Source organism: Mesoplodon densirostris, chromosome 6 (genome assembly GCF_025265405.1).
Source record: "Mesoplodon densirostris isolate mMesDen1 chromosome 6, mMesDen1 primary haplotype, whole genome shotgun sequence".
NCBI lineage: Eukaryota > Metazoa > Chordata > Mammalia > Artiodactyla > Ziphiidae > Mesoplodon > Mesoplodon densirostris.
Window position 1 is genome coordinate 32842778 of NC_082666.1, and position 72089 is coordinate 32914866.

The 72089-nt window shown below is 44.8% G+C and overlaps 1 protein-coding gene across 3 annotated transcripts; it reads right to left on the minus strand.

Annotated features, from left to right (window-relative positions):
• Positions 1–44310: 44310 nt before the first annotated feature.
• Positions 44311–49074, minus strand: KLF4 (KLF transcription factor 4). Of its 3 annotated transcripts, none has more exons than XM_060101570.1 (5): positions 48471–49074; positions 48238–48358; positions 46597–47587; positions 46342–46506; positions 44312–45321 (listed from the first exon to the last, which is right to left on the minus strand). In XM_060101570.1, exons 1-5 carry the CDS (start codon positions 48473–48475, stop codon positions 45146–45148), a joined length of 1458 nt encoding a protein of 485 aa, XP_059957553.1. In that variant the 5' UTR covers positions 48476–49074; the 3' UTR covers positions 44312–45145. The 3 variants fall into 3 exon arrangements, with proteins under 3 accessions (XP_059957552.1, XP_059957553.1, XP_059957555.1); XM_060101572.1 differs by having other exon boundaries at positions 45243–45343; XM_060101569.1 differs by having other exon boundaries at positions 44311–45321; positions 46342–47587.
• Between the last annotated feature and the right edge of the window lie 23015 nt (positions 49075–72089).

Below are 72089 nucleotides of genomic sequence, written 5' to 3' on the forward strand. Positions count from 1 at the left end.
AGCTCATCAGAGGAAATGGCTCCTGAGATGTCTCTTGAGGGATTCATGGGAATCAGCCAGGCAAGGTGGAGAGGGTGAGGGGTGCAGACGGAAAAGAGAGGGCATTCCGAGCAGAAGAACTGCAGGTGCAAAGGCCTGGAATCCAGGGAAAGTGAGCCCTTGGGAGGAACAGCAAGCATTTCAGAATGGCTACAGCAGAGAGTGTGAAGGACAGAGATGGTGTTAGGCCTTGGAGGCCCCAGGCGTGGTTATTTTCCAAGGCCCCATCCTCACACCATGTCACGCATTTTAAAATTCACCCACATTGGGCTTCCCTGGTGGCGCAGTGGTTGAGAGTCCGCCTGCCGATGCAGGGGACACGGGTTCGTGCCCCGGTCTGGGAAGATCCCACATGCCGCAGAGCGGCTGGGCCCGTGAGCCATGGCTGCTGAGCCTGCGCATCCGGAGCCTGTGCTTCGCAACGGGAGAAGCCACAACAGTGAGAGGCCCGTGTACCGCAAAAAAAAAAAAAAAAAATTCACCCACATTGCATATTAAATATGAATTATATATAGCTATGAGGCCAGCTGCAAAGACAGTTGACATAAAGTTACATTTTGTAGACATTTAATTACACATGCATTAAACTTGGTAGCCTTCTTGTTTTATCATTTTTGGTGAATGTACCTCTATATAGAAAGAGAGGCTCTGGAAATAAAATCTTTCTGTAGCTACATCTGCAATACCTAATTGATAAATTAGTCCTGGAGAGTCGATCGCTGTGAAATTGAGTCTGGAGCTGTGTGTGAGTTGCCATCCCAGTGAGCCTTGGGCTTCCTGGGGGGAGCTTTGCACCGGAAGCCTTGAAGGGTTTTAGGCAGGGGCAGCCTAGAAGGGCATCGGTGGGGGAGTCTGGAGGCACGGAGCCCAGAGAGGAGGCCCAGGCAGGGCCTGAGAGGCAAGATTAGAAAGAACAGTCTACATCTCCCCAAGCTGGCATGCATTTGCAGGCTCAACACTTTTCTCTTGATCTGCAGCTGGGGCCTGGGATTCGAGGCCAAGCACTTGGCAGCAGAGGAAAGGGAGCCCTGCTTCCTCCAGAGGGCGTCACAGGACCACTTTTTGGGGCTGGGGGCTGGGGCGGAGCGGCTGGGAGGTCCCTGAAAGGAGCTGGGCCAGCCAGAAGGGCTCCACCTTCCAGAGCGGGGCGGAGACTCAAGCTTGCCCAAAGCAAAGACCCCAGGGCATCCCGAGCCCGGCTGCTTCCAGCACCTGCGTGGAAATCACAGATTAACCAGACGCCTCATCTTACCTAAGAGGAAACTGAGGCCTGGGAGTGGTGGGGCTCGCCCAGAGCCCCAGAGTATTTCAGGGGCAGGTCAGGACTGGAGGCCAGCTCTGTTCTGGCACTTTCCCTCCCTTAATTAAGTGTAGGGCTCAGTACATTGCAGTGGTCAGAGACATTGCACACAATAATAGTTAATATTGAGCACTTGCTACACGCGAGACACCTTGCTAAGCACTTTACATGTGTCTCCTTTCATCCTCATAACATCCCTGGAAGCTGGGTACTATCACCCTCACAAGAAAACAGATGCCCTGAAGGTTAAGGCCATGCCTTGCCTGAAGTCACACAGCTGTGCTTAACAGAGCTGGGACCCCCAAAGGTCTCTCGGACTCAGCCCCAGTACTTAGTTTTAAATTTGAGAGGGAAACAGCAATGCCTTCTTAATACTTTCTAAGAATACGTCATTGTATTTAATGAAGTAACTTCCTAGAGCTGGAAAATGGATTCATATACTATTCATATTTTCAGTAAGGATATTTTTGTTAGTTGACACAGCCAGGAAGTTAAATGAACCAGGACACCTCTTGCCCCAAGCGCTCTGGCTAGTCGGTTAATGGAGACTGCAGTGCCAGCACAGTGGCTTTGGAGTGCAGGACATGGTGAACTGCTCTTCGCAGGGGCCTAAATCCAAACACCCAAATCCTCACATTGGGGCAGGAAGGACCCTTAGAGATCAGTGCTTAGGGGGCACTGGGGCTCCAAGGTAGACAGTGACCCATCCAGGGTCACAGAACTGATGAGTAGAACCAAAACTAGTACCCCGTGTACCTAAAGCCTGAACTCTTAACCTTGAAGCTCAACTGTAAACCAGCAAAGGAAAGCACTGTGACAGTAATGCAAATTCAAATTTGCTTTTCCATTTCCCAGGACAAGTAAGCAGAAAAGGCAAAACAAAGGAGCAATGAGAATGTCTATTTAAGACACACAGATGAGAATTTTGGCTTTGGCCATCTTGAAGGCAAACAAAGGCACTTGAAGGATATCCCTCTCTCAACATTCATTCAATAACTATTTACTGCGGGCACCGAGGAGACCACAGTGACCAGGCTGTTCAAGGTCTCAGCTCTCAAGGAGCTTCTGTTCTAAGGCTGAAGAGACACTGGGTTGTTTTCTTTTTTGGGGGGGATGGGGGTTGGGGGGAACAGTAAACACAGTATGAAAAGAGTGTTATGTGCTGTGAAGACAATACAACTGGATAATCCGATGAAAGGAGGATAGAGGGGGACTGTTTAGCAGTCAGGTATGAGAACTTTGAATTGAGATCTGAATAAGGAGAAAGAAGGGTGTCCTGCTGGAAGAAAATCATTCTAGTCAGAAGAGCAAGTACAAAGGTCCTGAGGCAGGAAAGAAGCTTGGCATGTTGGACTATAGAAATACAACATGAGCCATGAGTGTAATTTTAAATTCTCTAGTAGCCACACTTTTTTAATGAAACAAAAAGGTAAAATTAACTTTAATATATTTATTTAGCTCAGTATACAAACGTTTTTATTAATAAAATAATTACATTTTTCATACTGATTCTTTGAACTCTGATGGACTGGGAGTACATTTCGAGTACTCAACAGCCACACGCTCCTAGTGGCTAGTATTGGGCAGGCCCGTGGTCGGTGACGGGAGTCTTGGGAGGGCTTTAAACCAGGGATCACACTCATGGGTTATAATGATTCTGAGTATCTCACGACTAATCCTTAGAATCCCTGCGAAAGCCCCACTTGGGCTCTTTGGAGCAGCTGCTTCCTGGGGCAGGACGCTGCACACAGAGGGAAAAGCCCCCAGCTTTCCTCTCTTGGGGAGACTTCCTCCCTTCCTGGAGTCCGCTCGTTCTAGGGAAGCGAACGCCTGCCCACGTGGGAAAGCAGCGTGGCTAGCCCTGAGCTGGGAGCCACCACCTGGGCCCCCTCTGCCAGGCCTAGTTCCAGCCGCCGGTGTCCGCCCAAGTGAGGTGGGGCCTCTCCGCCAGCGGCCCGGCCACGCCCCTTGGACTCGGTTTTGATTTTCGGGTGCAGACAGGTCTACATTCCTCCGAAGAGGCCAGCCCAGGCATCATCAAAGCTGCTGAAATCAACAGTAACAGTAAGCCCGGACCTCGGTCTGCAGTTCCTGCGGGCGCCACGAGGGGCGCAAGCAACTAAGGCCGGCGCCGGCTGCCCACCAGCCCCTTGGCAGCCTCTCCTTCCCCACCTCCGCGTCTAATGCAGGCCGGCTAGCGCGACTCAGGCCCCACCTCCCTCCAGCACGACGTTCCCTCCACCAGCCTCACCCGGCAGGGCTCCGTCCCCAGCGGTTGCTAGATTCCTTCATTTTCTAGGCCTTGGGCCTCTGCCAAAATGGCGGCAGGGGTGCCAGCTGCGAAGCAGCCAGAAACACAGGATGCAGGAGAGTAGATGTGCCTCAGGAGGCCCTTCTGCCTGCTGTGGTGATTGGTGGAGACAAACAGTGGTGAATCCAGAGTCTGTACAGTTTGAACGGGAGCCAGGAACAAAAAAGATTCCACGGTTCGGGTGTTTTCACCCCGGAGGCTGAAATAACGGCAGAGGCCTGACTACCCACGTGGTGTCTGTGGCCAGAATAGGACCCACATAATAATGGCTTAGATCAGGGAAGAGCCTTTCCGGTTCCGTGGGGCAATATCGTCATCAGGGCAACAACATCACTCTGTGAACTGACGTAGGTCCGCAACGGATGCCTTGCCTCTGATCTCACCACATTTCTGTGTACTCCGAAGGCACCCCCTGCACATGGTGTGGTCATACCCCGACTGCTGGCAAGTGCTAGACCCTGAAGGGACCTAGAGTTGGCCGATCCCCAAAAGACTAAGAGATTAGCCCAGCTGGCTCATCACCTCTTGGTTCACCCTCTCTCAAACATTTGTCAGCAAGAGAGGGCTGTTTTGGGTTTCTGGTAGGAGAGAGATCAAGTTCATCTTTCTAAAAAAAACTTGGGTTACATGTGACCATGCTTTTGCAAGAAAGCACCCTAGCTTACCTCCAAAAGCCCTGCAAAATGGTACAGGCCAGCTGACTGGAGGGCGTACACGTTGACATTTCCAAGCTGGAGGACGAGATCAAAGGACTGCTTTTCTGGAGAGATTCCAGTTAGGAGGATGTGAAGAAAGCAAGTCTTGGTCTGGGAGGAGCACATTCAGGAAATGGGTCATGAACAGGGAAGTCAAAGAAGACAGTTTGGAAGGAGCCGGAGGAAAATGTAGGATCTGGAAAAGGGAGGAAGAAGGAAGGGCTGCCTTTTGTTAAGTACCTTCTGCTCCTCCAGTAGTATCTGCTCCTCCTCTCAAAAGTGTTTGCATGTACTTCGAGTGTATTTAGTCCTTGTGGTAACCCTCTGAGGCAGGTACAAATCCATAATCTCCATTCCAAATTCCAGAAAGCTTAAAAAATGAAAACACTTTTGTAACTTCTTTAGTGGTAGAATCTAATTTGAAATAATACGAGTCTTTATCCCACTCAGTGTGAATATTTAGACTCTTGCTGCAAAAATAGTAGTGTGTTTGATTTTGTGTTGCAGACTCCAATGGGATGTTATATAATACACAGTATGTATGCTTGTCACCTTTCTAAAATCTGAAACTCTGAAACGCTGAACTCTGAGACACAGCTGGCCTGGAGGGTTTTAGGTAAGAGACTGTGATGCTAGATGAGTCCCAGTTTACAAGGGAAAGAGCTGAGGCTTAGCAAGAGAAGCCAGTTGTCTTAGGCCACAGAGGTACCAAGTGACAGACTGAGGATTCCAGCTCTGGAATCCCTGAGCAGGGATCGAACCCGGGCCCTCGGCAATGAAAGCACGGAGTCCTAACCATTGGAATTCCCTTGTTTCCTAGTAATTTAAATCATTATTTTTTCACTATTGAAACTGTCACAGAAGTGAATATACTCAAATGAAGTGAATATACTCAACACTGAACTGTACACTTAAAAATGGTCAAGATGGTACATTTTATGTAATGTGTACTCTACCACAATTAAAAATTAAGATTAAAAAAAAAACTAACCTGGCACAAGTATATGAGGAAACAGACTGCACAAGTACATGAATAAAATATATGAGATGGCAATGGCTTTCTGGCTATTTGCGGGGCGGGGGAGGGGAGGATAGGGATTGAATATGGGGAAGGTAGAGAGGCAAAGTTCACGAATCACAGATTAATGGGTATGAGAAACCCTCCTAGAGGCCTTGTTGTCCCATGCTGCTGAAATTGGTCCAGGGTTCTAGGATTTGATGTGCTTTATAAATGTAGGCAAATATAAGTTTTACAGATCTTCAGGACATGAAGGTTCGTGGGCACATTCATCACATGTTTTTGGCCCTACGCTGGCCGCTGGGGCAGACACAGACTTGTGTGACCAGGTCCCTGGCCTCAAGGCTCTCCTGGCTAATGTGGGAACATAAGTGTGAAGAGAGAACAATTACAGACACTGGAAGTGGTCAGCAGTGCTAAGAGGTGTGTTCAGTGTTCAATGAACACTTTTTTTTTTTTTTTTTTTTTTGCGGTACGCGGGCCTCTCACTGTTGTGGCCTCTCCCGTTGTGGAGCACAGGCTCTGGACGCGCAGGCTCAGCGGCCATGGCTCACAGGCCCAGCCGCTCCGCGGCATGTGGGATCCTCCCAGACTGGGGCACGAACCCGTGTCCCCTGCATCGGCAGGCGGACTCTCAACCACTGTGCCACCAGACTTTGAGGAGCTTTGAAGAAGGAAGCATTCCCTCTGCAGAGGGTGACAAGGAGTTGGGAAGGGCATCCTAAAAAAGCAACACCTGATCTTAGTTGAGTCCGCTTTCACTAGTCAGCGGTTCTCAACTGTAATGGTGCGTCAGAATCCCCAGGAGGACTTGTTGAAACCCACATTGCTGGTTCCCATGCTCAGTGTTTCTGATTCCGTAGGTCTGAGGTGGGGCCCAAGGATTTGCATCTCTAACAAGCTCCCTGGTGATGCGGTGGTCCCTGTGGTCCAGGGACCACGCTTTGGGAACCACCAGGCTAGATCGAGAAGAGGAGGAAGGGTGGGCCAGGAGGCAGGGGAGATTTGTGCAAAGACGTGGAGGGGTGAAAAAGCAGCAGGTGTTTAGAGAGCGGTGAGCAATTTTGGGAGGCTCGAACGTGGTGGGTTGCCACGTGCAGCTGATGGTGGACTTGTGTCCAAAGTCCGGAGTTTGGACTTGATCCTGGAAATGAAGCACAGCCGAAGGAGGTTCTTGTGGAGAAAAGAACATGAACAGATTGGCCCTTCATCGAGATCCCTTGGGAGGGCAGGTGGAGTTGGGAGGAGAGGAGAGAATTGACTCAGAGAGACTAGTCAGGAGGCTGGCACAATGAGCCTGTCAGATCCCACTAGTCTTGGTCTTCCTGGTCCCCAAAGTCCCCGAGTGGAAGTGATCAGAAACCTAGACAAGCAGCCGTTCATATAAAAACAGCCATGTGGACAACCACGCATCAGCAGTAAGCGTGGGACCCGGCATTTTAGGTGCATCATCTCATCAAATCCTCCTAACACCCCGTGTTCAGACGTTGAAAAGGAAGCTCAGAGAAATTCAGGAACCTGCCCAAGGTTAGGACACAGCCAGATTCAAACCCAGGGCTGAAGCCCATTCTTTCTACCTCTAAACATTTCCCCACGTCTGGGATCCTCAGGAGCTTGCCTCTTTCCTCCGGGGGCTTTGTTGCTGTGTGTTGTAAGAGCTCAGTCTGTTGTGTGGAATGTGCTGGATGCTGTGATGTGGTTGCCCCCAGCCCCTCCCCTCCCACCTGTCACAAGGTAAAGTGTCTCCTTGGATGTCTTCATGGGGATGGAGAGAGCCAGGGAGAAAGGACTTTGCTGGGCATTCAGTTCCCTGCCCCCCCGGGGCAATAAATCAGGCGCTGGGGGAGAAGGATGTCACCCTGCCTGTCAGCTCTACTGACATAACTTGGAATAATCCTCAGGCACTCCCAGTCAGTGGGAGAGAGCATGAAGCCAGCCCTGCCCAAATCCCAGGGGTAACGAGAGCCGTGAGGAGAGTTCACTTGCCAGGTGGAAAGTAATTTTTTTGTTTGCTTCTGATGCACTCAAACAACCCGGTAAGGAAGCAGGCACAGGGAGAGGTGTGGAAGAATGAAAGAAAGGATGGCAGAGAGGGAAAGACTTGTGAACTTGGAGACAGAAGAGCTGAGTTCAGGAGTCCCAGCTGGCTGTGTGACCCTGGACAAGTCCCTTCCCCTCTCTGGGCTTCCATTTCTTCAACCAGTACAATTAGGTAGATAGATTAGATTATCCCTAAGCTCCCTTCCCGCTTTGACATTCTATGCTTTTTCTTTTCATAGTACCTGAGTGTGACTTTTCCAGGAAAATGTCAAACATTTCAAAGGGCAAGCTTCTAAGCTTGCCTGACATCTTTTGTCACTCTTCAGCTGGTCTTGTCTATGTTCATGTCCAGGGGATTTTCTATGATATATACATTTTCTTATTTCTCCAGCTATATTTCCTTGTTTGCATTGGTTGATTGTTGCAGAAACAGGGCACTGTTTTTCTAAGCAAATATGCATTTCCATGCCAACAGGAATATCCTGTTTACAAGAGCCTCTTTTTACAAGGTACCAGCTGTTGGAAGACATTTGTGTATTGCCACATCAGAATAATCTGATAAGCAACTGTTTTTTTTTTCTAGTAACATAATTTTCTTTAATGTAATCATTATAGTGGTATAGATGCTCCTTAAACAGTAAATATCCTATGTGATGATCGTGATAACCTGTTTCTTCCTCTCCTATATTAGTTTGCTAGGGCTGCTGTACAAAATACCAAAAACCCAATGGCTTAAACAACAGAAATGTACTGTCTCCTAGTACTGAAGACTACAAGTGCAAGATTAAAGTGTCGGCAGGGTTGGTTCCTTCTGAGGGCTCTGAGGGAGAAACTGTTCCATGTCTCTCGCCTGGCTTCTGGCAGTTTGCTAGTCTTTGACGTCTTTTGGCTTGTAGACCCACCTCTAACTTCTCTTCACATGGCATTCTTCCTGTGTGCGCGTCCCGGTCCAAATTCCTCCTCTTTATACGGACACCAGTCCTATTGGATTAGGGGCCCACCTTACTCCTGTATGACCTCATTTCACTTAGACTTCCAACTACAGAGAGAGTAATTGGCCGTCACTGACCAGTGCTGCTCTGAAATCCATCACTGTGTTTGTACTGGCTGCATCTGCCACAGGTGGCTCCCAGCCATTCACTGAGTGCAGCAGGCATACCAAGGCAGCCCTGTTCCTGGGAGATACAGGACTCTTCTGTGAGGTGACATCGGTTCAAGGACTCCCCACAACCTTGCTGAGTCTTCCTTAGATAGTATAGATGCGTGATAGTATAGATAAGTCCACACAAGCTTCCATCCTTGTCTCCTTCGCTGGGGTCAGACTTGTGTCCACCCTTGTTCCACCTCTTGAGATAGCATGTAGACAACTCTGTTCCCTTCCTCACATCCCCCCACCCCTCCCAGCTTCCTCAGCCTCCCACCGCCCCCTCCTGGTTTCTCCTCACAGGTGTTTTTCCTAATAAAATCCCTCCATGTCTATCCTACCTTAGCACCTACTTCATGGAGGTCCTGGACTAATACAAGAGGTAACAAAGACTTAGTGACTTCAAAACCACAATGAGATACTACCTCACACCCATTAGGATGGCTGCCATCAAAACAAAACAAAACAACCCCCCCACCCCCGCGCAAAAAAAAAAACAAACAGAAAATAACAGTGTTGGTGAGAACCTAGAGAAATTGGAACCCTTGTACACTGTTAGTAGGAGTGTAAAGAGGGGCAGCCGCTATGGATGACAGTATGGTAGCTCTTCAAAAAATTAAATATAGGGCTTCCCTCGTGGCGCAGTGGTTGAGAGTCCGCCTGCCAATGCAGGGGACATGGGTTCATGCCCCGGTCCGGGAAGATCCCACATGCTGCGGAGCGGCTGGGCCTGTGAGCCATGGCCGCTGAGCCTGCGCGTCCAGAGCCTGTGCTCCACAACGGGAGAGGCCACAACAGTGAGAGGCCCGCGTACCGCAAAAAAAAAAAAAAAATTAAATTAAATATAGAGTTACCATATGATCCAGCAATTCCACTCTTGGGTATATACCCCAGAGAACTGAAGTCAAGGTCTTAAACAGATATTTGTGCACCCATGTTCATAGCAGCATTATTCATGGTAGCCAAAAGATGGAAGCAACTTAAATGTCCGTTAGTGGATGAGTAGATAAACCAAATGTGGTCTATACATACAAGGGGATTTTATTCAGCCTTTAAAAGCAAGGAAATTCGGACACTTGCTACAACACGGATGAACTTGTGGACATTATCCTAAGTGCAACACACCAGTCACAAAAAGACAAATCATGTGTGATTCCACTTCTATGAGGTACCTACAGTAGTCAAATTCATAGAGATAGAAAGCAGAGTGGTGGTTATGAGGGTCTGGGAGGAAAGGGAAATGGAGACTTAGTGTTTAATGGTACAGAGTTTCAGTCTGAGAAGATGCAGAAGTTCTGGAGATGGATGGTAGTGCTGCTTGCACAACAGTGTGAATGTACTTAACACCACTGAACTGTATGCTTTGAAATGGTTAAGACGGTACATTTTATGTGTATTTTATCACAATTAAAAATGACATAGGGACTTCCCTGGTGGTGGCGCAGTGGTTAAGAATCCACCTGCCAATGCAGGGTTTGATCCCTGGTCTGGGAAGATCCCACATGCCACGGGGCAACTAAGCCCAGGCACCACAACTACTGAGCCTCTCTAGAGCCCGCGAACCACAACTACTGAGCCCATGAGCCACAACTACTGAAGCCCATGTGCCTAGAGCCCGTGCTCCACAACAACAGAAGCCACTGCAGTGAGAAGCCCTTGCACTGCAACGAAGAGTAGCTCCCACTCGCCACAACTAGAGAAAGCCCGCACGCAGCAACGAACACCCAACGCAGCCAAAAATAAAAAATAAATAAATAAATTTATTTTTAAAAAAAAGTTCAGGGGCTTCCCTGGCAGTCCAGTGGTTAAGACTTTGCCTTCCAATGCAGGGGGTGCGAGTTCGATCCCTGGCTGGGGAGCTAAGATCCCAAATGCCTTGCAGCCAAAAAAAAAAAAAAAACAACCAAAACATAAAACAGAAGCAATACTGTAACGAATTCAATAAAGACTTAAAAAAAAAAAAGTTCATCTTTTAAAAAAAAGGGCATACAATAAAATCCTTGCCTCTTAGTGCAAAGTTGAAAGAACACCAAATCCTGTTGATAAGTGCTTGGGGTACCTGGGTGAATGGGCCAGAGAAGCACAGGGCAGGGTGTTTATTCTTCAAAAGACCTAAATGGTCTGAAGACTTCCAGTTACCAGTTTACAACTTTAAAACCTAAAGTTTAAACTTGTCATTGTCGAGATAGTCCTCATTCACACCTCATTTTCCAGGAGATTTATGACTCACCAGACAGATGGTAGTGAATTGAAAAACATGTTTACAGTTTAGGCTTATTACTTCATAAACTTGGGGGTTTTTTAGGCGAGAGAAAGAGAGAAGCAATAGATCCTAGCAAGGTGATTCCCTCATAATGAACCATTCTGATCATTTTTAAACGCATCCTTTTGCCCCAGCTATACCAGGAAGGTACCAGATGCAAAAACGGCCAGGCTTTTCCATCTGAAACTTTCTATCACCAGAGAGAGAAAAATAGAGATTCAGGCACAAGTCAAAGTGATTTGGCCAAATATCCAGCAGGCAGAAAAGGAGAAAATGCTTTCTGATTTTAATGCTTTGTTTTTAGCCCCTCATCTTCAAACTGCAGTTAGGGGCTTGGGCTTGTTGTCAGAGTTCAAATCTTAACTCAACCATATACGTTGGGTAAACTGTATAATCTCTCTGTGCCTCAGTTTCCCTATCTGTAAATAGGGAATAAAAACAGTGACTCCTTCATCAGGGCATATTAACAATGGCTAGAAATTACTCCACATCTTCGATGTGCCAGGCGTTGTGCTAAGTCTTTTATATACATTGACTCATTTAATCCTCAAGCCCAGGATGACCTCATTCCAAAGCTTATGATCCTAACCACAACCTGACACCACAGTGTATTAATTGCCCAATTACTGTAAGAAATGGAAGCCTGGCCCCAGTAAACATTCAGGAGTAGTAGCATTTCCCTTCTGTTTTAGGGATGCAGATCTGAGCTTGGGAGAGACGAAAAAACATTTTTAAATCCCAACACCAGGGGACAGTAGAGTGGGGCTTAGCATTGAATATTTCCTCCCTCGGCCCAAATGAAACATGCAGAGATGCAGGGGAGAGTGGCTGTCAGGCCGCCCGAGAGGTGGAGCTTTGAGCTGGGCTTCAAAGAGAAGAGAGGACAGGGAAGAGGAGCAGTAAAGGCATTCCAGCCATGGCCGAAGGCCTAGAGGCAGGAAGTAGATGGCAAATCAGCGCTCTGGGAATGGAACACAGAGGGCTGGGCTTGGCGGGGGTCATGGGGGCAAGACTAGAGGGTATTCTGGGCCAAGTCAGAACCTTATAACCCAGCAATCCACTTCTTGGTCTACATCCTAGGTGAAGCCTGCTTGCGTACACCAGAAAATACACAGAATGTTCACAGCAGCCTTGGAAATAAGGGCCAACGACTGGAAACAGGCATAATGTCCATCCACAGGTGAATGAATAACAATGACCATATATTCACACAAGGGGCATGGATGAGTTATAGCCACATGCAATGACATGGAATTAATGAGTAAAGAAAGCACGCTGTGTAGGATTTGATGGAGTAGGACACCTTTTCATGAAGAGCAAACCAAGCAAAACAAAATAAACTAAGTAATAGATTGTTTCTTATTCATTAGGAGTGAAGTCATTAAAAAACAAAGGGAATAAGGAACAGAAAGTTCAATAGAAATGCCATGAGAGGTCTGTGACAGTCTGCAAGAGGGTGAGTTAGGAAAGGCTCACCCAGGTGGATGCAGCAGTACTAGAAATGCTCTAATGTCAACTTGGGTGGTGGACTACAGCTATTCATTTTTAAACTATATTTAAACTATATTTCATAATTTACATATATAGTGTATACATGTTTTGTATGCATTTTGCCTCCTAATACTAGTAATAATTTTAATAAGAAAATGCAGGGACTTCCCTGGTGGCGCAGTGGTTAAGAATCTGCCTGCCAATGCAGGGGACACGGGTTCAAGCCCTGGTCCGGGAAGATCCCACATGCCACGGGGCATCTAAGCCCATGCGCCACAACTACTGAGCCTGCGCTCTAGAGCCCGCAAGCCACAACTACTGAGCCCACGTGCCACAACTACTGAAGGCCACGCGCCTAGAGCCCATGCTCTGCAACAAGAGAAGCCACCACAATGAGAAGCCCATGCACCACAATGAAGAGTAGGCCTCTCTCGCCACAACTAGAGAAAGCCCGCGTGCAGCAACAAAGACCCAATGCAGCCAAAAATAAATAAATAAATACATTTATTAAACAAGAAAAAAGAAAATGCAGAGGTGCCCAACAGAAATGCTCAAATAAATTAAATGAGATCTAAATTAGAGCCACATGTAACTCTTGAGATACAGGGTGTCAGGGCATGTGGTCTTCTATGAATGTGGGATAGTCTTCTAACCTTTCATTCATTCAACAACCATTTTCTGAGTCCCTACATCGTGCCAGGGATTTGGAGATGGAGAGGAATTGGTCCTTGGTCTAGAGTTGCTCAAAGATTTGGGAGGGTGTGAACTGTGGGGACCTGCAGTCGTGGAATCAGGCACTGGCTCTTCTGGGCCTTGGTTGGTGGCCCCAGGGATGTGCTTCAGAAGCAGTCATGGTTGGTGGGAATGGAGCTGGTTTCATCGCTGGTGTGGATGGCCTCCTCTGGGCAGTTCTCCCTCTGGCTCTCGACCCAGGCAGAGGCAGTCCTGGCCTCAGGGATCATCCCAGTGTGCCTTCCTGACTCTTCCCTGCATACACGCTCTCATCCTCCTCCGACCCCCAGGCCCTGCCTGGCCCTTGACAGGCAGTGTTTGCTGACTGTCAGACTGTGCTGATGTTGACTCTGAATTTCTTGGTAGCTTAGATCGTTGTGCAGGACACTCTGCTCAACCCGGGGTGATGCTGGGAAGCAGGAGACGCGACTCCAGCCCTAAGGTGGGCTCATGATTTAGCTGTGCCTTTTGCTGCCAATTTGTTGCTCTACCCAAACACTTAGGCAATTTTAAAACACCTCTGGAAAATAAAGACATTCTATATTTCTTTGTAACTCATGTATAAAATGATTAGTAAGGTAGTATTTCATTTCCTTCATCTTAAAACAACTTTCTCATCTGCCTTGTAGGGAGCTCTGGCCCCCCAGGATTTGGGGGCTACATCTGGGAATTCCTGTGGTACCCTGGGTGCCGTGAATCCTACTGCCATCGCTGGGCATGGAATGGCTTATTCACAGCAGGTCCTCCCTGCTGAAATAGATGCTTGTTGAGGGCAGAGACATATTCTGTATCTCCCTGTTGCCAGGGCCTGGCTCACAAGAGCTGCTCAAGCAAGTGCTGTTGACTGTCAGAAAGGAAGAAACTGTTTCTGGATTTTGATCGTGTGTCTCTCCTCTCAGGCTTTGCCCTTCCAAGCTGTAGAGTCCTAATCGTCCTCTCTGAGCTACTTGCATGTGCTGGATCTCAGAGAGGCTCAAAGCCACCTTCTGTAATCAGGGTGTGTGCGTGTGTGCACGCATGTAGGTACAGATGCAGGAACGTGCAATCCGGTTCTTCTAGTTACACAGCATCATACTGAAAACCCCAGAGCACCAGGCTGGCCTCATTTATGAGTTTAAAAATAACAACCCTTTCCATTCATTCACAAGTGTTTTATGGTTTCCAAAGTAGTTCTGCAGCTGTTCACTCAGGGCAAAACTCACAGCCACCTTGGGAGGTGGGTTTTACTCCCCTCTCCCACTTTACAGATGGGGACACTGAAGCTCAGAGAGGAAAGCTGATTTGGCCAAATGCAAACAGATCCAGGTCTCCCGGTGCCAAGTTCAGAGACTTCCTGGCACATAGCAATGGCCTGGACAGACCAGGTTGGGGTCCAACAGCACACGGTGGTTGGTGCCTGTCCAGGGTGAATGTGGAGATGAAGTCGAATTGCTCCCAAGCCTTGGCTTCTTGCTAAGGTTTTGTTTTGATCAGGATCTCGTTTCTCAGGACAGGCTGAACCCCAGACAGCAGCCTCATGGTGAAAAGCAGTGCTTTGTGCAGGTCATTCAATAACGATGACTCTTCAAAGCCTCTGCTCTGTCCCGTGCTGCCAGGCAGTTTTATTCCAGGGTTCACTTAGCTGGGTGTCCAGTCTCCTGGAATTCACAGAGGAAATGCTTGACCTAGCCTAGACTCGAAGAGGGGGTGGGGGTCAGAGAAGCTTCTGCAGGAATGAAAACCTGAGCTGGGTTTTCAAGCAGGAGTAGGCATCAGCGGGGCAAGGGGTGCCAAGGCTGAGGAGACAGGGAGGCAAGCTGGGGAGACAGGAGGACCAGGCAGAGAAAAGGCATCAAGACGGAGAAAGAGTAAAGACATATTTCAGGCCTGTGTACATCACTTTCACGATCTGTACTTCCTCTGACTACCACCTATCCAATATCTAGATAATATTTTTAATCAACTATTTCTTAAACTTAAACGCATGTAGTTAAAAAGGATGCACTAGGACTTCCCTGGTGGTGCAGTGGTTGAGAATACTCCTGCCAATGCAGGGGACACGGGTTTGAGCCCTGCTACGGGAAGATCCCACATGCCACGGAGCAACTGAGCCTGTGCTCTAAAGCCCGCGAGCCACAACTACTGAGCCCACGTACCACAACTACTGAAGCCGGTGTGTGTAGAGCCCGTGCTCCGCAACAAGAGAAGCCACTGCAATGAGAAGCCTATTGCACCACAATGAAGAGTAACCCGTTTGCCACAACTAGAGAAAGCCCGTGAGCAGCAACGAAGACCCAACGCAGCTAAAAATAAAATAAATAAAATAAATTTATGGAAAAAAAAGGATGTACTACATTGACAGATGAATGAATAAAGAAGATGTGACATATATGTGTACGCACACACACACACACACACACACACACACACACGAATATTAGCCATAAAAATGATTCTTGCCATTTGTGACAACATGGATGGACCTGGAGAGTATTATGCTAAATGAAGTAAGTCAGACAGAAAAAGACAAGTACTGTATGTTTTCACTTATGTGTGGAGCCTAAAGAACAAAACACAAATATAACAAAACAGACTCACAGATACAGAGAACAAACTAGTGACTGCCAGAGGGGAGAGGTTGGGGATGGATGAAGTAGGTGCAGGGGATTAAGAGATGCAAACTACCAGTTATAAAATAAATAAGTCACAGGGATGTCATGTACAGCACAAGGGAATATAGTCAATAATATTGTAATAACTTTGAATGGTGCATAATCTATAAAAATATCGAATTACCTTGTACACCTGAAACTAATATAATATTGTAAGTCAACTATACTTCAATTAAAACATGTAAAAAATTTTTTAAATTAAAAAAAATAAGGGACACACTCTATTGTGGGGTTGCTTGCTAGTTTGTTTTTTCCTAATACACATAAAAATAAATACCTAGGTATTCAAGTGAAAAACAGTCATCCTTTTATCCCCCTGCAATCATCTGGTAGAATGGGTACCACATTTGGCAAACAAGTGAACAAAGGCATAGCTATGAGTAAGAATGTGGGGTGTGGAGGAAACTCTGAAAGAGTAAACGTGAGGCGGGAGGATTGTGATGTAAGATTGGAGGACTGAACGAGGCCTGAACTTGAAAGGGCTTGTGTGCCTGGCTAAGGAGCCACACTGGATCATCTCAGAGTCAAGAATAGGCAACCACTGAAAGGCTGTGCTATGAGCAACTCACAAGGCAGGGGAAAACCATCACCTCCTTCTTGTGGCTCACCTTGTCCTTTAAAGGTCTTATTTTAAAGGGTTCCCATAAACCCTAATTATCAGGAAACCTTGAGGCAGATCTCTAAACAGAATGAGCCTTAGAGTCAGAAAACCATCTCCTTGATTGGGATTGACATATATACACTAATATATATAAAATAGATAACTAATAAGAACTGCTGTATAAAAAATAAATAAAATAAAATTCAGAAAATAAAAAAATTTTAAAAATAAATCACAATGAGATACTTAAAAGAAAAGAAAAGAAAAAGCCATCTCTCTGACAGCTCAATGACTTTGGGCAAGTCCTATAACCTTTCATAGCCTCAAGCATTCTGTCTGTACATTGGGCACATGCCAGGTTGCCCGGGCAGACCCTACAGGTCGCAGGTCACAGCCTCCTTGCCCATCTCCCTCTAGATTGGGTTTCTCAACCTTGGCAGTATTGACACTTTGGGCCCAAGAATTCTTTGCTGTGAGAATCTGTGGAATGTTTAGCAGCATCCCTGGTCTCCCCACTAACTGCCAGTAGCCTCTTCCCAGTTATGACAATAATAACAAAAATCTCCAGACATTGCCAAATGTCCCCTGGAGAAGGAGGATGTCACCCAGACTTGTCTTTAGAAAGGTGGAGTGTCGGACAGGTCCTGTGGCCTGTGGTCCTGTGGAGTGTTGGCTAAAGATGGACCCTGGAGAGCAGAAGGCTTCCTGCAGATGAGCCTACACCCCCCAAGTTCAGAACCTCAGATGGGGAAGGAATACTTGATGAAGGAGTTTTTGTCATTGACTTTATCCCTGAGAGGGTCACTCATGGATTGGTTCACCCTTACATGGATTACATAGATTCTCTATGTAATGTCCCCAGGGAAGGATACCCCAAAGAGGGTCACATGCTCCCAGCACTCAAAGGTGTGACCCGGGGCTTCCCTGCCTGGGCCTGTCCTCCTGGATAAGGCAGACCACAGGAGCCTTAGAGCAAGACCACTGGGCTTAGAGCAAGTGTGAGAACAATCAGAATGACTACCCAACATGGCAGTGCACTCACACACACTTTCCAGGTCCTAGAACCCTGCCAACCTATTCTTTATTATTACTCATAGGAATAATTATAGTAATAGCCTCAGTTGAGCATCTACTGTATACCATTGCCCACATTTATCCAATCCTCCCAATATTTTATCCTGATTTGATACATGAGGAAATTGAAGCTCTGTGGGATTGGGGAATTTACACAACATTGGGGCTATAAAGTAGAAAGCAACAAGTAAAAAGTGCAGACAGCAGGCTTTAGCCTAGGTCTATCTCATTCCAAATCCCTTATTTCTCTGTGTCAGGCTACAAGTTCTCCTTCCTGGTGATGCTGTGAGAAAAGACAACACCTGTGAAATGGTGAGGGTTTTTGAAGGATCACAGTCATTGACTCCTTGACTGTTGCTTTGGATGCCAGAGCTTAAAGCCACCTGTACATAAACTGGAGAATGCTGCCTCTGATATTTTTAACCTTGTAACATAGAGCTCAGGTACAGCAAGCCACACAAATGTATAGCTTAGTGAATTATTATTATAAGGAACACATCTTTTCAAACTTCACCCAAGTCAAGAAGTAGAACTTTGCCAGAACCTCAAGAAGCCCTCCACATGCCTCATTCTGTTCATAGCCCTAGCCGTCCCTCCAAAGTAACCACAATTCTTGATTTTTATAGTAGTTACTTCCTTGAATTTGTCATCCAATTAGGCATATCTAAACATTATAGTAGTTTTACCTTTTTTTAAAAACTTGCTATATCTCTAAAGTCTATTTTAATCTATGGGTTTCCCATTCATTCTTTCCTTTCCATACACTTTATATATTGAAGGACGCTACAGGTTGATTGAAGGACTCTACAGGTTGACCTATAAAGTTTCTCAGTCTGGATTTGGCTGGTTGAACGCTCTGGATGCAGCTCAGTACTTCCCTCTGTCCTCTGTATTCCCTCCAAAGTGACAGCTGGACCCAAAGGCTTGATCAGACACAGGAGTGATCCCTTTGGCAATCCTATGGGTGGCATTGCATTCTTTCATCAGAGGACACGTGATGTCTTGTTTTCATTCCTTTTTTTTTTTTTTTTTTTTTTTGCCGTACGCGGGCCTCTCACTGCTGTGGCCTCTCCCGTCGCGGAGCACAGGCTCCGGACGCGCAGGCTCAGCGGCCATGGCTCATGGGCCCAGCCGCTCCGCGGCATATGGGATCCTCCCAGACCGGGGCACGAACCCGTATCCCCTGCATCGGCAGGCGGACTCTCAACCACTGCGCCACCAGGGAGGCCCCATTCCTTTTTTGATGTTAGCAGATATTGATGCTCAATGCCTAGGTCCGTTGATTCACTGGGGGTTGCAAACTCATGATATTCTCATTCCAGCATTTTGTTCTCACATATTAGAAAATCTTAGAAGGAGACATGTTCCCTTATCTGTTAGTTGGTTGCACCGTGGTGGGTTCATCCATCACATCTGATTATGGAGGGGAAGTAGGTGCCTTTTTATATGAGACTGATTTTCTCTGTCTACAGATCTTCCTCGACTCATGATGGGGTCATGCCCCGATAACCCATTGTAAGTAAGTTGAAAATGCATTTAATACACCTAGCCATTATAGCTTAGCCTTGCCTACCTGAAATGTGCTCAGAACACTTCCATTAGCCTACAGTTGGGCAAAATCATCTAACACAAAGCCTATTTTATAATAAAGTGTTGAATATCTCATGTAACTTATTTAATACTGTACTGAAAGTGAAAAACAGAATGGTTGTGTGGTTACCGAATGGCTGTAAATGTATCTTTTTCTCCCCTCTGTGATCACGTGGCTGACTAGGAGCTGTGGCCGCCGCTGCCCAGCATCATGAGAGAATATTGTACCGCATATCGCTAGCCCAGGAAAAGATCAAAATTCAAAATTCTAAGTACGCTTTCTACTGAACGTGTATCACTTTTGTGCCATCGTAAAGTGGAAAAATTGTAAGTTGAACCATCCTAAGTTGAGGACCGTCTGTATGCATTTTCCCATCTTTCCCCATTTGAATTTCTTCTTTTGTGTCTTCAGATTCAACCCGTCCATCATTTTCCATGCTCCATCTCTCTCATCTCAGTTCAGTACTCCTTAACGTAGCCCATGCTACAGTTACTACCCTGGTTCTCCCCTGCCTTTCAGGATGTGTTTTGGGGAAGCATTTTACGCTCACTTGCTCCATGTCTTTTTCTCCTCTCATTCCTTGGCTCCCTGATGGCTGCCTTCCCTCCCCACCCTCCAGGATTTACTCTTTTTTTGTATTTTTCACTGTAGCATTGTTTTTAATAGTTGAAAAAGAGAAATTATCCACATGTTTATGAAGAGATGAACGAATAAACTGGGGCATATTATTTATTATTATTATTAATTAATTTTTGTTGGAGTATAGTTGCTTTACAATGTTGTGTTAGCTTCTCAGGATTTACTCTCTTAATAACTTTCATAAATAACATAAAGGAGTGTTAATTATATTTATCATTTTGTATATTATATCCCCCATTATTAGGTTTTTATTTTTTAATTTTTATTTGGAAATAATTTCCAACTTACAAAAGTTACAAAAAAAAAAGTACAAGTCACATACCCTTTACCCAGATTCACCTATTTTTAAGATTTTACTGTTTGAGATGAAGTTACATGCGTGATGGCCTTTTACCCCTAAGTACTTCAGTGCATATTTCCTAAGGTTCGGGACATTCAACTCCGTTCAACTTCAATGATCAGTTACACATATTTCTGTACAGGACTTTGGCTGCTATATTGTACATATGTCAAGTTTTATCAGTCACTTTATATTAGGTTTTGACTGTATGGTGTCTTGTCTCAAGGTGCCAGATTTGGTCCTTGGAATTCGCAGCTTGCAGCCATGGTAAGGTTAATTTGGATTCTTTCCTGCTTTCAGGGCAAGGAATTGGAATAGAATAGGAGAGAAATGAAGAATTTTTTTAATGAGGTCCTCCAAATTGTAGCAGAGAGCATGCTCAGCGCTGTTAGAGACCTAGACCAGTTCCTTTACTGAGCAGTATGGGGATGGTGGGTGGGAGACTAAGGCCAAAAGATGGGGAGAGGCTTGCCTTAGATCCCGAGTTCACGGGGCCAGTGATTAGATGAGCTAGAGCCGGAAACCGTCAAACATCGGAGGCCTGAAGCATTTCACTCCAGCAATCTCTTCTCTGAGATGGCATTATCAGCCTTATTTAGTAGTGGAACCTCAGCTTGCATTCTTTCTCCCAACACCCAGGAAATTGGGCCCAATTAATAATGGTGATAAAAATAGCCAGCATTCATGGAATGCTTGCTATGAGGCAGACACTGAATTATCCCATTTAATTCTTATTAATAGTCTTATTTTTAACAAGCCCTATTGTCTTTCCCCATTTTACAGATGATGAAACTGAGGCTTAGCCAGGTTAAGTAACCTAACCAAGGTCCCATCCTTAGCAAGTAAATCTGTCAGCACTTGAGTCTAGGCTTCCAGTGTTGGATTTCTTTAACCACAGTACCATGAGGAAGAGAGTGAGAACCATGGGCCTTTGGGGGCCAGTGTTTTGGAGAAGTTTGAGAGGGTCATGTAGAGCTTCTCAAATATGCTCCAAAGTTCATATCAAAACAGCCAGGTGTGCACTGATACTTCCCATTGGTTGTCTCCTTTTGTCCCTCTAACTGCCCATCTAAAAAAGTACAGACATAAGATTCAAAGTGGTTTGGTGAATTCCACAAGTTTCCGTGGCTATTCTGACTAAGTAGAGATTTGACCCAGGGCTGCCAATTTTTTTATTCTGCTACCCAAGCAGACATGTGATATATGATCAAGCATAGAATGACGTATTTATGATGATCAGCCTGCTTGGCATTTTGTAAAGAAAGCCCAAACAACTGTGTTGCCTGGGCAAACCTGAAAGCCGCTTGCTGGTTTCAACACTGTTTCTTAAATGGCATAACAGGACAATGGTTACTGCTCCAAGTCCTGAAGTTTTCAGATTATCTCACATTTAACAGATCACCTTTTTATTCAATAGCTGCCACCATCAGCAATAGTCAGCAGTCGGGGGCTAATTTTAGGAAGGAACAGCCTTTTAGCTGTGCACTAAGCTGTGGCACAGTAGTAGGAGGGCTTGATTTGATCAGAGTGACAACCCGCTGAATCACCTGATTTCTCCTACATTGGTGTCCTTAGTCATTCACCCATTCTTTCCAAATAGTTATTAAGCATCCACTACATGCCAGGCACTGTTCTAGATGCTGATACAGCAATGAATCAAGGAAAGTCAAGTCCCTCCTACGTTTGAGTTTGTGAAATGCCAAACTCACACAGCTGCAAAAGGCAAATAGAGGTAAGAATGGTAGTGTCATTATTTTCCCATCTTTTGTCTTCTCTATTCTAACGTTAATAACTGGAGGGTAGTGGAGTAGAATCTGAGCCACAGTAACTGGAATGACTGGTGTAGGTTTGCCTGCAGAACAACAGGAGAGCATGTCACACCCTCAGGAAAGTTCACGCTCTGGGACACCAGGCAGCCCAGGGGTCTATATTTGTTTAAAATTCCTGGGGTGACTATGATGTAAAGCAGAGACTGGAATCTCAGGCTTGTTATGCTGCCTAAGCCTCAGCTTCCCGAGTTCTAGAATTGGGATAATACCTCCTATCCAGGGATTTGTGAGAATTAAATGATAAAAGACCTTCGGTTTATATTAGTTTCTTTATTAACGTTTTCCTCTGAGAATGCTTTTTTTTAAAAAAATTATTGAAATATAGTTGATTTACAATGTTGTGTTAATTTCTGCTGTACAGCAAAGTGACTCAGTTATACATATATATACATTCTTTTTAATATTCTTTTCCATTATGGTTTATCAAAGAATACTGAGTATAGTTCCCTGTGCTATACAGTAGGACCTTCTTGTTTATCCATCTTATATATAATAGTTTGCCTCTGCTAATCCCAAATCCCCGGTCCTTCCCTCCCCCACCACCCTCCCACTTGGCAACCACAAGTCTGTTCTCTATGTCTGTGAGTCTGTTTTTGTTTCGTAAATATGTTCATTTGTGTCATATTTTAGATTCCACATATAAGTGATATCATATGATATTTGTCTTTCTCTTTCTGACTTACTTCACTTAGTATGATAATCTCTAGGTCCATCCATGTTGCTGCAAATGGTGTTATTTCATTCTTTTTTATGGCTGAGTAATATTCCATTCTTTATCCATTCATCTGCTCTATCAATTCATTTGTTGATGGACATTTAGGTTGTTTCCATGTCTTGACTGTTGTAAATAGTGCTGCTATGAACATAGGGGTGCATGTTGAGAATGCTTTTGAGCTTATGCATTTAAAGGACAGCAGGTAATAAAAGTTCTTCTCTTTATATGCTCATATATTTGTTTGTTAGGAGTGATGTCAGACATATACAGAACTTTTCACCCAAAAGCAGCAGAATACACATTCTTCTCAAGAGCACACATAACATTATCCAGAATAGATCATGTTAGGCCACAAAAGTCTTAAAAATTTGAGAAGACTGGAATCAAATAAAGTATTTTTTCCAACCACCACAATATGAAACTAGAAATCAATAATAGGAAGAAAATTGGAAAATTCAAAAATATGTGGAAATTAAACAATGCACCCCTAACAACTGATGGGTCAAAGAAGAAATCAAAAGGGAAATCAAAAAATATCTTGAGATAAATCAAAATAAAAACACAACATACCAAAACTTATAGGATACAGCAAAACAGTACTAAGAGGGAAGTTTATAGCAATAAACACCTGCATTAAAGAAGAAGAAATATCTCAAATAAACAACCTAACTTTTCACCTAAAGGAACTAGAAAAAGAAGGACACATAAAGCCCAAAGTTAGCAGAAGGAAGGAAATTATAAAGATTTGAGCAGAAATAAAGGAAATAGAGTATAGAAAAACAATAGAAGAGATCAACAAAACTGAGTTGTTTTTTTGAAAAGTTAAATCAACAAAATTGATAAACCTTTAGCTAGACTAAGAAAAAGAGAGAAGACTTGAATTTGTTAAAAAATAGAAATAAAGTAGAAGATATTACAACTGATGACAGAAACACAAAGGATCATGAGCAACTACTATGAACAATTATATGCCAACAAATTGGATAACCTGGAAGAAATGGATAAATTCCTAGAAACATGAAGAAATAGAAAATGTGAACAAATTAATAATGACTAGGAAGACTGAAACAGTAATCAAAAACCTCCCAACAAAGAAAAGCCCAGGACCAAATGGCTTCACTGGTGAATTCTACAAAACAGTGAAAGAATTAATGCCAGTACTTCTCAAACACTTCCAAAAAACTGAAAAGGAGGGAACACTTCCAAACTCATTGTACAAGGCTAGGACTACTCTGATATCAAAGCCAGATAAGGACACTACAAGAAAAGAAAATTACAGGCCAATATCCCTGAACATAGATGCAAAAGCCACAACAAAATAGCAGCAAACCAGGGCTTCCCTGGTGGTGCAGTGGTTAAGAATCTGCCTGCCAATGCAGGGATTTGAGCCCTGATCCGGGAAGATCCCACATGCTGTGGAGCAACTAAGCCTGTGTGCCACAACTACTGAGCCTGTGCTCTAGAGCCTGTGAACCACAACTACTGAGCCTGCGTGCCACAACTACTGCAGCCTGCACGCCTAGAGCCCATGTTCCACAACAAGAGAAGCCACCACAATGAGAAGCCCATGTACCACAACAAAGGCGGTAGCCCCTGCTTGCCATGACTAGAGAAAGCCCGCGTGCAGCAACGAAGACCCAACACAGCCTGAAATAAATAAATTTATTTTAAAAATAGTAGCAAACAAATTCAACAGCTTATTAAAAGGATCATACACCATGATCAAGTGGGATTTATCCCTGGGGTGCAAGAATGGTTCAATATACGCAAATCAATAAATGTGATAAACCACATTAACAGAACGAGGGATTAAAATATATAATCATTTCAGTAGATGCAAAAGCATTTGAAAAAATTCAGTACTTTTTCATGATAAAAATATTCAATAAACTAGGTACAGAAGGAATGTACCTCAACATAATAAAAAGCATATGTGACAAGCCTACGGCTAACATTGCACTCAACAGTGGAAAAACTGAAAGCTTTTCCTCCAAGATCAAGAATAAGACAAGGATGCCCACTCTTGTCATTTCTATTTAACATAGTACCGGATGTCCTAGCCAGAGCAATTAGGCAAAAACAGAAGAAAAAAAAAAAGGAATAAAAGTCATCCAAATATGAAAGGGAGAAGTACGATGTCTCTTTGCAAATGACATGATCTTATAAATAGAAGTCCCTCCACCAAAAAACCTTTAGAACTAATAAACAAATTAAGTAAAGTTGCAGGATAGAAAATCAACATACAAAAATCAATTGTGTTCTGTACAGAAACAACAAACTATCTGAAAACAAGTTAAGAAAACAATCCCCCTTACAATAGCATCAAAAAGAAAAAAATACTAAAAATTAAAAAAATTAAAAAATAAAAACCTAAAAAAAATACTTAGGAATTAACTTACCAAGAAAATGAAAGACTTGTACACTAAAAACTACAAAACATTAATGTAAGAAATCAAAGAAGACAAAAATAAATGGAAACATATCCCATGTTTATGCATTGAAAGACTGTATTGATAAAATGTCCATACTACTCAAAGTGATCTGCAGATTCAATGCCGTCCCCATCAAAACCCCAGTGGTGTTTTTAACAGAAATTTTAAAAAATCCTAAAATTCAGTGGAACCACCAAAGACCCAGAATAGCCAAAGTAATGTTGAGAAAAACAAAGCTGGAGACATTACACTTTCTGATTTTGAAATATAGTACAAAGCTATAATAATTAAAACTGTATAGTACTGGCATTAAGGCAGACATATAGACCAATAAAATAGAATAGAGAGCCCAGAAATAAACCATGCATGTATAGTTAACTGATCTTCGACAAGAGTGCCAAGAATACACAGTGGGGAAAGGATAGTCTCTTCAACAAATCTTGTTAGGAAAACTGGATATCAACATGCAAGCAAAAAAAAAAAAAAAAAAAAAAAAAACCCCAAAGAAACAGAACCCCAATATTATACCATACACAAAAATCAACTCAAGATGGATTAAAGACTTAAATGTAAGACCTGAAACCATAAACTCCTAGAAGAAAACATTGGGGAAAATCTTCCTGACATTGGCCTTGGCAGTGATTTCTCAGGTATGACATCAGAAGCTCAGGCAACAAAATAGACACATGGGACTACATCATGACTACATTAAAATCTTCTGCACAGTGAAGGAAACGATCAACCGAGTGAAAACGGAGAAAATATTTGCAAACCATTTATCTGATAAGGGGTTAATATCCAAAATATACAGGGAACTCATAAAACTCAATAGCAAAAAAACCCAAATACCCCAATTTTTAAAAATTTTTTAAAGTTTTTAATATTTTTTACCCCAATTTTTTAAAAGGGCAGAGGACTTGAATACACGTGTTTCCAAAGGAGACATATATATGGCCCTAGGTAAGGTGCTCAACATCATTATTCATCTGTTAAATACAAATCGGAACCACAATAAGTTATTACCTGACACCTGTTAGTATTGGCTATTATAAAAAATAATAATAAATGTTGGTAAGGATGGGAAGAAATTGGAACCCTTGTATACCTTTTTTTAAAAATTAATTTATTTTATTTATTTATTTTTGGCTGTGTTGGGTCTTCATTGCTGCATGCGGTCTTTCTCTAGTTGCAGCGAGCAGGGGCTACTCTTCACTGTGGTGCGCGGACTTCTCATTGTGGTGGCTTCTCTCATTGTGGAGCACAGGGTCTAGGCATGCAGGCTTCAGTAGTTGCGGCACATGGGCTCAGTAGTTGTGGCTCATGGGCTCTAGAGCACAGGCTCAGTAGTGTGGTGCACGGGCTTAGTTGCTCCACGACGTGTGGGATCTTCCCAGACCAGGGATCGAACCCGTGTCCCCTGCATTGACAGGCAGATTCTCAACCACTGTGCCACCAGGGAATGCCCCCCACTCTTGTATACTGTTGATGAGAATGTAAAATGGTGCAGTCAATAGGAAAACAGTACAGAGAGTTCTCAAAAAATTAAAAATTGAACTACCATATGATACAGGAATCCCACTTCTTGGTGTATATCTGAAAGAACTGGAATCAGGATCTCGAAGAGATATCTTCACTCCCATGCTCATTGCAGCATTATTCACAATGGTCAAGATATGGAAATAACCCAATGTCCATCAACAAGTGAATGGATAAAGAAAACATCAGTGGAATATTATTCAGCCTTAAACACAAAAAGAAGGAAATCTTACCATTTCTGAAAACATGGATGAACCTGGAGGACATTATGCTAAGTGAAATAAGCCAATCACAGGAGAAAAGTACTGCTTGATTCCGCTTCTGTGAGGTGTCTAAAATAGTCAAGCTCATAGAAGCAGAAAATAGATTGGTGGTTGCCAAGGGCTGGGGGCGGGGAGGAGGAAATAGGGAATTATTGCTCAGTGGGTATAAAATTTCAGTTATGCAAGATGAATAAGTTCTAAAGATCTGTTATACAATGTAGTGCCTATAATTAATAATACAGCGTTGTGTACTTAAACATCTGTTAAGAGGGTAGATCTCATGTACAGTGTTCTTATTACAACAACAAACACACACACAAAGGGACACAAGGAAACTTTTAGAGGTGATGGATATGTTTATGACTTTCATCGTGGAGGTGGAATCATGGGCGCATGCATATGTCCAAACTCATCAAATTGTACACATTAAACAAATGCAGGGATTTCCCTGGTGGTCCAGTGGTTAAGAATCCGCCTGCCAATGCAGGGGACGTGCGTTCGATCCCTGGTTGGGGAACTAAGATCCCACATGCTGTGGGCTCAGTGTGCCGCAACTACTGAGCCTCTGTGCTCTGGAACCCACGCACCGCAATTAGAGAGCCCTCTAGCCACAATGAAGAGCCCACGTGCTGCAACTAAGACCCAATACAGCCACATAAATAATAAATAAATAAAATTTTTTAAAAAGAAAAAATGAAGTTTGGGGGTATACAGTAATCCCTCAATAAAGCTGAATAAGAAAACAAACACATAAAAAAACTTGTTTTGTCTTCAAAGAACGTGAGATCCCTGATATATTTGTGTACTAAATAAAATTCATCCTTTTGGGAGGGAGTGAAGAAAGTCATTGCATGTAAACTTCCAGGATAAATACAAATAGAGACAGGAAGGCATACTTCTCTGTGGAAAACTGAAATAGAGTGGAGCATGGGGAATGCATTTGACGTGGTCAAGAAATCTCATAAGCCAAAGAGCTAGCAAAACACTTGGGCAACCTTTAAGTTCCACAGTATACGGAGACCAGTTAAAGAGAAGGCTCTGCAAAGGCTCTTTGAGGAGTTGCCCTGGCCTGGAAGGGAAATACAAAGTTGCTTTGAATTAAATCTTTGAATCTGAATCCTGGCTGTGCTGTGAATCAGCAAATCTCTTCCACTCTCAGAGCCTCAATTTTTTTTGTCTGCAAATGGAGCTAATACAACCTCTATGTATATAAGACCCTGCCTTGGGTTGGGGTCTCAGCAACTGCTTCTCACCTGTGCTTTCCACGGCCTGGCCTCATAAGCCCCCAGGAAGCAGGTGCTGTGATTATCCCCACTTCACAGATGAGGTGACTCTTGGATGCACTTCATATATGCATCTTTCCTTCCAGACTGTGATACACTGGATGACAGAGACCACAGAATATCCCTTTGTGTGTTGCCAAGCACAGAAATTGGCACACTGGAATTACTCAGCAAATGTTTGAATCGATTTTCAAAAACCAAGTATGACACAAAGAAAATCTTAAATTTTGAACTGACTGGCACTTAACAGTTTGAAAAGTTAAGCTAACTGCCCTACTCCTGGGGATGACAACCTTATTATTAGCTTGGCTTCTAAGTATGACCATCACCTGATAGTAACTTATTTTTGCTTCCTGTGAGTCAGAGAGCAAAAGGCACTGTCCCCAAGCCACCAGGGTAACCTTTAAACAAACAGCCCCATAATGAATAGTTTTGGTAAAGTAACAGCTGTTGCATACCTTGTCATGATATGGGGAAACTCTCTAATTTGTTTAGTGCCCTGTATTAATAAAGTTCGTGTCCTAGCATTTCTAAAGTGTCTCTAAGAACGCTTGTTCAGATGGCCAGTGAAAAGCCCCGTGTCATAGCCTGGGAGAGCAGCGTGGAGATGAGGCAGGACTCAGAGGCAAGTCTGTGTCATAGAAAGGAGCCAGTCATCTGCCTCAACGAGGTTCATCTGGAAAATGGGCTGTACTGAGGATTCTATGGATGTAACAGACACAGAAATGCCCTGGGACTGCTAAGGCCTGTTTAAAGATTGGACACTGGTTTGTTTGTTTTCCCATTTGGAGTTTGTCATATTCAAGAGCTAGAGAAGTCACCGGGACGGGACCCTGAAGTTGCTGGCATCTTATCACACAGTCCCACAAAATCAATCGCATGTGAATGGCTGGCAGAAAATATGGTTACACAAACGCTCAGATAATTCAGGATGACTTCTTTTTCTTAATTGTTCCTTTTATTTATTTATTTATGGCTGCGTTGTGTCTTCGTTGCTGCTCGCGGGCTTTCTCTAGTTGCAGCTAGCGGGGGCTACTCTTCGTTGCGGTGTGCAGGCTTCTCATTACGATAGCTTCTCTTTGTTGCAGAGCACGGGCTCTAGGCGCGCAGACTTCAGTAGTTGTGGCTCACGGGCTCTAGAGCGCAGGCTCAGTAGTTATGGCTCACGGGCTTAGCTGCTCCACAGCATGTGGGATCTTCCTGGACCAGGGCTTGAACCCGTGTCCCCTGCATTGGCAGGTGGATTCTTAACCACTGCGCCACCAGGGAATTCCCCTCAGGATGACTTTTAAATAATTCTCTACCCTCATCCCCCAGATAAAGGCACACTGGCCACGAAAAACAAAACAAAAATATGAGATTTCCATGTTGAATTTTATCTCAGCAATACTAGGCTTTGAACTCTGGAAAGATCCATCACTCTTCGTATATGCAAAGTACCAACCTCTAGAAAGAGGTCACGAGCAGCAAGTCACAGGACATGACGTTTGACAAGGCCAAGGACAGGGAGAAAGCTCGAAGGGAAGCTTTCCCAGGTGTAGAACTCAGCAAAGGGTAAAGCCCAGTTCAGTCCAACAAATATTCACTGGGCACCTGCTTTGCACTTGAAACAAATAATAAACTAGCATTTACTGAATACTTACTGTGTGCTTGGTGCTTTTTTTTTTTTTACTTATTTATTTTTGGCTGTGTTGGGTACTCGCGGCTGCGTGTGGCCCCTCACCAGCTGTGGCAAGCGGGGGTACCCCTAGCTGTGGTGCTCGGGCACCCCATTGCAGCGGCTTCCCCTGTTGCAGTGTGGGCTTTAGTAGTTGTGGCTCGCGGGCTCTAGAGCACAGGCTCAGTAGCTGTGGTGCACGGGCTTAGTTGCTCTGCGGCATGTGGGATCTTCCCGGACCAGGGCTCGAACCTGTGTCCCCTGCATTGGCAGGTGGACTCCCAACCACTGGGTCACCGGGGAAGCTCGTGCTTGGTGCTTTTATACACATGTATCCATTAACCCTCACACTGGTCCACCCCAGAAGGTGTTATTGCCTCATTTTTAAAAGATGAGGTAACTGAGGTTCAGAGAGTTTACAATAAAGACAGGAACTTGTAGGGCTGCTCTTGACAGCCAGGTCCTCTGACTGTACCTTCCATTACTCCAAGATCAGGGGTGTGTGTTCTTATTATTTCCAACACTACTAATTTCCAGAAGGGATCTGAGGCATCTGGGGGCAGAGGGTTTCCAGGGGACGTGAAAGAGGAGGACCTCAGGTTAAAGCCTCCTGCAGCCCAAGCTGTCCCAGTCAGACAAGGTTAGAAGAGGCACAGAGTAAGGACTCAGTAAATGGCATGCTGACTGATAGCTGGGGGTGGGCGGGGCTTGCACTGAGCGCCTACCGTGTGTTAGGAAAGAGACTGCGCAGGCGGACTGCTAGTAAGTAGGGGAAAGGGGCTTGCACTGCACCTACCATGTGCTGCAGGTACAGGTGTCCTGGGACCTGCTGGCTGGGGGCCACGGGGAAGGCGTGGAGGGGTGAGGCTTTCTGAGCACCGACTATGTACCAGGAGCTCTGCATTTCCTGTCTTGCAACAAGTCAGTGAGTTGGGTATGATTATTCCTGTTCTGCAATGAGGACGTGAGTTCAAAGAGAGGACGGCTGAGGCCACAGTTCCGGGTGGAGTTGAAGGCACAGCAAGGCTGGCCCCCAGCTGGGTGCTTAGGTTCCTTCTCCACTTCAGAGGGGAGGCAGAAACCCTCTCTCCCTGTCCTCCCCTCAGACCCGCCATAGAAGAGCAGAGACGTCAGTGAGACCCCCCTTCCAAAGCCTAGCCAGCTAATGATGATGACGATGGTGGTGGTGGTGGTGATCGCCATTTACCTAGGACTTACTATATACCAGGCACTTGATGGCACGCTCTCTCTAACTATTTCATAAACGTTGTCTGGTCTATTATGCACATTAGCCAAAGGGAGGCAGACGTCCAGAGCTCCCGGGAGCAGGAAGCCAGTAAGTGACAGAACCAGGCTGAGAATCCACCTCGACTTGATTTTAATTTTCTTAATACTGGGTCAGCCTCAGCAGGGAGGAAGAGGGGCGAGTCTCGCACGCAGAGGTGCGGCGCGGCGCGGCTCCGGGACCTGTGGTCGGGTGCCGTCTTGAGCCGGGCCGGCCGGCTGGGGGCACTGCAGACCGCGCGCTGCGCTACGCCTTGCCTCCAGCTACGGACGCCCAGGGGCCGCCGCGCCCTCGTGCGCCGCTCTCGCCCCTACCTCGGCCTCCGCCAGACCCGGCCCCCCAGCGCGGAGCAACCTTCCCGCGGGGGATGCCAACGAAGCCGATCGGTGTCCACAAGGACACCCCCTGGCGCCCTGCCGTACGCGCACTCACACCTCCACTTGCGCGCGGAAAGTTTGCGGGGACCGCGTCTTCCGGGGTGGACTCGGGCGGTCCCGGCACGGGCCCGCCGGGGATCTGGGGGTTTAGACCCGACTGGCTCCGACTGGGCAGAGAAGGAGGAAAACCGGACAGAGAGCGGCGGGAGGATACCCGGCGCATTTGAATGTCGGGCCGCTGCTTCCCCACCCCGCCCACGCTGTCACCTTCCTTTCCTTCTGCCCTGCGGATTCCACACCCCACCCAGTCCGCTCACCGAATTCTGACTTTGAACCCAAACGTGGTCGGGCGTGTTTGGGGCCAGGCCCCAACCAGCAGGCGCTCTGGCCCTCGCCAAAGCAGCTGCAAAAGGGCATCGCTGTTCCTGGGAAGGGGACCCCGCCTCGGACCGAGGTGGGGTCACGCTTTCCAGTTATTTCCAGGCGAGGTAAGAGTCATCCACCGACCGTGACCCTTCTCCGCGGTCACCTGCGATACAGGCATTTAAGGTGGGCAGTTTAACGAGGTGATAACAAAGTGAAAATGGCCTGGTAGCCTGCTGAATTTGAAGCCCCAATTGAGGCTTTCTTTAGAAAGGGAATGTTATGAATAGATTACTCTCAAGGAATTCTATTACCAGTAATAACCCCTGAATGTTAATTGGTCATTTTGCCAGTTAAAAGTCTTGCAGACCCCTCCAAGGTCTAAGACGAGGAGAAAAAGAATGTATCTGAGATTTACAACTGGGAGGGAAATATCATATTACTTTGCATTAGGTTATACATTAACATACTTGTTGAATTGAATTTTCCGCTTTCACTTTTTAATATCTTTCCAATTCCCAACTAGTCTCTGGAAATTTAAAAAGGGGCGGTGGGAGGATTGGTGATGTGTATGCCACAGATGGAGATGGAAAAGCTGCCCAGAACATGTTGACATTTAAAAAAAAATTAACATCCCCCCACACTTTAAAACTATGATATTAGGAACAGAGTCATGATGGCAAAAGTTACTTGTAGAACATCTGTTCCTTCCAATGGGAGGATTTCTTTCCTGCCAAGAATTTATGAATTTTATATAGGAGCTGGATTCTGTTTGGGGAAGAGGAAGGAAGCGAGCCAAAGCAGCCCCCTCCTCTGCCTGGAATGCAGGGATACTGTGCTCCTGACTTGTAGATGGTTCTCGAAGCTGCTGATGGGGTAAAAGTCCCCTTTCAGAAGGACATGGCTGAGAAAAAAAAAAAATCACAAACCACTACCACCCGTGGTTTAAAGTGAGTAGAACAATACAAAGGAAGGTCAAGGCCATGGGACTTGAAGACAAGACTCCCATTCACAGGCCTAATCCTTTTTAGAGGAGAAAGGAGAGACTTTATTTGGGGGATAAAACCTGCCCAACTCAAATCAGCTCATTTCAAATGTTCCTTTCATTTTCACACGGGCCAGATAGGTGGTCTTGCATTCATCCCAAGCACGTGGATCAATCCCTTCATCTGCAGTCAATTGTCTTTTGCTGTTGCTCAATTGAGCCTAGTGACTGGAAGGGTTTTCTTTCTAAAACCACCAGAGGGATGCTCTGAAAAGTCATCTGGGTGAATAGGACACTAAATGGATTAGCAGTTGAAACATTAATGAATCTCATTTGACTCAAGTTCACCTAAGTGGATTTCCAATGTTCTCTTCTGCAAAGAACTTTCTGCTCTTGAGAAAGTGTATGTCCAGCATGGAGGAGATCATTTTGCATTTTCAAGTAAACCATTTTAGGTTCTTACCCTTTACTTGGAATGTGCTTTTTTTTTTCTTTTTTACTCATAGGATTTCGGAGGAAACATTAAAAAAAATCAAATCCATTTAAGTATCAAGAATCTAAATTGTTTCTGTTTGACAGCAACAGGGAGAAAAAACTAACCATCAACATTAAGGATTTACAAACGTAAAATAGGTAGCTAGTGGGAAGCAGCTGCGTAGCACAGGGAGATCAGCTCGGTGCTTTGTGACCACCTAGAGGGGTGGGATAGGGATGGTGGGAGGGAGAGAGGGAGACGAAAGAGGGAAGAGATATGGGGAAATATGTATATGTATAACTGATTCACTTTGTTATAAAGCAGAAACTAACACACCATTGTAAAGCAATTATACTCCAAAAAGATGTTTCAAAAAAAAAAACAACAAAAATAATCTTATATTTGTTGGAGAAATATCTGCCAAATAATAAAAGGTGCATATGTTAGTTTCAGAGCTACCATTGTGACCTGGTGGAATTAAAAAATGAGGAGAAAAACAAACAAACAACAACAACAAAAAAATTAAGGGTTTAGTACATTTGTTCGAGTCAACAAATATTAAGCACTTACTGCATGCCAGGCAGTTTGTTAGGGATTGTTACCCCTCCTTCTATAGGGGAGCTAGACAATAAATGTATCTGGTATATGTTACATCTCAGGTAATGCTAAGTGCCCTGAGGAAAAATCAAGCATATTAAAAGATAGTACCAGGGACAGAATGGGAGGGCTCTTTTAGTATGGTCAGGGAAGGCTGCTCCCAGGAACTGACATTTGAGCAGTCCTTCTATAACTGTCCCAATGCAAATATACCCTCAAGCACATAAACGTAGGTATATTTTCACCAAGTTGGATCGTACTATGTAGGTGTCTTCCCCTCCAGTTAACTTCTCCTGAACATTCTTCTGCATATAAAGAGTATATGGCTCAAGAGCTTGGGACTGGGTAGAATCCGGTTTAATTCCAGCTTCACCACTCACTGGTTTTGTGATTCCTGGCATGTTCCCTAAGCTCTCTTCGCTTCAGATCCTCATCCCTAAAATGTGGAGAATAATAATGTCTGCCTCATAGGGTTATTGAGGGGACTAAATGAGAAAAATACATGTAAAATGCTGAGTATAGGGACAGCATGCAGTAAACCTTAATAAAGGTTAGCCCTTATTTATTATTGTTTACCAGATAATTTTAATGGAGCACGGTAGTCCATTCTAAGGAGACCTAGGGCTTACTTAACCAATGCCGTACTGCTGGACAGAAAGATTTGTATGTAAACCTAACTCAGATGATATGAATTAGCTAAAGGAGAAAAATAAAACAGGAAAAAACAAAACCCAAATGTAGGAAATGTGCCAAATCAACACATTTTTTTAGTTGAGACTCTTTTTCCTTCTGCCACCCTGGATGCTGAATCACACACATTAAAAATCTGTCCATTTACCATCTACACTTAAGGTTTGGGGACCTCTTGGGAATTCGCTGGCGGTCCAATGGTTAGGACTCCGTGCTTCCACTGCAGGGTGCACGGGTTCCTTCTGTGGTTGGGGAACTAGGATCCCACATGCCGCACAGCCAAAAAAAAAATAAATAAAGGTTTGGGGACCTCTGAGTCTTGCTTAGCAAGTCAGTCTATGGCCTGATACAGGCTGAGAAGGGTCTGGAAAAGTCTTAGGCTGGAATGAGGTTTTGCAGCGGCATGACTGCGGGAGACTTGGGGGCCTCAGATATCTTCGTGAGTGCAAAGGAAACTTCAGGTGAAATGTTTCTTGGAACTCCTTCTGGCTCTGTTATTCATTTGTTCCTTGAGTACTAACCAGCTCCCAGACTGTGCTCCCATGCTCTGAAGAGACTTCCCTGCTTCCAAGATCTGAAATGGTCCTCTGAGTCACTTGTCCATCCCCCGAGGCACAGACCCAGATCTGTTTTAGGTTGAGGTCCCGTTTAGAGGGAAAGGGATTATCTTCAGATACTGGGAACGTTAGGAGAATGTTGGCAGAGCGTTTTGGAAGATGGCAGAGAGGGAGTGTTTCCCATGGGATGTGGCTGAGAATGTGGGCTCAAAGTACAACACTCCAGCATGCCACTCCTTTTGGCTGACTTCCTCTTGGGCATTCTCCATTCAAGGGGGCCTCAGAGTGTATAGTCTTCAGCAAAAGATACTCTTGTTAGGCTAACCTCCAGTTGGCCCAACTATCAAAAGGGCTGCTAGTTCTTTATTCTAATAGAATGAATACATGTGTGAAGTACTTTGGAATCAGTGAATGAAATGAAATACCCAGGAAGAAAAGCATGGCTTATTTACTTTTGATGATTTTATAGAGGCTGTGGTGGTGCTATAATGCAGAAATGGACTACCTTTTCTTGAGTCATTATCCAAACTGGAGCACAGAAGAATGTGGTGTATTTTTAATGGAATGACAGATAAGATTACTTGTTTCTATTAGAAAGAAGGGTAGATTAGGTCAATCTTGTCCTTATAGCTTCCTGTGCACCAAATTAACCCCTGTTTAGTTTAAAAAACAAACACATTCCAAGGAGGTGAGGAACAGAAAAACCCCCAAATGAAGTTAACTTGAGTTTACCTGGGAGGTGACATGATGTGGCAGAAAGAGCCTGAGCTTAGGAATCGGGTAGATCTGGCTTCCCATCACAGCTGTGTGACCTTGGGTAAGTCACTTGCTTCCTCTGGGCCTCAGTCTTCTCCACGACAAAATGGGCATAATCACAAATCCCTAAACATCTAGCAAAGTCCTTGACATGCCATAGGTGCTCCATGAATGTGAATGCTTTCCTTCTACCTCCAGCTTGCTCAACGAGCAACTCCGAGTTCCCAGGACCTTCCTCCAAACATGCAAGAAATGTTTTCTTGTGGTCAATGGCAAAGACAAAGGATGAAGAGTTAAAAAGAAAACAAACAAATAAACCATACTTCCTAAACCCACAATCTAAGAAATTGTTCCTCCTCACGCAATTTCTTTTTTTTTTATATACAAATTTATTTATTTTTGGCTGCGTTGGGTCTTTGTTGCTGTTAATAGGGCTTTCTCTAGTTGGGGCTACTCTTTGTTGCTGTGAAAGAGCTTCTCATTGCAGTGGCCTCTCTTGTAGCGGAGCACGGGCTCTAGGCATGCAGGCTTCAGTAGTTCTGGCACACGGGCATAGTTGCTCCGCAGCATGTGGGATCTTCCCGGATCAAGGCTCGAACCCGTGTCCCCTGCATTGGCAGGTGGATTCTTAACCACTGTGCCACCAGGGAAGTCCCTCCTCACGCAATTTCTATTCCAAGTTTTATGTGGCCAATCTGGGAACACTGTCAAAGCAAATGTTAAAATTGTTTACCAAAGGACAGGTAGTTAAATATCATGTACAGCTGAGAATTTTGTTATCGCAAACCTAAAATAATTTTTCTCAAACCTTTCTTTATAAAGGAAGACATTGGATGGATGTATTCAGATATGTCCTGAGGTGGTCAGAAGATTTTTTTCTTTCAGTTCATTTTGTAGGTCCACTATCTGGTCAGACCTCTGTAGTGATGTGTTTTTTGTTTTTTGTTTTTTAACAAAGTGCCATGCATTCTAATTAAGGAAATAATAAATGAAAATGTTTGTTTACCTATACCTATGAGTTATTTGTCAGTTGCTAAATAGATTACTGGCTCACTGTTGCTGGAGCCCAGGTAGACTCCACCATTCACAGAGAAAACCAATCTACCTGACTTCCTTAATCAGTGCAAACATTTGGCCGTGCAGTTTTATCAGTTTTTTCACAGGCAGTATTGATTGTATATCAGAACAAGAAAATGAAAATAAAAAACTCTAAACCTAGAAGAGGTCATGTGCTTCCAAATGCAAATTGAGATCCAAACATTAAACAATAGGGATCTCAATCCTTTTACAAAGGCACAAATTGCAAATCAGACTCCCACGCCAGAGTGGCTTTGCCTAACAAAGTCTTTAGCCCTTAGGATCAAAGAATCTTAGTCAAAGAATCCCTTAGGATCCCAAAGCCTCCCCTTTTTCTACAAGCTTTGGCACCTGGCACCAAAATAGCCTATGAAGTCAGTTATGCTGCCTAGCCATAAAGTTAATTGTGCTTAAAGCAAAATCAGGTTGTTCCCCCGGTCTAGATATGCAATCTCCAGTCTATAGAAACCCAAGTTACCTGGGTTTGCAGGTTAAGCTCCATTTTACTCGAATCATTCATTTCAACAGAAGTTTGTGATATCTTGTCAAATAAGGCTAAATCCTTCACGCTGAACCTGAAAAACGCGTTTTAACATGCTTTGACATGCGCCTGATAAACAAGTTGGAGGTATCTAAAATAATAAGCAATCAAGAAAACTGAAGGGAAAAGAATGGCTCATGTGGTTGTAGTCAACGTGGTTGAGTCTCTCAAAGAACTATCTGATCACTTTTCCAAGAGAGGTAAACAAGTTTTACTGAGTTAGGATGCTGATTTTCATTTAACTTACACTTTATACCCTTAGCAGAGCAATTGCATTAGGGGAAAAATATCTGTAGACAGGCATATTTATATGTTCTTATTCATTTTCAGTTCCATCTCTCTTTGCACAGTTGCTGTTAAGGTAGGTGTTGAACAGATTATATATGTTTGAATGAAGTTGCATGGAAATAGAAAGCAGAACAAAGCCAGAATTATATTTTTACATTTTTTCCTATGTTTTCCCTAGAGGGGCACCGTGGTAAGTGAATAGTCCTTGTTTTAGCTGGTAACACAATACTATAATAGAAGCACAATAGAGATCCATGAAACACTTTTTTGGACATCGGAGCACAACATCACATTGAATTTAGAACTTTCCTTTTAAAACCATCCTTTTGCATGTGTCTTAAAAAAATCTGTATTAGCCTCTAATGTTCCCTTGGGTTCTCAGGATAGAGCCATCAGCCGGTTGGCTTGTTAAGCGAGACCTAGGCCCTGGCTGGTATTCAGATCCCCACCTGATGTGACCTTGGGCAAGTCCAGTCTTTTATCCTGGCCTCAGTTTTCTCCTTGAGTTAAAAGGTCTTGAAGACCCTTTCCTGCTCAGACAGCCTGTGTGATTTTATAGCTTTCAGTGCCTGCAATCTGTTACTCATTCCTCTGTGAGGCGGTAACAATGCCTCAAAGGCAGGGGCATTTGTCAACTCTATGCACTGTTTTCTAGAGTCATTTTTCTAGAAGAGTTTAGACATGTTCAGAAGTCAGAAAATTACTGTCATCCAAGCAGCAAGGAGAGTCTCAAGCTTGAAGAGCAGCAAACTTGAAGAAGAATAAGGTGACCCTTCCTCATTCAGGCAGACTAGCCCACCCAGGATCCTAGAATGGAAAGTGCCTTCTTAAAGCTTTTAAAGTGTGTTTTTTCCAAAAAAAAAAAAAAAAAAAAAAAAACCTTCATAGTTTGTCATATGTTCACAGTACACTTATACTTTTGCCCTTGAAGGGAGGCACAATGGGTTTTCCAAAGGGAAGAATAAAATATTTCCTTTTCCCAAATTCTGGCTTCCTGAAGGCCATGCCCAGTTGTCCCCTAACTGCTTCCAGTGGGTCCCCTGACACCCATCTGCCTCCCCTAATACACATCAACCTCCGCCCATATGAACAAAATTCTTTCCAGAATCAACACCGAAAATCACCTGGCAAGGAGGAGTCCTCTAAGAAGAAATGCCAGGATTTGGGCTAAATATTCAATAAATGATTAGTTGTATTCAATTAAATCCAGTAACTGTGGGTATTCAAGGACAAAGAAGGAAAGCTCCCAGTACCCTTCAGGAGCTCGTGTCTGTTGGGGGAGCCAGACCCATAAAGTCTTTTTTTTTAAATTCTTGTTTGAAGTATAGTTGATTTACAATGTTGTGTTAGTTTCAGGTATACAGCAAAGTGGTTCAGTTATATATATACACATTTTATATATATATATATATATATATATATATATATATATATATGTTTGTATGTGTGATATGTATACATGTATATATATTCTTTTTTAGATCCTTTTCCATTATAGGTTATTACAAGATATAGATATAGCTCCCTGTGCTATAGAGTGGGTCCTTGTTGGTTATCTACTTTATATATAGTGGTGTGCATAAAATCTTGTAGTCTATATGGATATGATTTTTTAAAATTAATTAATTTATTTATTTTTGGCTGCCTTGGGTCTTTGTTGCTGCATGCGGGCTTTCTTCAGTTGCAGTGAGCAGGGGCTACTCTTTGTTGCGGTGTGCGGGCTTCTCATTGTAGTGGCTTCTCTTGCTGCAGAGCACGGGCTCTAGGCTTGCGGGCTTCAGTAGTTGTGGCGCACAGGCTTAGTTGCTCCGCGGCATGTGGGATCTTCCCGGACCAGGGCTGGAACCCTTGTCCCCTGCATTGGCAGGCGGATTCTTAACCACTGCGCCACGAGGGAAGTCCAGGATATGATTTTAACGAAAAATCTAGATCGAGGGGGTGGGAGGGCTTATTAAGAACTCGCTATGAAGGATATATAAGTGCTTGTCAGGGGAATATGGATCTTTCCAGAAGCAGCAGAGACCAACATCTGCCAGCAAAGGCTCAAAGGCTGAAGCAGGCATAGTGCATTAGGGACCTTGGGAAGGTAATGAGTAGGGGAGGGGCTTGACCAGATCTGTTTGACCAGGAGAGCTGTGTGCTGGGACAGAAACAGGTGCTTTTCTTCCACCTCAAACTAAAAGTATAGATCATATTCATGGCATAGTGACCAGCTCAGAAAACTTCTGCAGGAAACGTCCCCATCTTGTTTACCTTGACAAAGGAAATAGCACATTAATTGGGAGACAGAAAGTCTGGGGCTTTTAACTCCTAAACAGGTTCACTGGAAGAACCTGGATGTTAGTAAATCCTTCTGAATTGGGGTGTATCCATTTGCCTGTAGCCCTACTTGCCCAGCAGACTGAGGATAAAAGCATTAGAAGAGAAATGCTTTGAGTATGTCAGCAAGAATGAGAAACAAAAACAAAACACTAATCTGTGAAGGGAACCTCGGTTTCCTCGTCCATAAAATGGGGATGAGAGAGGGAAATCCCACCCCTACCTTTTGTTGTGAGGCTTAATTGAGGTAATGGAGTGTGTAAATGCTTCATAGACCTCACAGAGTTGTGCAGAAGTAAGGGGTGACTATACACTAGCAAAAAGTGACCCGATCAGCAAAGAGGTATGCTTGTCTTTATTGAAAAAATCCCTTCCATGTGTCATGTCTAAGAGACTCTTCTTTTGGTTTGCACCAATTCACATATCTCCTTGGCTTTCAGCAAGTGTATCTAAGAGTTCCTTCAATTTCCCTGTAAAGTTATTTATCCATTTTAGCTTTTAAGAGGGTATGCAGGGTAAAGTGCCTGAGTGCACTGACTTTGTTTCATGATGATCTGACCACCATTCAGTAATATGTTATTTAGTGCCAGTTAACAGATTAAAATATTATAGGTGAGATAGGTGTTGTAACCCCACTCAACCTCCTGGCCTCAGATACCTTGGACTGGACATGGTTGACTGTTTGCCCTAATTGATTTTAGATAATTGTCAAATCTCCACCTGCGGCTTCATCTATCCGTCTATTTATCTATCTCTCCATAAAGAGCTACTTCTCGTTTCTTATTCTGTTTAGATGATAACATGTAACATAGACATGAAAAGAAACACAAAAGGATAGCAAATGGCCCTCATACTCTGGGATATCATTATAATTATTGTGTTGTATCAATGAAGAATGTTCTAGGAGGTATATTCAGATGTCAAAGGGATTCTGGAAGTGTGAATTATTTCCTGTCGTTGCTATTAAATTAGATTTATATTTATTTCCTCCTTTTCCTTTAAGAACAAGTGGCACAGGACATTTGGGAAAACGGGTTGCAACATGCTGACTCATTTAAGGTGTTGAGAAGACTGAAGCAATTCGAAAAAGTGATATTATAGCACTGACATCGTGGAAAACAATTAAAAAGATAGGCTCCCTATGTTCATATTTCCAGAGAAGCAATTTGACTGATATTCCTACCCCATGCACTTCCTCCCCCTCAACTGAATCAGCTGGCTATGGTAGCCTAGACACCAGCCTGAAAGATTTTCTGTGTTTATGCTAACATTTTAGCAGTTGGTTTCCTTTGTGTTTTGACTGTGACCAGGGCACTGAACCCCTAGGTACTTCAGAAGGATTTAAGAATTTGTTAGTTTTTTAGATGGTGAGAAATTTACTCAAATTTACTTTTTTGTTTAAGGTAAAGCCTTCCAAAGGGCGTCTGTTCTCAACTTTCATTTTAGTTTCACTTAATATGAAAAAAAAACTTTATACAGCGTTCTGATTGCAACTGTATTCTCTGCATTTTCACAGGTAGAACATTCCGTGATATATTCCACAGCATTCATTATGTAGAGAGTTCTTGGTGGTTTTGCATGAAATATTATTGACGGAGTACTCTGCATGTGAACAGTGAATGATAGTTTCATAAACGACCTTTAGGAAGTACATAGCTTCAGCTTATCGCTATAAAAACATGTCACTATACAATAGCGTGTAAAAGGTGCTAAGAAAAGACGAGGAAATAAAATACATAAAAGGTTAATATATAATAATAAATAAAATGACAAAATAATAAATACACAAAAAAAGTTTGTGTAGGTCTGGATGCTGTCTATGCGTTTTATAAGAGAGGGAGAAGGGTGAAGGGTGAAGGTGGGGAGAAAGAGAGCGAATAAGGACTACAAATTCTTATTGTGCTGAACGGAGCTTCAGAAGCCAGAACAGGTGGCTACATAGACTGCTAAATTTAGATATCCCCATAGATCAAAGTACAGCGGGTACCACCACGGCTTGTTTTAGTATTTTCCCCGCAGACTTGCTTCCATAGCATAAGGACTGACTTACCTGGACTTTCTTATATGTAAAGAAATTATATGTAAAAATCGTGAATCTCCAAATATGAAATAACATTGCTTATTTCTAAAAACTGCAACAGTTTTTGAAAGGAAGAGGATTAATCCCCAACTATCCTACTTGAGATGGTGAAGGTTCCTGTTTTGTTTTAAAAAACCCAAACAAGACAGTAGGCGTCAAACAGGTTCTCAGGTTGAAAGAATATTTTGCTGGAAAAGGCATTTTGTTGGAAAAGAGAGAGACTGAAAGTCTGTTGATGTGTAGGAAACACTGTTGTTAATCCTGTGTGTGTGTGCACACAAGTTAAAATCTAGGACATATAAAATTAAATGTCATGAGAAAAATGTAATAAGCAGGCATCTCAATTATTAGGTACTCTTTATTATACAGTATAAACAGCTCTGTAATGCAGTAATGACAGTACACCTAGGAGCTCAGAACTGATAGGTACTAAAGTAAATAGTTTAGCTATTTGTGCATCTTGAATAATTTTGTCCTGTTACATTTTTGGAAAATCTTCCTCATTTTAGATACCGAAGCTTTCTTATTCAGGTTAGAAAAAGTGAATGCAAGTGATGTTTCCCTATGACATCAGAAAAATTTGAATACATTTAAAATGTCTTGATATTTTGTGAATGATGTTTCTTCTACCTGAGATGATAGGCACTTAGTGAATATGAGAATGGTAGAACTTTTTGATAAACACTTTCCATACACAAACTATGTGCCAGAAACCTCTGTATAAGAGAAAGGTGGATTCCAAGAGCAGGAACCACAATTTAATACAAAAATAATGTATTAGAATGTAGGCTTTTTGTTTAAATAGCTTTAATTGCACTTTTTAAAATAAATAGCTTTTAATTGCACCAGTACTCTTTTTAAAATGTTTCTCCATTTAAAATAGACACTTACTTGACAATATTTGGAACCTAGAAAATTTAATCTGAGGAAACCAGTATTAATATTTTGGTGTTTCCTTCCAGTCTTTTCTCTTAATTTTCGATTGCTTCTCTCTCTCCTTCAATGCACACACACATTTGAACTTATACAATTGGAATCATACTGTTTATAGTCTTATATCCTGCTTTTTCCACTTAACATACCATGAGCATTTTTCATGTCATTAAATATGCTTTGAATATGCTCTTGGCCACATAAAATTCCATCCTATTGATGCACCTGTTTTCTTTTAAGCTAAGACACATGCCATGTTTTCCAGTCATGCTGGACTCTTAAAAGCCAAGGAAAATACTTTGTTGATCCACCATGAGCCTCTTATGAATTTCTGTTTTTCATTCCATTTATAAAATGTACCCACAGTGCAAACACACCTCTGAACACTAGCTATAATGGATAGGTAATAAGCAGTCTAAAGAAAATGTCAGTCAGCTTCTGTCTGCTTGACAATGTTAATTAGTCACCCACATTACCATTACAAATATAGTGTCAACAAGTGTCACAAATGCTTTTTCCATTTTGTGACAGCCACAAATGAACTTCAGATTCTTGGGTATCCACCGCAAAGTTTTAAGCTTTAATAATTTGAGAAATATGCCACCAACTTACAAAAACACCATTTAAAATCTACTTGAATTTACTTTAACTTGGTTTTGTGACTGAGTCATTTTTGCCTCTTTAGTTTCAGTCAGCTGAAACAATGGGGCTGGCTTACCTTCAGAGGACTGAAGTTTTAAAAATTTTTAAAAATCTGCTAGAAACTTTGGTTCTGCCCTCTTTGGGGGCTATAACTAAAAGTAATGTATCTGTTACACAAAGCATAAGTGAATCCTTTAATCCTCAGGAGGGCACTGTGGAACCATGTTCCTTGGGGTTTTCCGCTGTGGGGAGGTTCTTTTGTTACATAAATTGTTCTGAGTGCAAGGGCAGGCCTCGAAAGAGAGACTTTTATATTTTCATTTAATTTTAAAGACAAACCATAAAGATCTTTCAAAATGTGAACGTGTATAACTACTCTTGTATTAAACTGAGCAAACTGAAGAATTATTGAGCCGTTTCTACCTGGAAGTTCATAGGTAGGGAAACTGCTTTCATGCACTTTTTAAAGTACATTTGAAAGAGGAACCTGAACCAGGTAAGTTTTAGTCTTTAAAAAGTCTTCTTTTAATCTGTCGAGATAAAGTTGGCTTTTTGGTGTGCTTTTCACATGCCTACCCACTGGGTTTAAACTGCAATTTCTGTTATGTGCTTTTCAAGGGGAAAACCAAAAACCAAAAACAGTGTTCAGATAAAATATTATAGGTTTATTTAAAACTTAATTCTCACCTTGAGTATGCAAAATACAAACTCCACAAAATGTTCATTTTTTTACTTTGTAGTTTACAAATATACAAAATAGAAGTTTGCTTAAATTTATATTACATATTTATTAAGGCAAGGAACTATATAGAAAAAAACATTTGTTCTGCTTAAGGCATACTTGGGAATAAACCATTGTACAAATTATTGCACATCTGAAACCACAGTGCATAACAGACTGTCTGCATAAAAAGGTTAAAGTAAACCAGGTGTATTTACCTGACTTAGGTCATAAATGTAGATCGGAAGACAAAAATAGATTTTCCTTGTCAAAGTATGCAGCAGTTTGAGAACTTTGGCCTCATTTGGTACCTTTAGAACCAAGACTCACCAAGCACCATCGTTTAGGCTATTAAAACACATTTTCTGTACCTGAATTTCTTCCTCTTCTTCTAAGATCGTAATAATGGCTTTTAGAAGGCAAAGAGAATACAAGGTGATCTTTATGCTTATATTGCATCGAAACAATTCAAGGGATTCTGGTCTTCCCCTCCCCCCAACTCACGGATCTAATGTATACCCTGATATCCACAACTTCCAGTCACCCCCTTGGCGTTTTGTAAGTCCAGGAATATATATTCAAGTTGGATTTAGAATTGGAATGATAGAAGATCCAGTCACAGACCCCATCTGTTCTTTGTCATTTGGTTTCCTCATGTCTCCTGATGATCCATTCACACGCTGACTTGTTGGGAACTTGACCATGATTGTAGTGCTTTCCAGCTGGATTCTTCCCCTCACCGGGAAGACAATGTGAAAGGTAAAAAATACTGAATGCTCGTCTGGCAGTGTGGGTCATATCCACTGTTTGGGGATTTAAAAGTGCCTCTTCATGTGTAAGGCGAGGTGGTCCGACCTCGAAAATGCCCGGTCGCACTTCTGACACTGGAAGGGGCGGTGCCCGGTGTGTTTGCGGTAGTGCCTGGTGAGTTCATCTGAGCGGGCGAACTTCCACCCACAGCCGTCCCAGTCACAGTGGTAAGGTTTCTCACCTGGAAAAGGAAAATAAAGCCACTGGAAGTGATTGTGAAAGAATTAAGAACTGGCCATAGAGGCCGAACATTCAACCAACTCCCCAAGCACCCCATTCCGAAAGGATCCAGGAAGTCTTTATACCTCTTGAGGCCAGATTAAATTTTAGATCGTAAAGCAGGAATATAAGAATTTTTTGCTCTCGTTTTTTTTTTTTTAGGGGAAGTTAGATAGCTTATCACAGAAAACAAAGACCACTTAAACCTATACTTCTGTTGGACTAACGTTCTCATTCTATTGAGCTAAGATATCGCTGTGGAGGAAATGAATTTAGAAATTATGGCTGCTAGTGCCTCTCCTAGTCCAAATCAGTAATATCCTATCCCACTATAATTGGTTCTAAAAAGTGACAGGAGGCTACGTTTCCTGTACCAACATTATTCATGACTGCTATGCCTTAATGACCTTATATACCTACCTACATCCACAAACAAATTCTCTGCGGTGACAATCTTAAACCAGAATCTCAGCAAGCCTAACCATTAAGTCCTTGGGATTTAAATAAAACCTAATTGTTAAGACTAGAAAGGGGGAGGGGTGAAACTGGGTAAGGAAAAATCAATAAAAATAGCCTAGAAAACAAAAAACTGATTTAAAAAAATACCATGCTTTTGCTCTGCAAAGTATAATTTCTTTTCTTTTTCTTTTTCTTTTCTTTCTTTTTTTTTTTTGCAAAGTATAATTTCTTGATTACAAGGGCAATGGTTTGCTCAAGCTAGAAGAGGCCCACAGGCAGCCTGGAATCTCCCTGCCTTTCAAAGGCCTAACAAAACTGCATTTTCAAGCACTGATACCATCCGCCCAGCAAAAGGCTCCTGAGCAAAATAGTAGGCGCCGGTTTGCTTTCTCTCCTGTGATCCAGGAGATGGAGGAGATAGACTGCGCCCCACATCCCAAGGGAGGCCCTGAGGAGTGTCCGTAGTCAGCCGATGAGGCTGGACACCAGCCCCCCCTCCTTTTCGCGGCTTCTGGCCTCCTACCTGTGTGGGTTCGCAGGTGTGCCTTGAGATGAGAACTCTTCGTGTAAGTTTTGCCGCAGCCTGCGTAATCACAAGTGTGAGTGGCCGTCCTTTTCCGGGGCCACGACCTTCTCCCCCTCTTTGGCTTGGGCTCCTCCGGCATGCAGGAACCGGGTGGCATGAGCTCTAGGGGTGAAGAAGGTGGGGTCAGCGTCATCCTGTGTGCCCCACCGGGGCGGGGCTCCCCAGCCCCAACTATGAATCCCTGGGACTGACCTTGGTAATGGAGCGGTGGGACCTGCGGCTGCAACTGGTCGGGCAGAAAGGGAGGGTAGTTGGGCCCCGGGTGGGGATGGAAGCCCGGGGGTAGCGGCAGGGCAGGATGACAGTCCCTGCTGCTCAGCAGTTCCTCGGCACCCAGGGTCGGGGTAGTCCTGCTGGGGAGCTGCCGCCCCAAGGGAAAGTCGTGGGCAGGAGGCCGGTGGCCATTGCTGAGAGGGGGTCCAGTGCCTAAGTGGGCATCTAGGGACCGACCGACGGTACACGAAGAGACAGCCTCTTGCTTGATCTTGGGGCACATGCGCGGCGGCCCGCCGCTGTAGGGCGCCACCACCACCGGGTGGCTGCCGTCCGGGCTGCCTTTGCTAACACTGATGACCGACGGGCTGCCGTACTCGCTGCCAGGGGCACTCAGCGAAGCCTTCAACACAAACTTGCCCATCAGCCCGCCACCTGGCGGCTGCGGCTGCTGCGGTGGAATGTACACTGGGTCCAATTCGGGCCGCAGGAGCTCGGCCACGAAGCCGCCGGAGGGGCTCACGTCGTTGATGTCCGCCAGGTTGAAGGGAGCTGTCGGAGGAGGTGCAGACTCCCGGCCGTAGAGGAGGCCGCCGCCCGTGCTGCCCGGCGCCACGCCCGGGTCGCCCCCGGCCCGGATTGGATAGCTGAAACTGCAGGTGGAGGGCGCACTGGCAGGACCGCTGCTCGACGGGGAGGACGAGGATGAGGCTGATGCCGACGAGGACACGGTGGCGGCCACTGACTCCTGATGGGACAGCGAGTTGGAGAGGATAAAGTCCAGGTCCAGGAGATCATTGAACTCCTCCGTCTCCCTTCGGGGTAAGAGAGCCGGGTTGCTGCTGCCGCAAGCCGCGCCGACTCCGCCACTCTCCAGATCGGTGGCCACGGTCGCCGCCGCCAGGTCGTAGGGGCGGCCGGGAAGCACCGGGGGAAGTCGCTTCATGTGGGAGAGTTCCTCCCGCCAGCGCTGCGGGGACAGGACGCGAGAGAGACCGTCAGTGCTGTCCCTAACTGCCACCCAATGTAGTGGTGGGCCCGCCGCGCCTACACCGCCTAGACACGGGGACCGGGCAGGCAGGAAGCGCCCGGGGACTCCGGGTGCCAGCGCTGCAGTCATGGCCCACACCCGGGTCCGAGGAGAGGCAGTGCGTCGATATGGAGGATGTTATGTAGTGTCTGCCCGATTGCGTGTTAGCCAGCGCCGCGGCTCGCCAGCCTGGGTCCCTCCCCCGCCAGATCCTGGGGACGCTCCCGCCGCCCCGGAATTGGGACACCGAGGCTCTCTCGGTGCGCCCTCGCCAAGGGGACGCCTACGCGCCAAGCTCACTCTGGCCCAGCCAGCGTCTGGGTACACAGACACCTCCCGCCCTGCTGCTTGCACGCTCCGGGATATGTGCGGACCCGGTGTGCACCCCCGGAGGCTCCACAGCGTCGGGACCACACGCATGTATAGCTGAGACAAGGGCGCGGAAGCCATCCCGGGAAGGCTGCGGAGCCCGTGCGGTGGCCACTCCTCCCCGTCGTCCGGTGGTTCTCGGTGACCCCAGGGCTCCGCCCGTCCCCACCCCACCCACAGAAGCCCACCGGAGGATCCCAAAGGCCCGGAGCAACACTCACGTTATTCGGGGCACCTGCTGGACGCAGTGTCTTCTCCCTTCCCGCCGGGCCGGACGCGAACGTGGAGAAGGACGGGAGCAGTGCGTCGCTGACAGCCATGTCAGACTCGCCAGGTGGCTGCCTGTGGGCCGGGTGGGGAGCACACAGAGGCAGGAGTCAGGGGACACTCTCGACTGCCACTCTGGCGCGTCCCACCGGCCCTCACCCCTCCCTGCGCCCCGCGCCGCACCTACCTCATTAATGTGGGGCCCCAGAAGATCCTTGGGAGTCCGAAGCAGTGGGGTACCCGAACCCCAAAGTCAACGAAGAGGGAAAAAAAGGAACTTAGAAACGAAGCCAAAACCAAAAACCCCAAATTGCCCGAGATCCTTCTTCTTTGGATTAAATATAAAAGGGAGATGTCTTTTTAAAAAAAGTTCCTTTGTATACAAAAGTTCTTAGAAAAGTTGTAAACTCATAAAAATGGACAATCAGCAAGGCGAATAAAAGTAGGTCCGGTGGCCGGGTTGCGCTCTCTTCGACTCAGCAGCGTCCTCCACCGCTGTCGCGGTCGCCGCGGCTATCGCCGTGGGCGCTGGGGCTGTGGCCGGGGTGGCTGGCGGGCGGCGCCGCCAGGTGAGACTGGCCGCGGTGGCGCGTATCTGCGGACTGGGCGGCGGCGCGGGGCGCGGAGTCCGGGGAGCTGCGCGGGGCGCTCGCGGCCATGGGCGCTGGCCGCGGGCGGGTGGCTGGGTGGGGGGCCGGAGGGGCGGGGAGGGGCACTTGGCGGCTCCCGGTGCCGCCGCCGCCCGCCACCGCCTCTGCTCCCCGCGCGCCCGCAGCCGCGCTCGTTCTCTCGGGCCGGGGAACTGCCGGCGCCCGCTGGCGCGCTCCTTACTTATAACTTCTTGGCTCCCGCCCTCCCCCGCGCCTCCTACCCGCTGTGTGCTGGGGCCCGCCGCCAGGCCCCGCCCCCTCCCTTTCTTCTCTCCTCCCTCCCGCAGCCCCCCTCCGCGCGTTGCCGTGGTAGCTAAATAAACAAACTCGGCGCACGTGGGGGCGGGGAGGAGGGAGGGGCGCGGGCGGGGCCCGGCGGGCTGTGACGCCAGCCCGGCAGCTGGCGGGTAGGAGCCGCGCTGACGCCGGCGGCGGTGGCGGCAGCGGGCCCGGCGTGGGGCTCTGGGTACGGGGCGCGGGTCCGGTCGCCGCGAGACCAGGACGGTCGGTGTCGCCACGGGCGGCTCCTTGGGTTCGAAGCCCACGGTCGAGAAGGCCGGTAGGGGCAAAGGGGGATGGTAACGCGCCCCCTCCCCGGTCCCGGGACGCGCTCGTCGAGCTGTCTGCGCTCTAGAGAAGAGCGGGTTTATCCGCGTGACTCCTCCAGCCCGGGTCCCTCTTATACGCACTCAGGACCGCGGCTCTAGGGCCCGAGCTCCAGTGCGGGCGCTTGGCCTTGCCTCGCACGGTTCTTCGCGGGCTCTTCTGCCGGATGGGGGTGGGGGAACAGAGAGGAGGCGGGTGCCCAGCGCTGCGTGGCTGGGACCGGGAGCCTGAGAAGGCCGGAGGAGGGGTGTTCCCCGCCTGGAAAGGGCGGAAAGAGGCCGGAATTAGAAATGGAGCTACAGTTTTGATATTTGAAGGAGCGAGCAAGGGAGTGAAAGGGCTCAAGAGTCACTTTGTGAGGTGGGGGAGAGGAGAAGGGCGTGAGGCGTGGGGACACCTTTCAAGCTGGAATCTCAAAGCACTTTGCAAGGCACGCAACTCTCCACTTTATGGATGAGAAAACTGAGTCAGAGAGAGGTGAAATGGCGAGGTAAAGGTCAAACGGCAGCTCTCCCTTGGCTTAGGCTCTGAGCGGTCAAACCCACCGAAAGGAACTTAGCTGGAAAGTGTCCCCGTGCCAGAAAGTGGAACGGTGCGCTGGGACCCCGATTCCCGAAAAGGGCACACGGAGCTCGCGGCAGCCGTGCCTGCCCACAGGGCAGAGAAGAGGAAACGGCGGTCGTTACTCCAGTCTTGTAACTGCCTCCCCTCCCCCACTCCCCCTTAGTTTGTGATCAGTAATTTTCCAGCCGGGAAATGTTTTCGTTCTCATCTTCTCTGCGAACAGCGCTGTTTTTTTTTTTTTTTTTTTTTTTAAACGTGAGTGTGGTGTTCGGTATCGCTTTCTAAACGTAGGCTTGTGAGGTGTTTTGTTTGGATTCAGGCGAGCACAGGGCTCCGCCCGCCCTCTCCACCGAGCCCCCTTGTCAATAAACGCGGCCGGTCCCGTCCGGGTGTCAGCCCAGGAGAGAAAAGGTAGGAGGCGGGCCGGGAAAAAGATCGAAGCCCCTGCCCTGGGCAGTGTGCGCTCACCCTCATCGAGATCCAGTTACCTCGTACTTTAAGTCGTTGTCACCTTGTTTATTTGAGTCCTGCGATCCTGGTACCTATTAGGTTTCCTCAGAATATTTGTTATCCTTGATTTTTCCACTCCTTGCCAACCACAGAAGCATTCTTGGAATGCATCGCTCCCCGAATGAATCCACTCGACCCTTTATGCCAAGGCCAGGAATCCTGCTCTGTCCGGAGAGTTGGAAGCCCTTGAGGATGACTTCCATCCTCCAGCCCAGCTTTGGCCAATGGCTGCGAGATCCTGCCGCTGGGGGAAGGGCATGCTTTGGCAGGAACCCCCCCACCCCGAACCTCCTCCCGCGGCCTGGAGGGTTTCAACCCCACCCCATAGGAGCCAGCCAGTTACTTTAACAATGAAAATACTGCCCTTTTCAAAAGGAGGAACCAAGAAAGAAAGATACCTGCTACCTCCTCCCGCTGTTCCTTTCATTATGATGGCAGACATTTCTTGGGATACTAGGACTTGAGGATTGCATGGAGAAGTTATCCACTTTACCATCAAGGCCAAGGTTCCTAAACTGCACTGAACTTGGATAAGCCTTGATTGGCAGCCATCACCTTCATGATGTAAATGTTTGTCAGGACTTGGAATTTCCTATTTAGGTAGCCAGTGCATGAGGAGTTTTCTGCTTTTCTCCCATTTATCTAAGGCAGTAGCCCTTCCCCTTCGAGAAAAGTAACCACCGCAATGAAAAAACAATATTACACAGATGAATTGGAAAACCACTATTATTGTATCATATAATCAAGAGAAGATTCTGAAACTCAATTAAAAATACCAACTTGGGCTTCCCTGGTGGCGCAGTGGTTGAGAATCTGCCTGCTAATGCAGGGGACACGGGTTCGAGCCCTGGTCTGGGAAGATCCCACATGCCGCAGCGCAACTGGGCCCGTGAGCCACGACTACTGAGCCTGCGCGTCTGGAGCCTGTGCTCCGCAACAAGAGAGGCCGCGATAGAGCGAGGCCCGCGCATCGCGATGAAGAGTGGCCCCCTCTTGCCACAACTAGAGAAAGCCCTCGCACAGAAATGAAGACCCAACACAGCCAAAAATAAACAAATAAATAAAAAGCCATACATTTGAAGCCCTTTAAAAAAAAAAAAAAAACAACTTGTAGTTTCCAAACAGCTTTCTGGAGCAGGGAAGCCAGTGCCTCTTTGTGGCAGGCAACTTTCTGGTTATTCCTCTGATTGCATCATAAAGGGAAATCTCTAGATTTGCTCCAGATTTCTAAAAGAGGTGAGGAACTTCAAGTTCACAAATCATCTTCTTTCAAGGCAGGTGCCCAGTGTGACATCAGGGTTATGACCCTCCCTCTCCTCTTCAGAACAGGTAGGTCCAGAAGAGTTAAATCCTTGCCCTATATAATTTATAAACATAAGGCTGAGTAGATGTTTGATGACTAAATTGCACTCTGAAATAATAATGGAAGACACCCTTTAAAGGAGAATTAAATACTTATTGGTGACTTTATTTCAGCAAACTGATACTACAAGTTTTGTGGTATGGAAGTTAATTATTAATGTCCTTGGAGTTATAAGATAGGTTTTTTTTTTTCCAGCACAAACTGCATTAGTTGGCAGAAGATGTGATGGAAACCATTAGTGCCAAGGGGTTAATGTGGAGCCATGGAGGGGTGTGATAGATTGAAGAGGCTACATAGTGTTTCAAGGGAAGGACTCTGCAGCCAGAATTGGACACTGGATCTGGGTACCTGGCAGCACCCTGGCCTGGTGTCTGTGCATAAATGCCACAGAACTCAGGAAAAGCTGCTTTTTCAGAAGGTGAAAGCAAGAGATGCTTTTAAGTAACCATCGCTCTGAAATGAAATCCCTGCGGATAAATAACTGGGAGAGGGTCTTGCAACTTTGTCAAGGTGGCAAAGCTTTTCTCAGCCTCTGAGTGACTCCCACGTCTTGGTGAACTCTCAGCCTCTTTTCCACCTCAGTCTTGTGCAGAGGTTAAGAAAGTGGGCTGTAACACTAGATTTCCTGGGTTCGTGTTCTGGCGCTGCTGCTTTCTAGCTAGGCAAGTTCCTTGACCTCACTTTCCCTGTTTTTTCTTCTACAAAATGGGGATATTAATAGTATCTACTGCTTAAAATAATGAGGACTATAAATGGGATCATCCAAGTAAGGTATTTAGTGCCGGACTTCCCTCTCAGCTCTCAGCTGTATGCTCATTAATCCCCTTTTGGGTCAAGAACCTCAATCCACTCAGACGCGTACCATAATTTTCCCCACCATATTTCATCACCCTTCCCCAGCTTCCCAAGCTAGAAACCTAGATTCCCCTCCACTCCTGCCTCATTTTCTTTGACCTGGGCATCCAGGCATCCGCAGAGTTCAACCACTTCTCTTCCTAAATATCTCTGTTATCCTTCTCCTACGATCAAGTTGGGCTGCCTTGGTTCAAGCCCTCCTCATTTATCACTTTTAATTACTGCTGTAAGCCTCCAAACTGTTGTCCTCTTCTTCCACCTCCCCCATAGTCCCCCTGGAGGGACTTCCCTGGTGGTCCAGTGGTTAAGACTCTGTGCTTCCACTGCAGGGGGCTCAGGTTGGATCCCTGGTCAGGGAACTAAGATATCCCACATGCCACGTGGCCAAAAATAAAAAAATAAAAAAAATAAATCATAGTCCCCCTGGAATTTCCCTGCCAGATCTAATCGAGTTTGTTCAGATCACCACCAGTTCCATTTCTGCCCAGCTGCCCTCCATCAGCTCCCCTTTGCCTAAAGGAGCAAAACCAAACTCCTTAGGCTGATATACCAAACTCTTCCTACTCTGGCTCTAGACAGACTAACAGAATCATCTCCAGACTCTGATCCCACCCTCCCTCAACTTTAACTGGATGTTATCTCAAGCCTCTGAATACACAATGTGCATTTCCTCCTCTGTTTTCTCGTCTGAAATGCCTTTTCTCCCCTCGGGCTCTCAACGGCCTCAAACTCCTGAGCCCCTCTTAATTGCCCCTTGGTCTGTTAGTCCCTGTCTAGATTCATCCTCTTTCCTCTGAGCTCTAATAAAGCCATGTGGCCACTCACTCTATGCTACTTACCCATTGGACTACAATTATCTGGCTACTTGTTTGTGGCTCCTGTTCCACTGGGGCGTCTTTAGGACAAATGCCCGGCGAGTATACATTGTAGCATGAAGGGAGCCTGCAAAGCTGCCTTGGTAAAAGGATTCATCTGGGAGCCCTGCCCTGAGCCCTGCCCTTATCTTGTCAGTAACGTCTGTCTCTGGTGGAGAGTTCACTGGCTCGGTCCTCTGCTTTCCAGTCCCTTCTCTTCTTCCACCCACTTCTCTTCTTTGAAAAATTCTATGAAGGAGACAGAAAATAAAGTCCTTCATAATTCTGTTCTCTCAAAACAGTTGGACAAAAAGCGAGGGAACAGCCCAGGCCAAGGTATTGTAATAAAACAAACTAGAAAACACAAACAAAAATAACCGAAAGCCAAACCAAAACCAGACAGAGAAAGTGTCCACTCTTTTCTGGAGCCAAATCCATTGCCTTTCAAAACCCAAACATTGGGTTTTGAAGTTTTTAGAGCAGAGAATGAATCGCAGACGTTAAAAAATCAATTCTCAGAAATTTAATTAAAATCTTTTTCATGAACCTTTAGGTTTGATCACTTAAGCTACATTCTTAGCCCAAAAATGTGAGGCCCATACATTCTTTAAGCTATTTAAAAAGAAATTCTACACCTAATGGGATTATCTTAAAGACTTGAACTGTTCTGACAGCAATATGTTAAATTCGGGCTTTTCAGTGTCCTCAGCTTGTACTGAGATGTTAAGAGGATACAAACAAACAAAAACCAAAATCTCTTTTTAGATTGTTTATTTTTAAATATCTTAGTACAGCGTAATATCTTTTAAGAGTAAGGTACATAGTAGTAATATTTATCTTAACAAATTATTAGGGTCTAACATTTACCGTCTTTTATCAACTGTGATTGTTTTTAAGGCCACAAGAAGAATCCTGATACTATATGCTTTTGAAAAGAAATCTAGCTTTTAAAGTAAATGAATCAGCAAAGAAGGCAAATCAGCAGAGAAACCTGTTCCTGGAATTTTCTCCTTGACTTGGTTCACCAAATTTTCCTGGCCTGGTGAAGAATTTCTCCAGGGAAAATTAGCATTAAAAAGAGAAGCAAAACATTATTATACTCTGGAAGATTCTATCTCCTTAATTTAAAAGCCTCCATGGGCTGCATGGCAATTGTATCTCAGTAAAACTGAAGGAAAATAAAGTTTCTGTACCTCATATTCTTAGACCAGTACAATGCCTCCCTTCTGAGGAAAACATGGTTCCCTGGTTTAAATCAGAATGGAAGTCAAATTTTTGCAATATGGAAAGCGTAGGGATTTTGAGCGTTTGAAAATGAGTGTTTCACACCCTGAGAAATGCAAACAAGAAACAAACAATTCTGTGTTTAATTTTCTTCCCAGTTTGTGGGCCAGACAAGAGGATAGGTTATTTTTGCCAATTTGACATTATGTACTCCTGGCCAAGGAAATGATTTAAAAAAAATAATAACAATGCATTTGATTATCCTGCGGTTCACTCTTTCTCACAAACATTGTGTTTGTTAATCAATTTTAATATACTGGCTGGTGGGAAGAGTGCTGGGAGGATGGCCAGTGTCAGTGTTTTTTAAAAAAAGGTCAAAATAAATTTCTGGCAGCCCTCAAATATCTCATATTGTGCTTGATTTATTTTTCAAAGTTGCTAGCTCAAATCTAGACACAGGCTTTTCTTATATCAAGGGACGATCAGAAGCTTCTTGAAAGAGAAAGCCCTAGAATAGTTACCTAATCTTAGAGGAGTTTCCAGCAGAGTTTCCAGAGATTCAACAAGGTAATCTATGCAGAGACTCACTCAGTCAATGTTGTCAGTTACTGATGAATTTTTCGGATTGCTACACTTACCCAACAAAGCTTTCAGAGTCAAGTGTTTATGGGAAACACTGAACTGTTGAATTTCAATGTTCTGTGTTTCATTCAGCAAACTCGGTTTTCCATTAAAATAGAGACTGTTTTGGGTTTCTTTAAAGGCAAGAGAATCTTTGGTCTATGTGAGTGTGGATTAGAGTGTCATTATCTGAGTTTGATTCTTTGCCCCCTCTTGCTTCAACTCAGTGAAGGAGAGGTCTTGGCAGAATTCACTGGCTTATGGGGATGAAGGAAAAGCTTGGGATGAAAGTGCAGACGCGCACGGGGAGATGGTTGGGACGGCCACCCAAGAATTTGGACTCCAGGCCCTGTGCTGCCTCTTACTAGTTGGATGAACTTGGGCATGTCATCTAGCTGCCCTCTACTTTCCTTGTCTGTGAAATGGGGCTATGAGTGTACCTGCCTCACAAAGCTGTTGTGAGCACTGAGACATTGGGTGTGAAAGTCACCATCAGTGTTAGCTTCTGCACTCTAGCAATGAAACCTGACATAGTTATCCCCATTTGATAAGCTTGAAATTGGTTCTGTTGTACCCAACACTGGGAGATGATGTGGTATCTTGGTTTGAAGACCAAAATGCTTTTTCCCAAAATTCTGCCCACCCCCCTATACCGGATATCCCAGCATCACGGCAGATGCAACAACTAAGGACCAAGCTCACCTAAAAGCTCACAAAGACAGTGTTTTAAGTAGGGCCAGGTATAAATTAACTTGGGAATCACACTTTTTGAATTCGTGCCATGACTTGCAAAGGCCTTTTTTGGGCTGTATCCGATCTAGAAAGACAGTGACCTTGACCCTTCATAAGCCAGTCAAGACTTAGGTTGGACAGCGGGGAGTTTCAAAGTCAAATTCACCACTGGAGAGTTATATACTGGTAAACAATCTTGGCAAAGTTCTAAGCTTGTCTTTCCTGGGAGTACTGGAAGGGTCTGCCGTGTTCTCCCTCCAGGAATCAGAAGGAGCAGGAACATTCAAAGTAATAATTAACACCACGACTGTCAGACACGGTACCAGATACTGCGCTGAGCACTTTCTGAGGTTGGCACTGCCACTGATGCGCTAGAATGCGGGCTTCAAGGGACAAGGGCCCTGGCTGACTTATTCTTATTCCAGAATGTAATGCAGTTTGCCGGCCCATAGTAGGTGCTCAATACATATTTGTTTAACAAGTGAACCCCATTTTACAGTTTAAAAAAAAACCTGACTAGGGCTTCCCTGGTGGTGCAGTGGTTGAGAGTCCGCCTGCCGATGCAGGGGACACGGGTTCGTGCCCTGGTCTGGGAAGATCCCACATGCCGCGGAGCTGCTGGGCCCGTGAGCCATGGCTACTGAGCCTGCGCTCCACAACGGGAGAGGCCACAGCAGTGAGAGGCCCGCGTACCGCAAAAAGGAAGGAAAAAGAAAAAGAAAAAACAAACAAACAAACAAAAAAAAACACCTGACTAGCCAAGGGTTGTGCAGCTAAGTAAGTGAGGCAGCCAGTGTGCTTGGAGCCCACGTGGGGACAGAGGCCTGTGGCATCACTTCTCCTTATTTGGCCTGACCTTTTGTCATCCTTGTTTGCTCCTGTCCTCAGGTGTGCTGGGCTTCCCTCCATCCAGAGTTCTTAGATCAGTTTCCTCAGTGAATAAAACTCTAATCTTCTTCTCAAATTGGGGGGAAAGTAGTCATCCTGTTGCATTGGGTAACGGGGGAATCTTAGGGCTTGACTACTTGAATGGATGAATGGCTGGATTAGTGGGTAGTTGAGTGGATGGATGGATGGATAGATTAATGGATTTTCCAACAGCTACTTATATAGGCTTTCAATCAATAGTCCTGTTTGCATCCCCACATACACCTTACTTTCTGAGTAACTTGGTATCTCCACATCCTGAGCCTTCCAAGGGTCCCGCACCTTGGAATCAGTGTGCCTAGTTTTTCACTTCCTCTGATCTAAGTTTGTGTCTATATGTCCATTGCGTCCCAGCTCCCATTCTCTTTGTCCTGGTAGGTTTTGCCTTTTCAATTCCGTTACTGTCATCTGAACGGGGCATCAGAAGGAGCATCAGAAAACACTTCTGTTGAATACGCTGTGTTTAATAAAAAATCCTTTGCTCCTTTTATTTTTTAAAAGTAGTTTTTTTTTTCTGATTTCAAAAATTAATGCTTGCAAGACTTTCCTGGTGGCTCAGTGGTTGAGAATCTGCCTGCGAATGCAGGGAACACGGATTAGAGCCCTGGTCCAGGAAGATCCCACATGCCATGGAGCACCTAAGCCCGTGAGCCACAACTACTGAACCTGAGCTCTAGAGCCCGCGAGCCACAACTACTGAGCCTGCACGCCACAACTACTGAAGCCCGTGCGCTTAGAGCCCATGCTCCACAACAAAAGAAGCCACCGCAATGAGAAGCCCGTGCACCGCAACGAAGCGTAGACCCTGCTCACCGCAACTAGAGAAAGCCCGCTGCAGCAACGAAGACCCAACGCAGCCAAAAATAAATAAATAACTTTATTAAAAAATTAATGCTTGCCTACTTAAAAAATCAATCAATAAATGTGGTTCCAAGAAAAATGAATCCACATCCTGCTAATCCAGATATGACTATGATTAGCAGTTTGGTGTACAAATTTTCAGGATTTTTATGCATCTATAAAAATATTAAAATTTATTTTTTAAATACCAATTATCATTTGCACACAGCTTTGTAAATTTGCTTTTATTTTCTCTTAGCACTGTACCACCGACAGCTGTACATGTTAATGCATAGATATACCTTATTTTTTAAACACATCCTAGTAGTTCCTAATATTGGTATCTAATCAGTCTCCCTTTGATAGTCATGTAGATTCTTTCCAATTTTTCACTATTCCAGAACTTCCTTGTGCACCCTTAGATGTACTCGCTTATTTCCTTAGGCTCAATTTATGCAGATTGTTTTACTAGGTTAACATTATTGCCCATTATCAAATTGCTCCTCAAAAAATTTACATTCCCATCAATTTACATTCCATCAGCATTTCCATTCACATTAGCCAGGTGTGAAGGTATTGCAGGCTGCCCAGCACTGAGTATTAGCATCTTATTCTCTTGCTACTCCTTTATGTATGTATGTATTATGTTTTTTGTTTGTTTTTTTAATTTAATGTTTATTTTATACTGGAGTATAGTTGATTTACAATGTTGTATTAGTTTCAGGTGTACAGCAGAGTGATTCAGCTATACATATACATATATCCATTCTTTTTCAGATTCTTTTCCCATATAGGTTATTACAGAGTATTGAGTAGAGTTCCCTGTGCTATACAGTAGGTCCTTGTTGGTTATCTAGTTTATATATAGTAGTGTGTATCTGTTAATCCCAAACTCCTAATTTATCCCTCCCCCCGACTTTCCCCTTTGGTAACCATAAGTTTGTTTTTGAAGTCTGTGAGTCTGTTTCTGTTTTGTAAATAAGTTCATTTGTTTTTATTTATTTTCAATTGAAGTATAGTTGATTTACAGTGTTGTGTTAGTTTCAGGTGTACAGCAAAGTGATTCAGTATTATATATATGTATATATATATATATTCTTTTTCAGATTCTTTTTCATTATAGGTTATTACAAAATATTGAGTATAGTTCCCTGCTACTCCTTTGAAATACTAGCTTTGGGGCTAGTCAGCCTTGTAGGGCAGTTTGTTTGGACTGCCTCCAGATTTTGCGGGTGTGGAAATCGGACAATGTTTGAATGTAATCATAGGCTTCCACTTTGCACGTATGGAATCAGAGGCCTAGGGAGGAGAGGTGACTGCCCATGCCACACACTGGCAGAGTTGGGACCATAGAACACGTGTCCTGGCTCCCAGTCAAGTCCCAGCCTCCCTCCCTGCATCAAACTGCACTGACAGGAACCCCCATAACTTGTCCTTCCCTGAGCCCCTTTCCCTCCTGCAACCAGAAGCACGGACCTCAGGAGGGGATGGGAACCAACATTTTCAGTGCACCTTCTAAGCACTTCAACCTGCCTCAGGTTCTTTGCCTATGTGTGCCCTCAATAATCCTGTGAGGTAGGTATCATTCATTCCATTATACAGAGGAGGAAATGGATGAACTGGAGATGAAGTTAATCAAATGAGTAATCTGTGCCCAGTCCTGAGGAGATTTCGCACCGGGGACTAGATTAGACCTGTCTTAGAGCGAATGAGGAGACAGTGTGCGCGCTGGTCTTAAAGGGAGGAAGGGTGGTATTAGCAAGACCCATCTGCCCTGCCTGGATCAAGGAGATGTTTTCTGGGACGGCTGAGGACCTTCTGACACCTCTTCCCCTAACATACACTAATTCAGGCATAAGAGTAAAACCCAGCCACACAAGCACTTCTCAAGACATTCTCTAGCTGGTTCAGGGTTGTGTTGCTTGGGGTTGAGCACAAGTGGAATCCAGTGCTTGCTGGCCGGGCCCCCGTACTGGAATGACTGAGCTGTCCAGCATGGCCTGTGTGTAAATGTCAAGTAAACACCAAATTGAAGTGCAGTCTAACTATTGTGCTGCGACTGTTTGCTTTAGATATAACAGTCGGCAGCAAGGAAGAAGGAGAGGGAAAAATACATGTCACTTTGCAGGGCAGGTCATGAACGTCGTGAGCCCTCCCTTGCCCAGCTGGAATGTCACAGAGACCAACATCAAATAAACACAGAGCTTGCGCTCCATGTTGCAAAAATAAGCATGTCCATTTGCTTGAAACAAAGTTTTTCAGATGAGGGAACATTTTCCAGTCAATCACACTGCAGCAAAGTCATCCTGTTGAATTTGTGACTCACAGGCTCTCTGTGTCAATAGAGAGTGAGCCCAGCATTATGACTTCAGTGGGAGATGAAGCAGAAGCTGGGATAAGGCAAGGCTGGCTTTAAAGCAGGGCCCTAAGCTCTGACAATAAATAGCAGAGGAAAGTCTGACCACTCACAGGCTGGGTCATTGCATTTGTTGTTTCCTTTTCTTTATTTCTTGCTTCTAGAAAAGAACCAATTTAAAATTTGTCTTATGGGACTTCCCTGGCAGTCCAGTGGTTAAGACTCCACACTCCCAGTGCAGGGGGCATGGGTTCCATCCCTGGTTGGGGAACTAAGATCCTGCATGCCGCAGGGCGCAGCCGAAAAACAAAAATTTGCCTTACTTCATCTTTTCCTTGCATCTACGGTGATGAAGGACATCATTGTAAGGGCTACTGATGGAGCATCCCGTATGCGTGATGCTCTACGCAGGTCATCTTCTGTCCTTGTAGCAATTCTGTTAGGTAGTTGGTATTTGTGTTAGTTTACAGATGAGAAGATTGAAGCCCACAGAGGTCGGGCATCTTTGTAAGCTCTGGCCAAGGATTCTAACACAGTTCTTTCTGGCTTCAATTTCAGCTTCTGTGCAGTTTTTGGACATCCTCCCATTTTGCCACCCTGCCGTGAGCCAGACACTAGCCTTGGCATTGCAGCTGCACCAATAGGTAAAAAATGGTTCTTGCCCACAAGGAGCTCCAGGACCAGTCAACATATGTTGCCTGGTATTCCAGACCACTGGGACCTGATTAGTTTAGGTTGCCTGAAACCAGTAGATATTTAAGAAAAGATAGTACCAAGAGGCTCACTGCTTGTTTGCAAGGTGGCACTGAGTGCGGATGTCTCAGGAATGCCCGCGGGATAGAAAAACCACTTTGATAAAGACCACGGCCAAGCTAAAACGTGGCCCTCAACTGGCTGATCTGAAAGCAAAGCTTGCAGTCAATCAGCTTTGTTTGGCACGAGGGCTGGGGGCAGGAAGAGGCTTAGTGTTTGGTCTGGGGCAGCCACAGAGCAGGGTGGGCAGGGACGTGAGCCTGACCATGAAACTGGGCGGTCGGGCCTCTAGTTCACACTCGCGTGAGCTGGGGTCCGTCACTGGCTCTGTCTGCACATCGGGCTCTTCATCTGTCACATGAAGGAGGGAGTGGAGCCAGTCTCTTGTGGCTCCAAAGTATCAGGATTAATCTGGATGGTTGGGTCCATTTTTGACTTTGTCTGGATGGCATCAGCCTAGATATTCTCAAGTAAGAAACGGAAAAAGCAACAAATCTGCTAGCTCTCAAGGCTGAGACATTTCTTCTTCTTCACCCTCCCTGCAACTCTGCTGAAAACTGAGCTGGTAAAGTGGCTTTGATCATTTTAGAAAATCTGTTGTCTGGCTAGACAAAAGCAATTCTTAGAGTGGCTTTGCCTTCCTTTTAGTAGGACACCAATTCTTCCTTCTTCTTTCTTTCTGTGGTCCCAGTGTCCTCCCAGTTCTGAGAAGCTGTCGGCACAGATAATATATTCCCTGGTTTCCTGAGTCCTCTTCAAAGTCTTTTTATTCTTGCTGGCTGGGAAAATTCTTGAAAGGACACGGTCAATTCTCTTTTGCTGGAGTAGACTTTTGACACACTTATTTTGGCTCCCTGTTGTTTGTGAAGCCCTTATCGAGCCCTGTGAGTGAGAACGCTCCGTTTACCATTTTGAATTTCTCCCCTTCTAGTTGGCAAGCATCATGTTTCTGCTGTAATCTGTCTGAAAAACAAACAGGAGAGTTTACACTGGTCTGTGTCAACCATCTGGCTACTCAGTGATCTGTACAACAATGTAGGTGCTAGAAGCCTGTGTGTGTGTGTGTGTGTGTGTGTGTATGTGTAGGGTGAAAAGCTCATTCATTCATTCGTATGACTGATATTTAGCTATGTGTCTGGCTCAGTGCTGAGTGTTGATTGAGAGGCCAATGGTGAACACAGGCAGATGTGATCCTGCCCACAGGAAGCTTACAGTCTATTGCCGGGAGAAGACATTAATCAAATAATCACAAAAAATAATAGCAAACTGCAAACACTGCTATGAAAGAGAAGGCACTGGGCAGGGAAGCTTTTAAAAGGGGGACGTGCCTAGTTGGGGTGTACAAGGAGTGCAGTGGGGAGAGGAAAGCCATGTTCTCCTTGTGGCCTGTGATCCCCGATGATTAAGACAAGTATTTATGCCTTTAAATTTCTCAACCTAGCATGCCTCAGTGGTATTTCTAAGTTATTAACTTTTTAAAGTTGTTTAATGGTCTAGGCTAGGGACTCGGGGCACGGAGGCAAGATATTGCCTATGTGGAATCTAAAACACAAAACAAAAAGACTCATAGATACAGAGAATAGGAGGGGGTGCTGGGGAAAATAGGTGAAGGGGATTAAGAGGGACAAACCTCCAGTTATAAAATAAGTAAGCCACAGGGATGTAATATACAGCATAAGGAATACGGTCAATTCTGCTGTGCTAACTTTGTATGGGGACAGATGGTTACTAGACCTATTGTGGTGATCATTTCATAATGTATGCAAATGTCAAATCACCATGTAGTACACCTGAAACTGACATAATGTGGCACGTCAGCTATATTTCAATAAAGAAAAAGATAATTAAAAAAACCCAAGGCATTGCCTTAGACCACCCCTGAAAGAAATTGTAACACAAGGTGCCGAGGTCATAATAGCAAGCATCGTGCACAAGACTGTTCAGGAGACCAGAGGAGATAGAGATTGATTCTGCTTGAGGTTGGCCTGGCAGAGAGAGAAGACAGGGTACGTCCAGGCAAAACAAGGCATGGAAGTGGGAGAGCGCTGGGTGTGTAGGTGGACTGGTGTGAAATCCAGTGGGGCCGAAGTAGACTGTGTAGATGGGATTGGGAATCTTTGGAAAGTCATTTGGGGACAAAAACTGAGGGGCCCAATGTCATGACTGCCCTTAAATAAAACAGTTACTCACGACCTGCAGGTTAAAGTTGTATTTTCTATACTTCCAGTAGTTCTAGAACTATGTTAAATTTTTTTGGCATAGATAGGTTCTACCAGTCATGATATGATCACTTTTTCTTTAAATCCACTCATTTAAAAACATTTTTAAACTTTAAAACTTTAAAGTTCATAATAATTTGTGCAATATCACAGCTTGGCTGTGCTGGCTCAATGTTTTATAACACATTGTACAATAAATGCATAATGATTAAAATAATAAATGTTCCTCCATATGCCATATAAAATCACCTTGAGTCCTATCAGTGGTACTTGTATTCCATTTTGATGAAAACCATTCCACAACAATTCTAGGGCAATTTCTTTCTTTCTTTTTTTGTATTTTTAAAAATTTTATTTTATTGAAGTATAGTTGATTTACAATGTTGTGTTAGTTTCTACTGTACAGCAAAGTGATTCAGATATATATACCTTCTCTTTCATATCCTTTTCCATTATGGTTTATCACAGGATATTGAATATAGTTCCCTATGCTATACAGTAGGACCTTGTTGTTTATCAGGGCAATTTAGATGTTAAAAACAAAAAGGTTACTTATTTCTTCTATCACTCATGTCTCACATTTAGTGATTGAGCAGAATCTCTTCTGTCTAAACTGCTGATTTCTATGACTAGCAAGGGCCACTGCCTCCTTTGGAAGAAGTCTATGGGCTTGGATTCTCTTTTGTATCTAAGATTTTACCATTTCTGTGGTTCTGAAGAACATGCATTATCCAGCTAATGACATTCACCCACGTACCTCCTCTTGTGTTCCCCAGCAGTGCAGCTTCTGGTGGTGAGTTGCCTGTTTAAAACATACAATGGGGAATTCCCTGGTTGCCCAGTGGTTAGGACTTAGCAATTTTCACTGCAGGGTGCATGTTCAGTCCCTGGTCGGGGAACTGAGAACCCACAAGCCACATGGTGTGGCCAACATAAATAAATAAATAAATAAATAAAATTGGAAAAATACAATGTTTTTTTCTGCCCACGAGCGCATGTAACTAAAAGGAAGGGAATTTTCAGTGTTAGGCATCTCATGTCTGAATTAATCCTCAAAATAACCCTGAAAGAGAAGTGGTTAAAGCTTCATTTTACGGATGAAGAAACTGGGATTCAGATGGATCCAAGTAACTGCCCGTTTCAGGGCTGCGTGGTCAGCCAGAGCTGGGCTTTGAACCCAGGAGTGTCTAGAGATACAGAGCCCGCAGCTCCTTCTTTGGCTTCTAAATTCACCTGGGAGAATTTTTTCCTCATCCACTTAATAGATATTTGCTGAATGCCAGTTACGTACAGCGTGTTCCACTATATGAAGGGGGATTCAGAGAAGAATGTGACACGGGCTGTGTTCCGGGGGAAGTCAGAATTGTAAACAGTTCTGTTTTTAACAATTAAATTTAATTAATTTTTAAGTTAAAAAACTGATTTTATATTAACTAATACTGGACCTGGTAAAAGATTCAAATATTTTATGAAAACCCTAAGACTAAAAGCAAAGACTTTTCCTAAATCCTAGATCTATTCTGCAGGTGAAATCATCACGAATAGCTCTTTATTACTTTTGCTTTTGCTTAGCCACTCTACAGAGACTTTGAAGTGACTCACAATGAACGCCTATTTTCTTTTCCTTTATACGCTAATAATGTAGAAATAGAAAACCAAGTCCGCGAAAAAAAGAAGGAAGCTGGCATGTGATACGGTTGCTTGGACTGAACATCAGATCCGCTTCTTAGCTTCCTGGCAGCCGAGAGAAAAAGAGAACAAGCTGAATTTCATAGCTCTCATTATCGTAGAGGAAAAAGCCCATTGTTATTTTCGGTCCTCAAGCCTCAAGTTCACGTCTCACCTGGAAGCCCACCTAGGGACATTGATAGACACAATAATTAATGTTTTTGGCAACAGCTTTCCCACAAATGCCAGTTTTTGTCTACCATTCCTTGTGAAGGCCTTTAATTAAGGTCAAGGGCTTCACACCCAGGTGGACAGCAGTGAGGGTTTGACTTAACCTGGTTCAACAACCAAATGTAACACAAAGCAGAACCGAATAGGGGCTAGTTAGGGCTCCAGGTGAAGTCCTGCAGGAGCTCAGAGGACCGCGTGATTATTTGCAAGTTGGATGATGGAGAAAACCTTCATGAAGGAGACCATCTTTGGACTGGGCTTGGGGAGCAGGAATCAATGGGCAGAGGAGGGGGTAAAAGGGAAGCACATTCCAGGCTCAGGGAGCAAGTGCAACAGCACAAAGAAATGAAAATGCTTGGCCTGTTTGGAGAATGTCAAAATGTTGGGGGTGGAGAGACAGAGATTCTAAGAAGACTTTGGTGAAAGAGGCTGGATTTGCTACTTGGACCTTTTCTAGCTCTTCGGAGACAATTTTTTGTTGAGTTAGGCGAAAACGAATGAGAATCAGATGGACCACATTTCTCTCGAATCCACACGGGCTTAAAAACCGAAGAGGAAAAAGAACTTGACAGAATGTGTCTTGGCTTTTGCCAAACCCAAAGTATTTGAAACATCACACAAGACACATCTCGAACCCAAACACATGCCTGGATTCGCCCACTCCTAATTGCAGCTGCGGCCATTTAATAAAATGAATTGTGTACAAGAGAATGGGGCCTGATGGAGGAGCCTCATTAAAGAGAATGACTGATGTGGGGTGGTTGGCCAGTTTGCCCTTGAGAAGGTACGCATCTCGCTGCCCTTGTGGAGAAAGAGAGGGGTCCAGTGTGGAGTTGCCAACCAAGCTATTGATCTGGCTCCCTTGTAGGACAGTAAAAACCCGTATTATTTAACTTTATTGTATCACGTGTAGAAAGAATTCAGCATCTCTTGTTTCTCTCCCTCTCTGTCTCAGTTTTACATTTCAGAGAGTAGAAATGAAAAGAAATATGTTTTGCATCAGTCTCTATTCACATGAGTGGAGACCGAATGAAAGATGGTGGAAATAGAGAAATGAGATCACTAACACACTGTTTATTATGATTTGAAACTCCTGGCTTGAGGATCATGGACATTTGCAGAGTGGAAGGAATCAGGAAGAGGGGTTAACTGGCTTGTTCATGGTCCACAGTTGGTCAGCTGTAGAGTTCAGACTCCAGCCTGGGCCTCTGATTCCTGTTCTTCCATAGCCAACACATTTTTGTCAGGCTCGGAACTGAGAATAAAAGTGAATTCTCTCATATATTCCTTCCTTCCTCCTTTCCTCCCTTACTTCGTTCTTCCCTCCCTCCCTTTTCCCCTCCCTCCAACCTTCTAGTCTTTCCTTCCTTCCTTTCTTCAAAAGAGACGTTAAAAAATATATTTTATTCGAGTATAGTTGATTTATTTATTTTATTTTTTTATCTTTTCAGCTGCATTAGGTCTTCGTTGCTGCTCGCAGGCTTTCTCTAGTTGCGGCGAGCGAGGGCTACTCTTCATTGCTGTGCATGGGCTTCTCATTGCAGTGGCTTCTCTTGTTGCAGAGCCCGGGCTCTAGGCGCGTGCGGGCTCAGTAGTTGTGGCTCGCGGGCTTAGTTGCTCCGTGGCATGTGGGATTTTCCTGGAGCAGGGCTGGAACCTGTGTCCCCTGCATTGGCAGGCAGATTCTTAACCACTGCACCACAGGGAAGTCCGAGTATAGTTGATTTAGAATATTGTGTTAATTTCTGCTGTACAGCAAAATGACTCAGTTATACACACACACACACACACACACATATATATATATATACATTCTTTTTCATATTCTTTCCCATTATGATTTATCACAGGGTATTGAATATAGTTCCCTTTGCTATACAGTAGGACCTTGTTGTTTATCCATCCTATATTTAATAGTTCGCATCTGCTAATCCCAAATTCCCAGTCCACCCCTCTCCCACCCCCTCCCCTTTGGAAATCACAAGTCAAGACAGACATTTTTTGAGAGCTCAGTGATGGTAATGGCATCCAAATAGAGTTAAGGTGTACTCAACCTCAGTCTGGAGAGACAACCATGGAATTGTGCTGATAGAGTTTAGAAATCAAAAAAGGGGACTTCCCTCGTGGTGCAACGGTTAAGAATCCGCCTGCCAATGGAGGGGACATGGGTTTGGTCCCTGGTCCGGGAAGATCCCACATGCCATGCAGCAGCCAAGCCCGTGCTCCACAACTACTGAAGCCTGCGCCCCTAGATCCTGTGCTCTGCAACAAGAGAAGACACCGCAATGAGAAGCCCGCGCACTGAAACGAAGAGTAGCCCCTGCTCTCTGCAAGTAGAGAAAGCCCGTGCACAGCAGTGAAGACCCAACGCAGCAAGGAAGGAAGGAAGTAAGGAAGAAAAATTAAAAAGTAGTGATAGAAATGAGCTGCAATAGGGGTGGGGATAGGAGAATACAAAAGGAAGCCTTCACAGAAGAGGAAGCATTGGAATGGGCCTGAAAACCCAAGAGGTAATTTGCTGGATGGACCTGGAGGAAGTGGGAAAAGGCAAGAACAGTGTAGCAGGTGTGGATGGATGGCTGAGCGGTCGGCATCCAGGACACTAAGGCTCAGCGAGGCCGGGGCTGGATTTGGGAAGGGGATGGTGGTGGTGTTGTCAGGAGATGAGGGAGAAGAAGTGGGCAGGGGTCAGATGCCAGAGGGTCTTATATTCCATGCGAAGTAGGGCGTTTGGGCTTGATGGTGTTGTCATGGCCATGACTGCTCAGAGCCCCTCAGTCTGAAATGAAAGTTCTTAGAGAGGAGGTTGGCCTCTATTTTCATATTTGTGTGTGTGTGTGTGTGTGTGTGTGAGTATTTTTAAGGTCTTATAGAGTCCAAAGGGCATGCTTGTGGAGCTGTACACTTATGGTTTGTGCCCTTTTCTGTATGTAGGCTACACCTCAGTACTCAAGGGGAAAAAAGAAAGGCTGGGCAGAAACCTTAGCCAAGTTTTGAAACTACAAGGTGTCGCCTCATTTAAACGAGGACGATGGTAAAGCGACTGGAATCCATAGAATTATCTTTCTCGTCCCAGGGCTTGGAGAGGGTGAGCCAAAGCAAACCTTGGGGAAACCTCTGGGACTAGGAGGAAAACCTGCTTACTGACGCTCTCCTCTTGGGTGATCTAGATTCCTCCAGTTTAACCGTCCCTCATATCTTCCTCTCAAACCTTCTTGTCCCTTGGTTCTGGTCTTGGTAACACTGTCACCTCTGGTTAAGTCAGTGCAGGAACCTGGGAGTTTCCTTGGCTACTCCTTCTCCCTGACTTCCTGTCCTACTAACCTTACCCTCTAAGTATTTTTCTTTTTTCTGCTTCTTTTTTAATATTGTAGTTGACTTACAATATTATGTTACAATATTGTATATTACATAATTTTATATGTATATTTACAATATATATATATAAATACAATACAATATATACAATACAATATATACATATAAATACAATACAATATATACATATAAATACAATACAATATATACAATACAATATATACAATATTGTATATTACATATTATTTATATGTAATTTTATATTGTGTATTACATAAAATATTATTTATTTATTTATTTATTTGGGGCTGTGTTGGGTCTTCGTTTCTGTGCGAGGGCTTTCTCTAGTTGTGGCAAGCGGGGGCCACTCTTCATCGTGGTGTGCGGGCCTCTCACTATCGCGGCCTCTCTTGCTGCGGAGCACGGGCTCCAGACGCGCAGGCTCAGTAGTTGTGGCTCATGGGCCTAGTTGCTCCATGGCATGTAGGATCTTCCCAGACCAGGGCTCGAACCCGTGTCCCCTGCATTAGCAGGCAGATTCTCAACCACTGCGCCACCAGGGAAGCCCCAGTAACTTGATATTTTGATAGATTACACTCCATACAAAGTTATCATAAAATATTGACTATGTTTCTGTAATATGTTACTCTCTCTTCACTAGGTTTGCTGATCAAGTTTTGGCCCTATTTCTCTATCTCTCTCTCACTCTTCCACTTAAAAAAACCCCAAACTTAATATTTTAAATGTATTTTCCCATTGTATATTTTGCTGCATCATCAGTTACCTGGATTATTGCAATAGCCTCCAGTCTCAGCGCTTGGAAGCCAGGCTTCACACTGCTGCTCAGTGATCATTTCAGTGTGAAAATTACCTGCCGCTGCCCATCCTTCACTCTCCTACACAGCAGTGTTCAACCCTCACAAGACTGGCCCTTATTTATGCTTCCAGGAGCCCCACCTCTTGCTGCTTCCAGCCTCAAACTTTATACTGCACACAACGACAACTCGTTGCTTCCAGAACAAGATAAGCTGTTTTTTGTTTGTTTGCTTGCTTGCTTGCTTTTGCTTTCTTTTGTTTTTGCCTCTGTGTCTTTGCTCATACTGTTGCCTCCACAGGAGTTGCCTTTCCCACCCATCACTTATTGCCCCAAGAAGGACCCTCCAAAGAAGGGTTCCTTCTGAATCAGCTTTTCATCCTCAGCACCTGGCATGAAAACTGGCACATTGTAAATGTCCAGCAAATATTTACTGGATGAGAGCAGTCTTTTCTTTTTTTTTTTTTTGCGGTACACGGGCCCCTCACTGTGTGGCCTCTCCTGTTGTGGAGCACAGGCTCCGGACGCGCAGGCTCAGCGGCCATGGCCCACGGGCCCAGCCGCTCTGCGCCATGTGGGATCCTCCCAGACCGGAGCACGAACCCGGGTCCCCTGCATCGGCAGGCGGACTCGCAACCACTGTGCCACCAAGGAAGCCCTGGATGAGAGCATTCTTGACTCATGAGCACAGTGCATGGTGCCCAATCACTCACACTCATTCACTCACTTATTCATTCATCTGCTGATCTCATTTAATCTTCACAGAAAGCCCACAGACAGGCTGCCAGTCATATGATGCACACAGGTACAGTCCAGTGGCTTGTTATGATATTATATCAATATTGTAAATAAATAGCAACTGTCCTGAGTGTCCCTCACCACACTGTCCCCTGTCCTTCCTATGATCCAGCAACTAAAGGGTTAACTCCAGGCACTGTGGGGACCACTGGGAACCCATTGCAGTTTCCCTGCCATATGAGTTGTTAAATGCCTGGTGAACTCTCACCCCTGCCCATAGGGGAGGCTTCACAGGCCCCATTTTATTTTATTTTTAATTTTATTTTTAATTTATTTATTTAATTTATTTCTTTTTTTGGCTACGTTGGGTCCTTGTTGCTGTGTGTGGGTTTCTCTAGTTGCAGCGAGCAGGGGCTACTCTTCGTTGCGGTGCGTGGGCTTCTCACTGTGGTGGCTTCTCTTATTGCAGAGCAAGGGCTCTAGGGGCATGGGCTTCAGTATTTGTGGCACGTGGGCTTCAGTAGTTGTGGTGCAGGGGCTTAATTGCTCCATGGCATGTGGGATCTTCCTGGACCAAGGTTTGAACCCGTGTCCCCTGCAATGGCAGGCGGATTCTTAACCACTGCGCCACCAGGGAAGTCCACAGGCCCCATTTTATACATGCTGGGGCCACCCAGCAGGCATGGGATGGCCCTGCCTTTGCATCCAGGCCTCTTCGCAGGACACAATCAAGCCTCTTCCCCCCATCTCTCCTATTCTGTGTGACGTCAAGTATCTGGGCTGACCGAACCCGCTTGAGTTTTGACAAGCTCGTCCATGCACAGAGTGAGGCTCCAGGTAGCCAGATGTCAGAGGCTTGAGAACAGCCTCCCAGGTTTATCTAAAATAAAATATGACGCCAAGCAACGGGGGTCTTTCTTTTTCTCCCTCGCATAAATTCTATATGTGTGTGTGAGTTGCACATTCAAGATCAGCCAGATAAAATTCAGTTCAACTTGTTCAAAAAAAATTACATTCACATGGAGACACAGTAGGGGCATTTCTGGCCGTAACACGTTATTACTTTCTTTAGGTTATAACTTTCTGTTTCCCGTCTCTCGCTATCCAAAAAACAGAGTCCCTTTTCCAGCTTGTACATCACTTAAAGAGAGTGGGGCAGCAGGAGACAGAGGGCAGAGTCCAAGATTTACTGTTGTTTCTGGATATGGGGTCCAAACGTTTATACATAAATAAAAACGTACTTCTAACAACTAAGGTTTTGTGCTCCAAATTTCATAGTCCCAGCCTGACTCTGCTGAACTTGTAGGGGTTTGAAGGACTTCACATCCACCTCCTCTCTGCCCAGCAAAACCCCATCCCTGTTCCTCTCATCCACCGGGAAACCAGGACCTCCTCCGAGGCTGTCCCCCGACCTCCAGCTCCTCCCTAAATGACCTCCTGCAGCACAGCCGGGGTGCCAACCTGTCCTTCCAGATGGCTTGGACACATGTGAGAGACTCAGGGCAATACAGAAATGACCACTCTCACTGTAGATTGGCCTGGGTCATGTCACAAAGCAATAGCAAGCCTACATTGATTGAACATCCACTGGGTGCCAGATACTAGTCTAGGAGAAAGGCATAATCTGTATTTCCTTGAGTTTAGGACACATTTTGTTTGTTTTTTTTTTTTTTTTTTCATATTTATTTATTTGGCTGCGTCGGGTTTTAGTTGTGGCACACGGGATCTTTGTTGTGGCATGCGGGATCTTTTTAGTTGCAGCATATGGAATCTTCAGTTGCGGCATGTGAACTCTTAGTTGTGGCATGCCTGTGGGATCTACTTCCCTGACCAGGGATCGAAGCCCAGCCCCATGCATTGGGAGGGTGGATAGGACACTTTTTTTTTTTTTCTCATTTTTTAACATCTTTAAAACTGGGATAGTTGTTGCAATCAATGTCTCTTCCAATTGCTGTTGGCCAGG

Bases quoted from the DNA above. Each gene is read 5' to 3' on its own strand.
- KLF4 (XM_060101569.1), bottom strand. The intron at 47,588-48,237 runs GTGAGTGTTGCT...CTGTCCCCGCAG, and splicing joins CAGCAGGTGCCCCGAATAAC to CGCTGGCGGGAGGAACTCTC. The intron at 45,322-46,341 runs GTAGGAGGCCAG...TTCCTTTTCCAG, and splicing joins ACACCTGCGAACCCACACAG to GTGAGAAACCTTACCACTGT.